Genomic DNA, 72089 nt, shown 5'->3' with positions numbered 1-72089 from the left:
GGTATCCAGAATGGTAAGATTCTGAGCAAAGAAAGTAAAGTAGTGGTTAGCAGTAGCTAGCAGGGGAGGTAGGGCGGGGAGGTATAGTTTAACGGGTACAGAGTCTCGGCTGGTGGTGATGAAAGAGTTCTGCAGATGGATGGTGGGGATGGTGCACATCAACGTGAATGTACTTAATGCCGCTGAACCATACACTTAAAAATAGTAAATTCTATGGTATGTATATTTTGCAAAAATTTAAAAAAGGCAAAAAAACTTCTCAAAGTCTTAAATGAAGTTGGTTAAGAATCACAGGCAGAATATACCTGGAAGGGAAAATGTCACTCTCTAATAGCCATGCAGAGAAGAGCATTAATGTGGGAAGGTGATATATGGAAATGGCATTCAGGTAAATAAGGAACTTATGTCAACCATCCCAGTTGTTTTCAAAGGGCCAAAGGCTTTAAGAAGAGAGCCCTGAAGCATATTTTTCAAAGATGCCAACCCTTACTGATCAACTGTGATCTTTTAAAAAATTTTCTTTTAAATTCCAGTAAACATATAGTGTTACATTAGTTTCAGGTATGCAATATAGTGATACAACAGTTCCGTATATTTCTCAGGGCTCAGGACAAGTATACTCTTAATCCCCTTCACCTATTTCAGCCATCCTCCCACTATCTCTGCTCTGGTAACCATCAGATCAACTGTGATCTTAATTTCATTCACTTCCATCCACAGAGTCCTTTACCTAACTCACCTGCATAGTTCCAATTTGGGATTTCTCTCTCCACCATCCATGGTTCTTCACCTTGTTCCAACTTGTGGATCACAGATGGCTTTGTGGTTTGATATCCTGTCAATGGGAAATGATAGAGGATTTGGACCTAGCTACCTGGGCTTCAGGTCCTTTGAACTCTGAACTTCATCAGGGACTTCCTGATGAAGGTGCCCATTTGTACCTGAAAAAGAGAGGTCTTTAAACAAACTTGAAGCCAGACCTCCCAAAGACTGTCAATCTTAAATCTACTAAGACCCAGAGCCATACTTGTAAAAGTACTTCAAAGGGCTGATTATTTGGAGCAACTGAGAAAGGTAAGGTAGTTAACTAAGCACATGGCAATCAACACTGGGAAATGGTCCTCACCCACTGAGATGAGGTTGATATAGTTCTCTAGCATCACATCCCTGTATAGATCCCTCTGGGGAAGGTCCAGATACTGCCACTCCTCCTGGGTGAAATCCACAGCCACGTCCTTGAATGATACTGGTCCCTGCAACAACACATTCCTATTCCAACTAAAGTCATCAGTACTGCACAAAATGGAAAAAAAAAAAAAGCATGGCAACTTGTTTAAAGCATGCTCATTATTTGATAATGCTTCTTAAAATTTGGCCCCATTTCATTTTGGGTGATAGTATACTAATTTGGTCTCATTCTGTTTCTCCTGCCCTATGCTTTGATGCCCATTTGTCTAGTTTTATGTTTCATTTTGTGGGTAACACAAAAATCATATGTGAAACATTTTACACTGAATATTCATTATTCATTAGGCCATTCTTTCATTGTCATTAAGCAAATATTTACTGAACACTCCATACACATCCAGAACTGATTGTCCTAGATGCAAAGGACCAAATATCAGAATCCGATCCAATTTGCCAAGGCACAGAAAAGATGCTCACTTGGTATCAAGTTATACAAAGAGAAGGCGGCACTGTTCAAAATGCTCTTGATAAGTTTTTTTTAACAAAGTATTTTAATTGTCAATGTTTAAATTAACAATGTACTAAATATCTGTTTTGCTATTTTTCATTTTCCTATACTTGTATGACCAACAGTAAGAGGATTTAATGTTTTAACCAACATTTTTAAAGGTCACAGAACAACTATAACCAATATAAAAAATCCCATTGATTATTAAGATTTCTTTGCATGATTTTAGCTCACATGGTCATTTTTACAGTCCTCCACTACTGTTCCTATATAATGAACGGAACAAACTAACTCACCTGGGACTTGGTCATTTTCTGCAGCCTTTGGGTGAAGACAGAGATCTATGAACACAGAGGTAGGGGGAGAGATGGAGCCATGAGAGACCAGGTATGACTTGAAGATCCCAGAATCCCTGGTGTGACAAAGCCATCCACAGCTGCCTCAACAGTTCAGTAGGGGAAGCCACTCTGTGAGAGAATGTCTCCTGGGCCCTCCAGAACTCATTGTGAGAAAAACCACAGATTTGCACTAAGATTTAGCTGCAAGACCATCTGTTGCAGCACTTCTTAACATACTGAAAAATTGGAACAAATTAAGGAACTGGTAAAACAAACAGATATATACTCCAAAGATAAAGTAATTTACAGTCATCAAAAATGATGTTGCCAAATGTTTATCAATATGTAATGGCAGTTGGTGCACATCCTTCTCTGACCATTTAGTCATGCCTTCTGTGGATTCTAACCAGGGCTGTAGGAACAGACAGGTTGGAGTCTGAAGGTAGAATGTACCAGCAACAGGTTCTCAGTGGGACCCAGGAACTGCGGAAGAGACACCAACAGACCCTGGACATATAATGTCCACATCGTGAGATTCGTGCCACGGTCTTTCTGGAATCTTTCCCGGGGAGCTGAGTTGCCGATCCCTGTGTTTTAAGCTAAGGGGGAGGAGAGGTCAGTTAAATGCTATGTTTTAGGTTGGGAGACATATAAAGAGTAGGAGATTTGGAGGAAAATATTTGGGCTTGAATTTACCTCTGGCTGTTTGACTTTGGGCAAGTCAGTCAACCTCACCTCTCCAGCCTCAGTAAAATTAGAAATCATATCTGTGTTATATCAGAGATTAAGGTAAGAAGCATATTTTGATTAAGGTAACAAACATATTTTACAGAACCTAATGTTAATATGTTAATGTGTGTGTGTGTCCATGCTGGCTGTTTCCTCTACCCAGCACACTCTTCTATTTCTTTCTTTCTTTTTTTTGAAGATTTATTTATTAGAGAGATAGACCGGGGGGGGGGGGGCGGGGAGGAAGGGTCAGAGGAAGATGAAGAGAATCTCGAGCAGACCCCCAGCTGAGCATGGAGCCAGACACAGGACTCCATCTCATGACCCTGAGATCATGACCGGAGCAGAAACCAAGAGTCAGATGCTTAACCAGATTGAGTTACCCAGGCATCCCCACTCTTCTACTTCTTCAACTCTTTACTCAAAAATCACCAAGGAGGCCTCCACTGTCTACCTAAGTTAAATTTAATCCCCCCCATTTCCCTTACCCTGATCTACTTTTTCTTTGTGTATAAATTCTAATATATAATTTACTATCTAATATACTATATGATTATGCTTATTGTTAACTGACTGTCTCTACTTACTAAAACTAAGATTTCATAAAGGCAGGGAGCTTGATTCAGTACTGTATATTCAGTACTGTATCCCCAGCACTAGAAACAGTGTCCGGTTCATGGATGCCCAATAAATAGTCTTTTAAAAAAAATACAGTTATATGTAGTAAATTTCATAAAACAATCCTTATCACAAGGGAATACACATGTGCTATTTTACAGTATTTTATCTATTTTTTTAAGTGCCTGCTTACTGTAGGATTCCATTCATATGACGTTCTACAAAGGCAAAACTAACCTATAGAGATAGAAATTGGAAACTGGTTGGTTCTTAAACAGGTGGGGGGAGGAGTTGACTAAAATGGAGCAGAACTTTCTGGGGGATTAAAATGTTTGATGGGGGTGGTAGTTACATGTGTGCATCAACAAATTTTACACTTTTGTTCTCTGTAAATTATATGCAAATCATTCTGTGTAAGTTATATCCGACCTAAAAGTACTGGCAAATAACAATACTAGTCTTGGCTCATTAAACAGATTTCACCACCCATACTCACTCCTGGGTTGCAGCCGATGGTTTGAAAAGCTGACTTAGAGAGTTGCTGTAAGGGTTAAAGGTTAGATGCCTTTGAAAAAGCAGGTAGCACTCCACCTGGAACATTTCAGACCTTCAGTAAAGCTTGGTTCTCTTTCCACACCCCGGAGGGCGCTCCTCACCTGGGTGTCCACCACTTGGCGCGCACTGGCACCCATGGATGCGCCGGATGCGCTCCAGGCACGACACCTGAAGCGCGACACCAGCAAGAACGCAGTCCCGGGACCCCGCCCACTCCGGGCTCACGGACCCAGGTTGAGGAGGGTAGCTTTTGACACATCCCGATCCACGCCTACTCCAAAGTCCTGCTGAATCCTATTGTTCTTCCCCCACCTCCCCGAGCCCGCGCCCACTGCCTCGGCGCACCTCCAGCCCAGACGAAGACCAAGCGGGTGCGGTGCTTAGAGCCTCCGGACTCGCCCCCGCCCCCCGGGCACTGCGGTGAGGACAGGAAGGGCACACATGCGCAGAAGAGGGCGCCGCGCGCGCGGGGCTCGCAGGAGTCCGTTGCCTTCGACTGCAAAATACATCTCCCAGAATGCCTGCGCTGCGACGCTGCACATGCGCAGCGAGAGGCCGGGAGCGCGTAGGGCGCTCGGGGGCTTTGCACCTGATCCCAGCACTGCGCCTCTAGTCCCCCCACCCCCGGGTTTCCAAGCCCTTCCTCCAAAAAGACCCACACGGAAGGTCTAACGCGCGCGCACGGAGCCACGAGCCTAGCGATAGAGGCAAGACCTACAATGTTTCGAGAATTCTACCAGGCCTGAGCACGTTTCACTAAAGGCTTGAGGACTTAACTCTGGAATTTCAGTTGGAGCCCAAACCCTTTCGGATTTTTGTGTTCAGCCTTTCTGCTTCTCTGAATGGACCTGTGAGTATAACGTTTTGAGCAAAGGGGAAATACGTCTCAGAGATTTCACTAGAATGCCTGTAAATCAAAGCTAACAATGGCATATTTTCTAAGAACACACAAATTAATTTCGATTACACAAATATGAAGACCAGTAGCTAACTTGTCTGAATAACAGAAAAAAAAAAAACTTGGAAAAAAACCTAGGGACAGTTTTCCTCCACAGGGCAGTTCGATGTTGTGAAGACACTGTTGCTCCAGATTGATGTAGTGCAACATTAATCAGTGTCCTGGTAGGTGTCCATAGATATTTTTTTGGATGATCACCTTCCACGTTGTGCCAGTTTCCATATGGCTTAAAAGTTATAACAAAAAGAAATACCTATAAAGCATTTACTTGGAGTAAAGAATATGGCTGGCAAAATAAAGATTTTTGTCCTTGGTTACCGAAGGGTAGCCTCTAGATTCTTGGAATTTCCCCAGTAATATCCCTGGTGGGCCCTGATAATTCATCCTACCTAGATGATTCATGGTGGGTCCCTGGATAGTTGACACCAAGAAGATGACTCAGGGTAGGAGCTGGCCACTCCACAAAGACCATGTGACTAGAGAGTTGGGGTTTTGAGTCACAAGATACATTTGTATACGTGCTGCCTAAGGGAGCATCACAAGATACATTTGGAGGACTTCTTGACCTCTGGGGAGTGAAGCAGGGTTGGAGATTGAGTTCAGCTTGAAGGCCTGTGATTCAGTCATTAGTGCCTAGATAATGAGACCTCAATAAAAACTCTGGACATCTAGCTCAAGTGAACTTTCCTGGTTGGCAATATTATATGTATTGTCATACATTGATGTGCTTGGAGGGTATGACATCCTGACTCAACACAGCGAGAACAACAGAAGTTTCACTTTTGTAACCCTTTCAGATCTTACACTATGAGTCTCTCCCTTTGGCTGGTTCTCATTTATATCCTAATGCTATAATAAATCTGTAATCATAAGTATAGTGCTTTCCTGAGTTCTGTGAGTCACTGAAGTGAATTATCAAAGTATCAGAGGGGGTACTGGAAACTCCTGGATTTTTGGCCCACTAGCCAGAGTAGCCCAGAGTGGGGCCCTGAGAACTCCTGGGCTTCTGGCTGGTGACCGAAGTGAGGGCAGTCTTATGAAGACCTGTGAAGTTTGGCCCAATTCCAGCTGGTTGGTGTCAGAAATCACTGAGAATATGTATTTTGCATGATTCTAGGTACTTTAAATGTATTAACTGATTTAATACTTCCTAACAACTCTATGAAGCAGATTCTATTAACCTCATTTTAGGCATGAAGGAATTGAGACCTACAGATTAATCCACTTATTGGGGGACACACAGCTAGTTAGTGGGAGAGCAAGGCAGAATGGCTGTAGACCATGGGTTGTAAATTGCCTCTCTCAGGCCACATTGGGCAGCTGCCTGTTTTTGCACTCTGTGACCACAGAATGATTTTTTTACATTTGTAAATGACTGGAAAAAAATTAAAAGAATAGAGTTGTGTTTGGGTCTTAGTTTATAAAAAGTGACTGCATGATGACACAGAGAGGTCAGTGTCATTGAAAGAAAAGTTTAATATTACTCAAAGTTGCCCTAGAAATGGGAGGCAGAGTCAAAGTTTCTGGGTCCCAATTCCACTGAGAGGGTTCCCCACACCAACAATAAGCAATTCTGTGACATCAGCCAGGAGTCCTACAGTTTAACTCAATTCTGCCACATCTCCTGGGAGATAGCATCTGATCCCACAGATTAAGGGTTCAGTCCTACAAGACTGACACCCCTCTCCACTTCACACCCCTCGCCTAGCCACAAGCCCAGGTTATTATATGCTTCTGACCCACCAGCTACAGAATGGAGGTTCCCAGGCTTCCTCCTTAAACTACAGATGCCAGTCACAAGTCTAGTTGTTACTTGTAGTTCTGACTGGCTATAAATTAGAGATTCCCACCACCCTTTCCTTGGGTTCAATTAATTTGGTAGAACCACTCATAGAACTCAAACATTTTACTTACTAGATTACTGATTTATTATAAAAATATATGACTCAGGAACAGCTAAATGGAAGACATATGGTGGGCAGGTATGGAGAAGGGGTGTGGAGCTTCCATACTCTCTGAACAAGTCACTCTCTCCACATCCCCACATGTTCACCAACCTGGAAGCTCTTCAAAACCTGTCCTTTTGGGGTTATATGGAAGCTTCATTACATAAGTGTGATTGATTAAGTCACTGACCATTGGTTATTGATTCAACTTCCAGCCCCTATCCCATCCCTAAAGATCAGGGGGTGGGACTGAAAATTTCACCCCTGTATTCTTGGTTGGTTGCCCTGGCAACCAGCCACCATCTTTAGGTGCTTTCCACAAGTCACATCAGTAATGTAAACCCAGTTGTGGTGGAAAAGGGCTATTACGAATAATAAGACACCCATTTCACCTTTATGGCTCTAAAGCAATTTCAGAAACAGGACAGGAGACCAATAGGATGGCAAAAGATGCTCCTTATCACTCTGGAAATTCCAAGGCTTTTGGAAGCTGTGAGCCAGGAACCATTGACAATACCATATATATATGAGAAATATATTTTGGTCATCTGAGTGACCAAATACGTTTTTCTTATAGATTATAGTATCACACAGGGCCACAGAGAGAAGCACCAGTGTTAGGAGGCCTTTTTTTTTTTTCTTTTTAAGATATGAGTGCTTTTTTTTTAAATTCTAGTATAGTTAGCATACAGTGTTATATTAGTTTCAGGTGTACAGTGTGGTGATTCAACGCTTCATACATCACCAAGTGCTCATCACTACAAATGCACTACAGACCATAGCTTTTACTAGCATTTTCATGGGAAAGGATAGGCAGAGCAGGGTAAACAGTTTAGGATTGGCTGGTTTGAGTAATTCTGCTGGGCTTTGGGACATTGGGATTGTCCTTAATTTTCTATTACCTGGCCCTGGATTGATTTAGGGCAGGGGAATATTAGCTTGGTGTGTGACTGTTAGATAAAGGAGGTGGTTAGGAGTATGGACTTGGGATTGGCTGGTTTACCTATTAGAGGAGTGCTGTCAGGCAAGTTATCACAATAGGAATTATTATTTTTTTAAAGATTTTATTTATTTATTTGACAGAGAGAGCAAGAGCAGGAACACAAGCAGGGGGAGTGGGAGAGGGAGAAGCAGACTTCCTGCCGAGCAGGGAGCCCTATGTGGGACTCGATCCCAGGACCCTGGGATCATGACCTGAACCGAAGGCAGATGCTTAACGACTGAGCCACCCAGGCACCCTCACAATAGGAATTAACTAGTTTTGGGAGTTTCCCCAGCCAGCAAAGACCCCCACCCCAGGAGATCAAACATCATAACACAGAGAAAATTAAAAATATGGTTAATATAAAATAGTATCTCAAGATACATGAACATTATGTGAAATTCTAATTTTAGTGTATATAAACTTTATATTATTGGAACACAGCAACATTTATTTATTATTGTCTGTGCCTGCTTTTATTCTACGACACTAGAGTTGACTTATGAGAGAAACCATGTGGCCTGCAAAACCTAAATTCTTCACTATTCGGCCTTACTAAAAAAAATTTGTCAACCTCTGCTCTGTAGTAAATGCCCTTAATCTGTATGAAATACTGCATAAAAATGAAAATGTAAAATTATAAACGTTTTAAAAATAAAAGGCTATATGTACTGAATCTTTGGGTGCGGAGACTTTAACATGCTACTATTATAAGGAAAAATAGATTCAATTATGGAAAATATTAAAACTTTCTATGGTAAAAAACAATTATAAAGGTACTTCCACTTCTAGGCAGATGGAGTAGATACAGTTTTCCCTACTCTCTCTGCTAAGGAAGAGCTCAGAATTCTATACATCTATACATCATTGTTTTCTGGCTTTCATAGTTTCTATTGAAAAGTCAGTTAAAAATCTTAGTCTTTAAAGGGAATATGTTTTCCTCTGACTACTTTTAAGATTTTCAGCTTTTTTCTTTTTTTTTAATACTTTTAAAAAAAGATTTTATTTATTTGACAGAGAGAGGCACAGCGAGAGAGGGAACACAAGCAGGGGGAGTGGGAGAGGGAGAAGCAGGCTTCCCGCGGAGCAGGGAGCCCAATTCGGGTCTCCATCCCAGGACCCCGGGATCATGACCTGAGCCGAAGGCAGACGCTTAACGACTGAGCCACCCAGGCGCCCCTCAGCTTTTTTCTTTTTTAAAGAACATCTTTATTGAGATATAATTCACCCATTTAAAGTGTATAATATAGTGGCTTTTAGTATAGTCACTGATACGCACAACCATTGCCACACTCAATTTTAAAACATTGTTAGCACTTCAAAAAGAAACCCTGTACCCTTTAGCTATTATTCCACTATTCACCATATCCTGTGCCCCAAGCAATCACTAGTCTACTTTCATTCTCTATAGATTTGCCTATTCTATTTATATTTTATTTAAATGGAATCATATAACATGTACTCTTTTATGATTGGCTTCTTTCCCTTAATGTAATATATTCAAGGTTCACCCATATGGCAGCATTTATCAGTGCTTCATTCTTTTTTATGGCTGAATAATATTCAATTGTATGTATGTACCATGCTTTCTTTATCCATTCACCATTTGATGGACATTTGGCTTCTTTGTACCTTTTTAAAAAAAAGATTTACTTATTTATTTTAGAGAGAGAGAGTGCGAGGTCAGGGGGGCAGAGGGAGAGAGAAACTCCAGCAGACTCCATGCCCAGCACAGAGCCCAAGGCAGGGCTTGATCTCACGACTCTCAGATCACTACCTACGCTGAAACCAAGAGTCGGATGTTCAACCCGACTGTGCCACCCAGGTGCCCGTTTGTACCTTTTGACTTTTATGATTAAATATATAAACAGTGTATACATTTTGGTGTGGACATACCACTTTCAGTTGTTTTGGTTAGATTCCTGGCAGTGGAATTACTGGGTCAAATAGTAATTCTATGTTTAACCATTTGAGAAACTGCCAAGTTTTTTCCAAAGTGGCTACACCATTTTACATCCTCACCAGCAGTGTATGAGGGTTCTGATTTCACCACATCATCACTGAGTTGTTATTGTCTGACTTTTTGATGCTAGCCATCCTTGTGGGTGTGAAGTGGTATCTCATTGTGGTTTTGATTTGCATTTCCCTGATGACTAATAATGTCAAGCATTTTTCATGTGTTTGTTGGCTATTTGCATATAGTGTAAGGTAAGGGTCCAGTTTCATTCTTTGTCATGTGCCTAGCAAATTTTCCAGGGCCATTTATTGAAAGAACAGTCCTTTCCTCATTGAATCATCTTGCCACCCATGTCAAAAACCACTTGAATATAGGTGTATGGGTTTATTTCTGGACTCTCCATTCTATTCTCTTGATCTATATGTCTATCCATATTCTAGTACCACATTATTTTGATTACCATGATTTTGTAGTAATTTCAACACAATGTTGAATAAAGGGCTGAAAGAAAGCATCCTTGTTCTATGCTTATCTTAGGGGAAAAACTTTTAGTCTTTTACCAGTGAATATAATGTTATCAGTGAGTTATTCATAAGTGGACTTTATCATGTTTAGCAGTTTCTTTCTGCTCCTAGTTTGTTGTGTTTTCATCATGAAAGGGTATTGGACTTTGTAAAATACTTTTTCTGCATTAATTGAGATGGCGAGATGATCATGATTTCATCCGCCTTGATTCTTAATGTACATTGATAGATTTTTTAATGATGGGTGACTCTTATTTCTAGGATAAATCCCACTTTGGTTAAGGTATATAATCCTTTTAATATGCTGTATTTGGTTTGATAACATTTTGTTGAGGATTTTTCTCATATATATTCATAAGAGATACAGGTTTGTAGTTTTCTTGTGATGTCTTTGGCTTTTGTATCACTTCACACCCACTAGGATGAATAGCATCAAAAAGTCAGATAATATTGGAAGGTTTGAAAATAATTTTCATTAATTCTTTAAGTGTTTTGTAGAATTTGCCAGTTAAGCCATCTGGTTCTGAGCTTTTCTTTGATGGGAGGTTTTTGCTTACTGATTCAGTCTATTCGTTATAACTCTGTTATAGGACTGTTCTGTTTCTTTTTGAATCAGTTTCGGAGGTTTGTGTGCTTCTAGGAATTTATCCATTTTCTAGGTTATCTAATTTGTTGGTATATAATTGTTCATCGTATCCTTATAATCTTTTTCATCTGTAGTTCTGTATTAATGTCCCCACCATTGTACAGTTAACCTTTGAATAACATGGGGTTTAGGGGCAACTACCCACCCCCCATGCAGTTGGAAATCCATATATAACTTTTCACTCCTCCAATATGTAACTAATAGCCTTCTGTTGACTAGAAGCCTTACCAATAACAGTTGATTAACACTTTTGTATGTTGCATGTGTTATATACTATGTTCTTAAAGTAAGCTAGACAAAAGAAAGTGTTACTAAGAAAATCATAGTGAAAATACATTTACAGTAGTGTACTGTATTTGTTGAAAAAAATCTGCATATAAGTGGACCCATGCAGTTCAAACCCATGTTGTTCAAGAGCAACTGTGTATGATTTTAGTAATTTGGGTCTTTGTTTCTTGGTCAGTCTAGTTAAAGGTGTGTGAATGTTGTTGATCTTTCAAAGAAACAACTTTTGGTTTTGTTGATAATTTCCATTGTTCTTCTCTATTTTGTTTATTTCCACTCAAATCTTTATCATCTCCTTCCTTCTGCTAACTCTGGGTTTAGGTTTCATGTCTTTCTAGTTGCTTAAGGAGTAAAGTTAGGTAATTGCTTGCAATATTGCTTCTTTTTTTTTAAATGGAGGCGTTTACAACTCTAAATTTCCATCCATACACTGCCTTTGCTGTATCCCATTAGTTTTGGTATGGTGTGTTTATTTCATTTGTCTCCAAGTATTTTTACTTACCTTGTGATTTCTTCTTTTACCCATTGGTTAATAGTGTCCTGTTTAATTTTTACATATTTGTGGACTTCCCAGTTTTTCTTCTCATTAATTTCCAATTTCATTTCCTTGTGGTTGGAGAACATAGTTTATATGATGTCAGTTTTTTAAAATGTATTGATACTTGTTTTGTAGCCTAAAATATGGTACATCCTGAAGAATGTTCCATGTGAACTTGAAAAAAGTGAGTATTGTGCTGTTGCTGGGTGTGGTGTCCTATATGTCTGTTAGGTCTAGTTTAAGTGTTAATCAAGTTACTTCCTTACTGATTTTATGTCTCTATGTTCAGTCCATTATGTAAAGTATCTGTTGAAGTCTCCTACTATTACAGAACTGTGCATTTCTCCCTTAATAATGTAAATATTTGCCTCAATATATTTGATCTTTGTTGTTTAGCTCATAAACATTTATAATTGTTAATCTTCTTGATGAATTGACCCTTTTATCGATATATAGACCTTTTTTCTCTTGTAACAACTTCTGACCTTATGTCAGTTTTGTTTACAATAACATCATAAAGGTGAAGGTAAGGGGAGGACAGAGTTGTAAAGGATCAGTGCTTTGTGTGCTGTTAAAACTATGATGGTAACGATTCAAAGTAGTTTGTTGTACATTTAGGATGTTAATTGTAATTTCCATAGCAACCAATAAGAAAATAACTAAAACATATTCAAAGAAAGAAATAAGCAGGGAATCAAAATAGTACACAGTAAAAAAAAAATATACAAAAGAAGGCAGTATTGAGGGAATTGAGGCACACAAAAAAAGTCACATAGAAACAAATAGCAAAACGACAGAAATTCTTAACAGTAGTCACTTTAAATGTAAATGGATTAAATTAATGGATGGGAAAAAAGAAAACATGCTCCAGCTATATGCTATCTCCAACTATATGCTGTTTTAGCAAGTAAGATGTTTTCATTTTCTTTGATAAATTTATAGAGTGAATCGAACTGGCCTAGATTTACATTTGCAGTGTCTGCTGAACATTTTTTATAGATGAGCAATGTCTAGTTTACAATTGGACAAGATATCAACAATTTTATATTGTATTTAGTTTCATGAAAATCTTTATAAAAATGAAGAAGACAGTTTGACCTCTGTTTTTCAATCCAAGAGTGAAGAGCTAGGGGATTTTTTTTTTCTTGTCATGATTTGATGTATCATCTGATATACTCTTGAAAGCAGGATTGGCTCTACACTGTAAGGGGCCAACACATCTGTTATCAAATATCTCCTTTTGTTTGTCCACAGGGCATTTTAGTTGCAACATTTGAGTTTGGAAATGTAACTTTATTCAGTTTTATATATCAGTGAATAGAAGTATACAATAATACACGTTTATGTTGTCTAATATAATTGGGCAGTCACTATTTTCAACTCAGCATCTGTGTCTTTTGGGGAGACAAAAACCCGTTTATTTATTTAGAAGTACTTGCTTGTCATCCTAGATTTGTTTCAGTCTCCATATGTGCTTTTACATCCCCTTCACCACCATGCCTAAGCCTGAATTCTCTTTTGCATATTGTGCAATTTGCTGTTGTAGTTATTTATCTCCCTAATCCAGGTGTTGATGCATCTTTATATCTGTCATTAAAATAAGAGGCTTTTTTGGTGATGTATGGGTCATGCTGTCGTTGGTATTATAATTGTTTTCATTTTCATTTCTGAACTCTTAGAAAACACGGTCACAATACTTACAATATTAAAAAATAAACTAGCGCTATGTCCGTACAAAGTACAAGTTAATCCACAAAGCCAAAGACTGTAAATGTTTTGCTTTTTTTTAAAGATTTTATTTATTTATTTATTTGAGAGAGAGAGACAGAGAGAGAGCACATGAGAAGGGGGAGGGTCGGGAGGGTCAGAGGGAGAAGCAGACTCCCCGCTGAGCAGGGTCCCGATGCGGGACTCGATCCCGGGACTCCAGGATCATGACCTGAGCCGAAGGCAGTCGCCTAACCAACTGAGCCACCCAGGCGCCCCCAAAGACTGTAAATGCTTATGAGTGCCATGCATTTAAGTTACATACTTAAGACGCATCATTCGTGAGTGATGCAGCGATGGAGAGGTAATTCATTATTGTAAACCTCAATCATGGTCGCCAACATCAGAAGGGGGGGGGGGGGGGGGGGGTGGCAGCAATAGTGACTAGGGAAGGCACAAAATCTGTGCCTTATCCACTTGAATTTAAAAAGATGTTGCTCACCGCCTTACTTTTTGAGGCACCTTATAAGTTCCACACTTTCCCTCAACTTTGCCCACCCATCTCCTCAAACCCGGACCTTTAAAGTCCAGGCGAAGGATTTCCTGGGACATTCCAGACAGACTTGGACGGTCGGTCACCCTCCGTCTCCCTTTTCCACTCGTTTCAGTTTTCTCTTTCAGTCTCCCCCCTCCTTCATTCTTCCCTCGTCTCAGACCTCGTTCTCTCACTCTCAGTCCTCCTTTGTCTCCTCTTTTTCCCTTAGTCTCCGTTCTGTTTCTCAGATTCTCCATTATTTGTGCCTCAGTCTCCTCTTCCCTGTCTCAATTTTCCTTTTTTCATCAGTCGGTCCCTGCAACATATTACTGAAGTTGTAATTTCCCTTAGGCGATTCCTTCTCATTATTTTTAGCATAATTGGCGGTTTATGACACCTCTCCGCCCCCCTTGAACTCGGCCATCACTTCTGCCCCTCGGTCCCACAGTGGAATCCTCCGGTATAGGGTTGTACCATTACCAGCACTTTTAAGTAGAATCCCTTACAAAAGGATTGCACCATTCCAAAGTCCTTTTTCCCCAGTAAAGGACTGCACTACTGCAACTTCTTCCCCAATCCTCCTGCAAAAGCTCTCTGCAAAACTTCGCACCTCTTTGGTTTGTATAATCCTCCTTTCCTTCATCTTGCCTCCTCCCCTCTCTGCCGCGGTGGCACGGCCCAAATTCAGGTTAGGAATAAACCAAATTCCTCCGCGTGTACGGATCTGGCCGGACTCTCAATATGGCGGCTCCCACAACGAGATACAGCGCCTGGGAGCCGCCATCTTGCCTCCTGAACAAAGCCGCCGAGGGTGCAGAGAGGGCCAAACCGCTCTGTACGGCTCGGCGCATGCTCGGGAGCCCCGTGCTGTGCTCTCCCAGCCAGGAAGCGGGAGAGTTCGTCAATTCACGTTAATCTGTGACAGCTGTCGGGGGTTATGCTGGGACGGACGTTTCGGGACCTGATAATCGAGCTGGGGGTCAGAAGGGGAATTTATGGGTTAAGTCATGAGGAAGTCTGGCATTGATATTGGGGCGGGGGTCTGCGAGGGTCAGTAATTGGAGGTCTATGAAGACTGATGGGAAGTCTGTGGGATGAATGTTGGGTACGTACAGGGGTCAGTAGTAGGGAGAGCTGTATGATCTGTGGGTCAGGGATGGCAGGTCTGTGCGCTGTTGGAGCATCCGTGTGGCCAGTGATTTGTGGACCTGTATGGCCAGTCGTGTGATCGGGGTTCTGTGGAGGTGCTCTTTTGGGATTTGTGATTTCTGCACCTGGTGATTCAGTGATTTGTAGGGGGGTTTTAATGCAGCCAGGGACTGATAAAGGTGAGCTCTAGTTTAGTGGGAAAGGCCTCACTTTACAATTTCTGCAGGTCAGAGGCCGCCCCCAAGTTGAAGCCCCTCCTCAAATGTTTTCTCAAACCTCCATCTCCCTCCATCACTCACGTCCTCACAGAAGAAAACATCCTTTGAACGTAAGACCAAACAAATCTGACGAATAACATTATTATTGTCAATTCTCTCTAGCCAAAGACCACCAGGAACACCCTGAGTTGAATAAGTTGGGTATATGGCTGTAGCATCTAGTTGGGAACATGCACACCATGGGGAAAGTGAGGGCTTCTAGTAAGAGGGTGTTAGAACTTACAGGATTTCTCCTTGTGTTAGGTGATTTTGAGGCGGGCCTAAGGGGGTGGACCTTGCTCTGAATTGGATGTTGTGAGGAAGTGGGGTAATTCAGTGATGGGGGATTTCAATAAATCTAGAGTGAGGAGACTACCCTGAAGCTAAAGCTGTAATAGGTAAGGAAGTCGCAGTCGCTCATGTTAACTCAGAGAGGGGGTGTTTTGTGGATTGGACAATGTTGATGTTTTGTCTGTGTTCAGACATGATTTCAGACAGGTCCTGTTTTTGTCTTATTCTGTCATGGTCACAGAGTGGCCTTGTCTGATGTTGATGTTCTATGTAATTATGTTAAATAGGAGAATTTGAGTGCCAGGGCAGCTCTGAAATGTGAGGGCTGCTTTTTTTTTTTTTTCTTTCCTTCTTCTTAATGTGAGGTGTGATTTCAGTCCCCCGTCTTCCTCTTTACTGAAATTGTTCTACATCCTGTTCAGCAAACATTTATTAAACACCTGCTTTTTACTTGTTTCAGAGCTCGGTGTCCAGAGAGGAGCATGCCTATTCGATTGTTTCCTTCCAGGTTTAATTTGACAAAGCCTGGGATAACCCCATAGGAAACAGTCTACCTTTCATGGGAGTACTCATTTCTGTGACTGAGTGCAGGCTTCTCTGCGTGACCCATCCTGGGACTGAGAAGAATTTACCAGGTATGTATCTTTACGCATTGTAGTATATTCCTGTTTATCAATGGTTCTAACATGACACTCTATATTTTTATATAGACAATTGCACTATTGAATATCAGCAATACAAACAAACAAAAAACATGTTAAAATTAACAAAATCAACAGTTTTAATTTATGAATATTGACTTGGCAAGAGAATTTGCTGAGTTAGGGGAAAATATAAAAGAGCTATTAGGATTTTGCCAGCTGCTTATGTCTAGGGAATATGGGTGCATTCTCGATTTTCTACTTGGTCATTCCTATTCTTTTTGTCAGGGAACTGCTTCATCTGCAGTTAAATCTTACATATATATGTATACATAATTATTGTCTTATGATAGAGTCTTACAGATAGAATTACAAATAGAATTGCTGGTTCAAAAGGGAACAATAAGGTGTTCGTATATCAACAGAAATATCTGCATTCATCCAATTAAAAATACACCTTGTACAAGTTCTATGTGATTATATAGTCACAAGAGGACTTTTTTCACGTGGTACTTACAGACCCTTCTATAAGGATCAAATGACCTTCTACAGGGTGGCCTGTTTTCCTCTTGGTGGTTGTTTCTAGACTGGTAAATGGCTCCTGGAGATTTAGTCTGTCTTTCAGTCCTGATTCCTCAGACTTCTGCTCTTTTGGAAGAGAAGCAGAAAATGACCAAGTCTCACGTGAGTTGCTTGCTTATTTTGTACTTGGTTTCCATATAATCAAATGGAAAAGTGCAGAAAGCTAGAAATTAGAATTAGGGAAAATGTAGAGAGAACAAAGACTTGGAGACGAGTTGCTATGTAATATGTAGATTATGTGGTTTTAAGCCATATAAAACAACTATTATAGTTCATATATATATTTGTTATGTAAATTTTATATAAATATAATGTACATTATATTTACTTTATGTGAGTGTGTAAATTAAAGCGCAAATTTGAAAAAAAAATAAAGCGCAAATTTGTTCGATCTTTTCTAGCAGCCACAGGGGGGAGGTAGAGGACATCATATACATAATTTGGCATTCTCCACAAATAGAAATCAACTGAATTTTCAATGAAAATATTTCTTGACATTAGGACAAAAAGAAATTCATTTTGGGTGATCTTCTATAGATGATATCCTGACCTATACTTCTGCATAAATGTGTCAGATTTTTTGTGGTTGTGTCTTTAAATATTTTTTTTTAGAAGGTAGTTAGCATAATGTTAGAGCTGAACTCCATAAGCATTATTCTTTGGGGAACTAAAGTATAGTTTATCCAGAGATAAAACCTAGATAAGATGGAGTGATGAGTATCTGTTTGTCTCCAAAGTAATTATTTCTCTCAGATAGGCAGTTCTTTACTTAAAATTCAGTGGCAAACACTTGGGAGCACAGGGGTCTCTGATTCTCCATAGCCTTTGCTATGGTCTCAGAGTTTGTGAGGCAACTCCCCAACTGAATGCCAGTTTTGGGTCCATTTTTTTCAATTTATAAAATCATTTTACTATTTTTTGTCCTGGCCTGAATTATTTTAAACGTTTTAAAAAACATAAAAAATAAAATAAAAATTATAAAGTGAAAGGGACCCTAACATTCCCTTTCTCCTGGGATAACCAGTATTAATAATTTGTGATGCTTAGATTTTTCTCCATCTGGAAATTATTGATTCTCTTGTTTTTAAAACATAAAGTCTCAACTTTATTATTTAACTGATTGACTATCCAGTTTTCCCAAAACCGTTTGTTGAATAATTCATTTATTTGAAATGCTGCCTTTATTGAATTCCCATTTGTGATTAAGTCTCTTTTGCTCTTCTGTTCTTTTGATGTGTTTGACTCTTTTTGCTAAAGACAGAATTTTACATCATTTTTCTGAATAGGCATGATGTAGAACTGGGCATATGGTTTGGCATGCTGTGGTAAAAATAAGACTGATCACTTCAGATTGAACAGGAGCATGCTGTTATAGGGTCCATTGTCATTTGAGGATGTGGCCATAGCTTTCACCAAGGAGGAGTGGCAGCAACTGGACCCTGCTCAGAGGACCCTGTACAGAGATGTGATGCTGGAGAACTTCAGCCACCTGGTCTCATTGGGTAAGGATGGCTTCCCCCCATATCACAACATCTTCCAATCCAGTGCCTCTCTCTTCTCCTTTGATCAAGTTGGGTGGGTTCCTGACATATGTAATGACTGACTTTGTGCTCTCTTTTCTCTCTCCAGCAGAAGGTCAGCTGGACAGCTTTATTGTGGGGCTCCTAAAATAGCACCCCCCTTTTTTTTTAAGTAGGGCTTGACTCACGACCCCGAGATCAAGAGCTGAGCTGAGATCAAGAGTCAGACACTTGACCGACTGAGCCACCCAGGTGCCTTTCTTTTTTCTTCAGTGTAGTCAACCCAATTCCTCTCTGATTTCTCTATAATAGGGCATCCAGTGTCCAAACCAGATGTCATCTCCAAGTTGGAACAGGGAGAAGAACCATGGATCATAAAGAGAGACATATCAAATTGGATCTGTCCCGGTAAAAATCTGGCAGGTGGGAGCCAAGGGAAGTGAAATCTCAGTTTCTTTGTTTTTGTTTTTAATTGGCTGGTGGCTGAGATTTATGCTTCCACCCAGATTGGCAGCTCCTATTCCTTCTTGCTCCTGTGCTGAACATGTAGTAAGTATTCAACAACTTGTTAATTAGGTAATAGTGAGCATGAAGAGAAGAAAAATTTCATACTGATTCACTCATATCTTGGTAGATATGATTCAGAATCATATTTTTAGTGCCTTTCTAGAAGAAATTCAAAGGCAATAAAAGTCAGATGCTTTTCAGAACCATAGGTTGTACATGGAAAGACAAGGCATCAAAGTTCATGGCTGTATAAAATTGCACAACCAATATAGTTAATGTTTTAGGAGTTCACTGAAAATTACAGTCTAAAGAGACGTGGCATAACTTAAGAAGGTGTTTTTTCCAAGCATGAACCAGCTACTCTGAAGTATATTTGAAGTGTGGGTTAGGCAGGAGGAGGGTGAAGGCAAGCTCTAGCAATGGATGTGTACAGATTTTTGGAGTTAGGAATCATTATGCCTTTTCTGCAGAAATTTGCTAGGCTTGCCTTCATAAAATACATTTTTTGGGGAATAATGGGATATAAGCATGAATACACAGTGTGACTATGGACAGTAAAGTGCATACTGTACCTATACTCTGAAATATTCTGGTATTATTGTATTTAAACAACTTCGAGGTATAACTCACATGCTTTACAATTCACCCATTCAAAGTTAACAATTCAGTGGTTTTTTTATAGTGTATTCACAGATATGTATAACGATTCCCACAGTCAATTTTAAAACATTTTTATCACCTACGAAAGAAATCCTGTACCCTTTAGCTATCACACCCCTGTTACTCATCTCCCAGCCCTAAGCAACCACTAATCTGCTTTCACTCTCTATTGATTTGCCTACTCTTGATCTTTTATTTAAACGAAATCATATAACATGAGGCCTTTTGTGACTGGCTTCTTTCGGTTAGCACACTGTTTTTGAGGGCCATCCACCTTATAACGTGTATCAGTCCTTCGATTCTTTTTGGCTGAATAATATTACATTGTATGGATATACTACATTGGCTGTCCATTCATCAGTATTTGGCTTGTTTCCACTTTTTCGCAACATGAATAATGCTACTATAAACATTCATATACAAGTTTTTGTGTAAGACCTATGTTTTATTTTTTCTTTGGTATGTACCTAGGAGTGGAATTGCTGGGTCATATAGGAATTTTGTGTTTAACTAAAATGGTCCCTAATGACTATGTTTAGCATATTTTCATCTGCTTGTTGGCCATTATGTATCTTCTTCGGAAAATAATTTGTTGAGATCATTTGTCTATTTTGAGTTGTCTTTTTATTATTGAATTGTAAGAATTCTTTATAGAGATAAAATTCTTATACAGAAGTTATATGGAACTTTTATGTAAAGTTCTTTGTATAGGTAAGGTGTTTTTTATAGAGTTCTTTTGTTCACTGGTACTAATTTTATTATTAATTAGGACAGGCTGGATAACACTATATTACAAATTAACCTCTAAATGCCAGTGCTTTAACACAACAATGTTTGTTTTCTTTTCTTTTTTTTTTTTAAGATTTTATTTATTTATTCATGAGAGACAGGGAGAGAGAGAGAGAGAGGCAGAGGGAGAAGCAGGCTCCCTGCTGAGCAGGGAGCCGGATGCGGGACTTGATCCCAGGACCCTGGGATCTGGACCTAAGCCGAAAGCAGACGCTTAACCGTCTGAGCCACCCAGGCGCCCAACAATGTTTGTTTTCTTTACATGTTGCATATCCAACACAGTTCAGCAGGGGGCATGCTCCACATGGTACCTCAGGAGATCAAATTGAGTGAAGTTAACACTATCTGCAGTCCAGCTTGTCACTGATACAGGGGAAGAGAAATCTGGAGGACTCACATGGCTCTTCTGTGCTTTACCTAGATTGCCAGTTTACTCTAAAAGGATATAACCCAGGAATATCCAGCTGGAGGAGATACATAGGGCAGGGCATGGGGAAAGGGCACAGAGCTTCACGGCCTCTCCAGGTGCACCACTCTCCCGGCACACCTCCATGTGTTCACCAACCTGGAAGCTCCTAGAGTTCTTGTTTGATGTAGGTCTCTTAACCAGACATATGATTTGCAGATACTTATATCCTGCGGGTTGTCTTTTCACTCTCTTGATAGTAGCCTTTGAAGCACCAGATTTTGTAATTTTGATGAAGTCCAGTTTTTCTATTTTTCTTTTGTTACTTGTGCTGTTGGTATATCCAAGAATCTATTGCCAAATCCAAGGTCATGAAGATTTACCCCAAGTTTTTTTTCCTAAAAGTTTTATACTGTTAATGCTCTTACATTTGGGTCTTTGATCCATTTTGAGTTAATTTTTGCACATGGTGTGAAGTTAAGGGTCCAACTTCATTCTTTTGCATGTGGCAATCCATGTGTTCCAGCACCATTTATTTATTTACTTATTTATTCATTTATTTATTTTTATTTTGATTATGACATGTATTTTTGTTTATGCTTATTTATTTTAATACCTATGTAGTCAAATACAGTGTTGTATTAGTTTCAGGTGTACAATATAGCAATTCAGCAATTCCTTGTATTACTCAGTGCTCATCAAGATAAGTGTACTCTTAATCCCCTTCATCTGTTTTACCCGTCCCCTCACCCACTCCCCTCTGGTAAACCTCCATAGTTGTTTGTTCTCTATAGTTAAGTCTGTTTTTTGGTTTCTCTTTTTTTGTTTGTTTTTTCCTTTGTTTGTTTAGTTTCCTAAATTCTACATAGGAGTGAAATCAAATGGTATTTCTCTGACTGGCTTATTTCATTTAGTATTATTCTCTCTAGATCCATACATGTTGTTGCAAATGGCAAGATTTTAGTCTTTCTTATGGCTGAATAATATTCCATTGTGTATATATATACCACATCTTCTTTATACATACATCTGTTGATGGACACTTCCATAATTTGACTATTGTAAATGATGCTGCAGTAAACGTAGGGGTGCATGTATCCCTTTCAATTAGTATTTTTGTATTCCTTGGGTAAATACCCAGTAATGTGATTACTGGATCATAGGGTAGTTCCATTTTTAATTTTTTGAGGAACCCCCATAACGTCTTCCACTGTGGCTGCACCAGTTTGCATTCCCACCAACATGCACAGATGTTCTTTTTCTCCACATCCTCACCAACACTTGTTGTTTCCTGAGCTTTTGATTTCCTGACAGGTGTGAGGTGATATCTCATTGTGGTTTAGATTTGCATTTCCCTGATGATGAGTGATGTTGAGCATGTTTTCCGGTGTCTCTTGGCCATCTGGATGTCTTCTTTGGTGATATGTCTGTTCATGTCTTCTGCCCATTTTTAATTGGATTATTTGATTTTGGGGTATTGAGTTGTATAAGTTTTTTTAATATAGTTTGGATACTAACCCTTTACCGGATATATCATTTGCAAATATCTCCTCCCATTCCGTAGGTTGTCTTTTAGTTTTGGTAGTTGTTTTCTTTTCTGTGCAGAAGCTTTTTATTTTGATGCAGTCCCAGTAGTTTATTTTTGTTTTTTGTTTCCCTTGCCTCAGGAGACACATCTAAAAATGTGTTTTTACAGCTGGTATCAGAGAAATTACTGCCTGTACTCTCTTCTAGGATTTTTATGGTTTCAGGTCTTATATTTAGGTCCTTAATCCATTTGGAGTTTATTTTTGTGTAAGAAAGTGGTCCATTTTCATTCTTTTGCATGTGTCTGTGCAGTTTTCCCATTTCATATTCTTGTCTCCTTTGTTGAAGATTAATTGGCTATAGAATTGTGGGTTTATATCTGGATTCTCTATTCAGTTTTTAAGATCCACTCGTCTGTTTTTGTGCCAGTACCATACTCTTTCGATTACTACAGTTTTGTAATATAACTTGAAGTCTGGAATTGTGATGCCTCCAGTTTTGTTTTTCTTTTTCAAGATTTCTTTGGCTATTTTGGATCTTTTGTGGTTACATACAAATTTTAGGATTGTTTGTTTTAGTTCTGTGAAAAATGCTGTTGGCATTTTGATAGGGATTGCCTTAAATGTGTGGATTGCTTTGGGTAGTATAGACATTTTAACAACATTTGTTCTTCTAATCAATGAGCATGGAATGTCTTTGTGTTATCTTTAGTTTCTTTTATCAGTGTTTTATAGGTTTCAGAATATAGGTCTTTCACCTCTTTGGTTAAGTTTATTCCTAGATATTTTATTATTTTTGGTACAGTTGTAAATGGGGTTGTTTTCTTAATTTTTTTTAGCTGCTTCATTATTAATGTATAGAAATGCAGTGAATTTCTGTACATTGATGTTGTATCCTGTGACCTTATTGAATTCATATATCAGTTCCAACAGTTTTTTGGTGGAATCTTTAGGGTTTTCTATATATAGTATCATGTCATCTGCAAATAGTGCAGGTCTTACTTCTTCCTTACCAATTTGGATGCCTTTTATTTCTTTTTGTCAGATTGCTGTGGCTAGGACTTCCAGTACTATGTTGAATAAAAGTGGATATCCTTGTCTTGTTCCTGACCTTAGGGGAAAAGCTCTCAGTTTTCCCCCATTGAGTATGATGTTAGCTCTGGTTTTTCATGTATGGACTTTATTATGTTGAGGTATGTTCCCTCTAAACCTACTTTGTTGAGGGTTTTTATCATGAATATATGTTAGACTTTGTCAAATGCTTTTTCTGCGCTATTGAAATAATCACTTGGCTTTATCCTTTTTCTTATTGATGGAACATACCAGTTGATTTTTTTTGCAAATATTGAACCACCCTTGCATCCTGGGAATGAATCCCGCTTGATCATGGTGAGTGATTGTTTTAATGTATTGTTGGATTCAGTTTGCTAATATTTTGCTGAGGATTTTCACGTCTGTGTTCATCAGAGATACTGGCCTATAGTTCTCTTTTTTTGTGTGGTGTCTTTATCTGGTTTTAGAATCAGGGTAATGCTGGCGTCATAGAATGAATTTGTTGCACCACCATTTATTGAAGTGATTATTCTTTTCCCATCAAATGGTCTTGATGCCCTTGCCAAAAATCAATTAGTCTTACATGAAAGGGTTTATTTCTAACTGTACTATTCTTTCTATCTGTATATTTGTCTCTATGCCAATCTCTGGACTATTGTTGCTTGTAGTAAGTTTTGAAATTGGGAAATGTCATTCTTCCAACATTGTTTTTCTTTTCCAAGATTGGAAACATTGGCTCTTCAGGAATGAATTTTGGAATAAGCGTATCTATCTCTACAAATAAATATCCTTAGATTCTGACAGGGATTTGTTGAATTTGCCAATCAATTTGAGGAGTATTGCTGTCTTAATAATATTAAATCTTCCAATGAACATGTAATTTTTCCCTTTCATTTAGATTAATTTTTTTTGAAATAGTTTTCAGAGTGTAAGTTTTATAATTGTTAAATTTATTTCTTAGTATTTTATTCTACCTGATGCTATTGTATATGCAGTTGTTTCATTAATTTCATTTTTGGATTGTCCATTGCAAGTGTATGGAAATATGATTGATTTTTGTATATTAGTCTGGTATTCTGCAGACTTACTAATAAACTCATTTATTAGTTCTAATCATTCTTCAGTTGATTTTTTAGGATTTTCTGTATAAATGGTTTTGTCCTCTATAAATTGAGAAATTCAATTGGATGCTTTTTTTTTTTTTTTTTCTTTTTCCTGCCTAAGTACCCTGGCTAGAACCTCCAGTACAATATTGAATAGAATGGTGAGTGGACATCCTTGTCTTATTCCTGATCTTATGGGGAAAAGTCCAGTCTTTCAGTGTTAAGTATGTTAGCTGTAAGTTGTCATGCCCTTTGTCAGGTTGAGGAATTTCTTTTCTATTTCAATTTTGTTCGTGTTTTTATCATGAAAATGTGCTGGAATTTGACAAATGCATTTTCTGCATTTACTGAGATGGTCTGTTTATATGCTATATTATGGAATTTCAGTTAATTTGTTATTGGATAGTAAACCAACCTTACATTCTGGGACAAGTTCCGCTTGGTGATGGTGTATAATTCTTTTTATATATTGCTGGATTTGGTTTGCTACTTGTATTGGATGGGTCTGGAAGATCACCCTTAGGTTTGATGATTTTCTTTCTTTCTTTTTTTTTAAAGATGTTATTTATTTATTTGACAGAGAATGACACAGTGAGAGAAGGAACACAAGCGGGGGGAGTGGGAGAGGGAGAAGCAGGCTTCCTGCGGAGCAGGGAGCCCGATGCAGGGCTCGATCCCAGGACCCTGGGTTCATGACCTGAGCCAAAGGCAGATGCTTAACTGACTGAGCCACCCAGGCGCCCCTGGTTTGCTGATTTTCTAGAAGAGCTCACAAACTTAGAGAAGCTGTTATACTCATGGTTGCGGTTTATTACAGTGATAAGAATTTACCAGTCCAGGTCTGGACTTTTTTTGTGGGAAGATTTTTATTTATAAGTTTCTTCCTTTTTTTTTAAAGATTTTATTTATTTATTTGACAGAGAGAGACACAGCGAGAGAGGGAACAGGGGGTGGGAGACGGAGAAACAGGCTTCCTGCAGAGCAGGGAGCCCAATGCGGGGCTCAGTCCCAGGACCCTGGGATCATGACCTGAGCTGAAGGCAGATGCTTAACAACTGAGCCACCCAGGCACCCCTATAAGTTTCTTTCCTTGATGTGAATCTATTCAAGTTATCTTTTGTCTTGAGTCAGTTCTGGTAATTGTGTCTTTAAAGCAATTTTTTTTATGTCATTCAAGTTGTCAAATTCATTGGTATAAAATGTTTCATGATAATCCTCTATTGTTCTTTTATGTCTGTAGGGTCTAGTCTAGAGGTATTCTGTCCTTCATGCTGATATTGCTACTTTATGCCAGCTCTCTTTTTTCTCATTGTTACCTAAAACATATTAATTTTATTAGTTTTTTTCAAATAATCAGTTTCTTATTTCATTGATTTTTCTCTATTGTTTGTTCATTTTCTATTTCATTGACTTCCACTCTGATCTTTACTTTTCCTGTCTTCCACTTATTTGGGGTTTAATTTGTTCTTTTTCTAGCTTCTTAAGGTGGAAGCTCAGATTATTAATTTGAGACCTGTTTTTTTTTTTAATTTTTTAAAGATTTTATTTATTTATTTGAGAGAGAGAGAATGAGAGACAGAGAGCATGAGAGGGAGGAGGGTCAGAGAGAGAAGCAGACTCCCTGCCAAGCAGGGAGCCCGATGCGGGACTCGATCCTGGGACTCCAGGATCATGACCTGAGCCGAAGGCAGTCGCTTAACCAACTGAGCCACTCAGGCGCCCCTAGACCTGTTTTGTTTTCTAACATGAGCATTTACATACAGGTGATTCTCATCTTGTATGGTAGTAAGGGACCATAAAAATTACCAAAGAAGTCAGAACTTTGCAAAGTAATCTTCATAATCAATGGAAAAAAATTACAGTTGTTTTGTGACCTTTAAACTTTTTTGTGAAAACATTAAAAAACCATCTCACCGTTGGTTATAGCTCTATAGAAAAATGAAAATATAGCAAAATGAATATTTACTACCTTGCAAGTAAAAACATTGACAGCATTGAAAATGTGGGTTTTTTTTTCAACAATCCTATATAGTTTGAGCAGTGTCTACCTTCTTATCATTGTATAACTTACGATAGGAAGTGAGCCTGTTTTCTATGTCTTTCTGAATTATCAAACTCTTTTTTTTTTTTTTAAGATTTTATTTATTTATTTGACAGAGAGAGAGATAGCGAGAGCAGGAACACAAGCAGGGGGAGTGAGAGAGGGAGAAGCAGGCTTCCTGCCAAGCAGGGAGCCTGATATGGGGCTCGATCCCAGGACCCTGGGACCATGACCTGAGCCGAAGGCAGATGCTTAACGACTGAGCCACCCAGGCGCCCCTATCAAACTCTTTTCTAAGGTTGAATCAGCTACCAACATTTTACCCTTTGTGTTTTCAGTGTTGTGAAATATGTCCAAGATACTGTGAGGATTTTTCGTCAGGGTCGTTTTCTCTGTAATATATTTATTCTTTTCATCATGACCCAAGAATTTTTGTCAGTAAGTTTTGCCTTCACTGAGTTCTTCTGGCTATCTACCTAAAGTGTCATGAATAGTGGCAATGCCAAAGCTATCTTCAAACCACATCCAATGTTGTTAGTGTTGTTTCTTTGCTGCATTTTCATCTTTGCAGGCCACTTCCCTCTTCCGGCTGTCCATTTTTGTAAAATGCCATGTGGGTTTATCAATGGGAGACAAGGAGGAAACACACCTATACACTTTGCACTCTGTATATATATTGGATAACAGATGTGCAGTTAAAACTCAGTGACAGACTTTGAAGTAAGGGAAATGATTGGGTACAGATCATGATGTGTATCTGTTATTTGCATAGTGATTTGTGGACTTTAAGTGCTGGCAGTGAAATTTGTACTTTATGCTATTAGTCACAAATAGTATACTGTGGTAATTAAAATGTTAACTGTGTTGTTGCCAGACTGGTGTTATGTACTAAACTGTGCTAACTGAAATTCATGCATATCAAAATTACTCAAAATGAGGACTACCTATATATAATTTGTCCTCTTAAGTACTGCTTTGACTTTGTTTCAAATTTTGACATATTGTTTTCATTTTCATTCAATTCAACTTATTTTCTATTATTGGACTTTTTAACATACAGGTTATTTACACATATGTTGTTTTCCAAATATTTGCGGGAATTTTCAAGATCTTATTGTTATTTATTTCTAATTTCATTATGGTTGTAGAATATATTCTGTATAATTTCTGTCCTCATAAAATTATTGCAGCTTGTTTTGAAGCCCAATATGTAGTCTATTCTGATGTTTGATTCACGTGTTCTTGAAATGTGTGTTCTGTTGTTGTGGGGTATCTATAGATGTTAGGTCAGGTTCGTTGATACTTACTGATTTTTTTTTTTTTTTTGTCTACTTGTTTTAGAAATCTTTGTGAGAGGGATGTTGAAATTTCTGGACATAATTACTAATTTGTTTTTCCTTTCATTTTTGTTAGTTTTGGTTTGTGTGTTGTGGGCATCTGTGGTTAGGCACAGATACATTTATAATTGTTGTATCTTCTTACAATTCTCCTTTCACAATTTTGAAATATACTTCTCTGTTTCTAATAGTATTTGTTATCTTGAAGTCTATATTATCTAATATTAATATAGCTACTTCACCCCTCTTGTGCTTACAGTTTGCATGATTTTTCCCCCATCCTTTTATTTTCAGCATATTTGTCTTTGAATTTAAAGTGAATTTCTTATAGACAATGTATAGTTGATTCTTACTGTTTTATCTAGTCTGACAGTTTCTGATTGGAGTATTATTCCATTCCCAGTTAATGTAATTATTGATTTGTTTTGATTTATTTTTGCCATTTTGCTATTTGTTTTCTATTTGCTTAATCTCTCTTTAGGTCCTTTTTCTTTTCCTGTCTTTTATGTTGAAAGAACTTTTTTTAGCATACCATCTTAATTTCCTTGTTGAATTTTTCTTCTTAGTTCTGTCTCTCTATGTGTGTGATATTGCTGTGGGGATTACAGTATGATATTTAGCTTCTTATAACCTAATGCACATTAATACTGCTTTATTTTTCTGGCAAAACATAGAAATTTTGTGCTAGCATAGTTCCATTTTCTACTCTCCCTGACTATCCTGTGCTGCTTTGTTCTTTTAATCATGTGTGTTACACTTACGTTTGTGATAAATTTGACAATGTGTTATTTTTGCTTTATTGTTTTTTTAATTTTATTATGTTATGTTAGTCACCATACAGTACATCATTAGTTTTTGATATGGTGTTCCACAATCCATTGTTTTCGTATAACACCCAGTGCTCCATGCAGTACGTGCCCTCCTTAATACCCATCACCAGGCTAACCCATCCCCCCACCCCACCCCCAAAACCCTGTGTGTTTCTCAGAGTCCATAGTCTCTCATGGTTCATCTCTCCCTCCGATTCCCCCCCCTTCATTTTTCCCTTCCTTCTCCTAATGTCCTCCATGCTATTCCTTATGTTCCACAAATAAGTGAAACCATATGATAATTGACTTTCTCTGCTTGACTTATTTTACTTAGCATAATCTCCTCCAGTCCCATCCATGTTGGTGTAAAAGTAGGGTATTCATCCTTTCTGATGGCTGAGTAATATTCCATTGGATATATGGACCACATCTTCTTTATCCATTCATCTGGTGAAGGGCATCTCGGCTCTTTCCACAGTTTGGCTATTGCGGACATTGCTGCTATGAACATTGGGTGCATATGGCCCTTCTTTTCACTACATCTGTGTCTTTGGGGTAAATATCCAGGAGTGCAATTGCTGGGTCATAGGGTAGCTCTATTTTTAAATTTTTGAGGCACTTCCACACTGTTTTCCAAAGTGCATGCACCAACTTGCATTCCCACCAGCAGTGCAAGAGGGTTCCCCTTTCTCCACAACCTCTCCAACATTTGTTGTTTCTTTCCCTGTCCATTTTTGCCATTCTAACTGGTGTAAGGTGGTATCTTAATGTGGTTTTGATTTGAATTTCCCTGATGGCCAATGATGATGAACATTTTTTCATGTTTCTGTTAGCCATTTGAATGTCTTCTTCAGAGAAGTGTCTTTTCATGTCTTCTGCCCATTTTTTGACTTGATTATTTGTTTTTTGGGGTGTTCAGTTTGAGAAGTTCTTTATAGATCTTGGATACCAGCCCTTTATCTGTAGTGTCATTTGCAAATATCTTCTCCCATTCTGTGGGTTGCCTCTTTGTTTTGTTGACTGTTTCCTTTGCTGTGCAGAAGCTTTTTATCTTGATGAAGTCCCAAAAGTTCATTTCTGTCTTTGTTTTACTAGCCTTTGGAGATGTATCTTGAAAGAATTTGCTGTGGCTGATGTCAAAGAGATTACTGCCTATGTTCTCCTCTAGGATTTTGATGGATTCCTGTTTCACATTGAGGTCTTTCATCCACTTTGAGTTTATCTTTGTGAATGGTGTTAGAGAATGGCCGAGTTTCATTCTTCTGCATGTGGCTGTTCAATTTTCCCAGCACCATTTATTGAAGAGACTGTCTTTTTTCCATTGCATGTTTTTTCCTGCTTTGTCAAAGGTTATTTGACCACAGAGTTGAGGGTCCATATCTGGGTTCTCTATTCTGTTCCATTGGTCTATATGTCTGTTTTTGTGCCAGTACCATGCTGTCTTGGTGATCACCGCTTTGTAATATAGCTTAAAATCGGGCAACGTGATGCCTCCAAGCTTTGTTTTTCTTTTTCAACATTTCCTTGGCGATTCGGGGTCTTTTCTGATTCCATACAAATTTTAGGATTGTTTGTTCCAGCACTTTGAAAAATGTCATTGGAATTTTGATCGGGATGGCATTGAAGGTATAGATTGCTCTGGGTAGCATAGACATTTTAACAATGTTTATTCTTTTGATCCATGAGGATGGAATATTTTTCCATCTTTTTCTGTCTTCTTCAATTTCTTTCATGAGTGTTCTGTAGTTCCTAGAGTATAGATCCTTCACCTCTTTGGTTAGGTTTATTCCAAGGTATCTTATGGTTTTTGGTACTATTGTAAATGGAATCGTTCCTCTAATTTCTCTTTCTACAGTTGCGTTGTTAGTGTATAAGAAAGCAACTGATTTCTGTGCATTGATTTTGTATCCTGCCACATTACTGAATTGCTGGATGAGTTCTAGTAATTTGGGGTGGAGTCTTTTGGGTTTTCCACATAAAGTTTCATGTCATCTGCGAAAAGAAAGAGTTTAACTTCTTCTTTGCCAATTTGAATACCTTTTATTTCTTTTTGTTGTCTGATTGCTGTTGCTAGGACTTCTAGTACTATGTTGAACAATAGTGGTAAGAGTGGGCATCCTTGACGTGTTCCTGATCTTAAGGGAGAGGCTCTCAGCTTTTCCCCATTGAGGATGATATTCGCTGTGGGTTTTTCATAGATGGATTTTATGAACTTGAGGAATGTTCCCTCTATCCCTATGCTCTGAAGAGTTTTAATCAGGAAAGGATGTTGTATTTTGTCAAATGCTTTTCTGCATCAATTGAGAGGACCATATGGTTCTTCTCCCTCCTTTTATTAACGTGTTCTATCACATTGATTGATTTGCGAATGTTGAACCACCATTGCATCCCGGGGATAAATCCCACTTGGTCGTGGTGGATGATCCTTTTAATGTATTGTTGGATCCTATTAGCTAGGATTTTGTTGAGGATTTTGGAATCCATATTCATCAGGGATATCGGTCTGAAATTCTCCTTTTTGATGGGGTCTTTGCCTGATTTGGAGATTAGGGTAATGCTGGCCTCATAGAATGAGTTTGGAAGTTTTCCTTCTGTTTCTGTTTTTTGAAACAGCTTCAGGAGCATAGGTATTACTTCTTCTTTGAATGTTTGGTAGAATTCCCCAGGGAATTCATCAGGCCCTGGACTCTTGTTTTTTGGGAGGTTTTTGATCACTGCTTCAGTCTTGTTACTGGTTATTGGCCTATTCAGGTTGTCAATTTCTTCCTGTTTCAGTCTTGGCAGCTTATAGGTTTCCAGGAAGGCATCCATTTCATCCAGATTGCTCAGTTTTTTGGCATATAGTTGTTGATAATAATTTCTTTTTTTTTTTTCCAAAGATTTTTTATTTATTTATTTGAGAGAGAGCACATGAGAGGGGGGAGGGTCGGGAGGGTCAGAGGGAGAAGCAGACTCCCTGCCGAGCAGGGAGCCGGACGCGGGACTCGATCCAGGGACTCCAGGATCATGACCTGAGCCGAAGGCATTTGCTTAACCAACTGAGCCACCCAGGCGCCCCAATAATTTCTAATAATTGTTTCTATTTCCTTGGTGTTAGTCGTGATCTCTCCCTTTTCATTCATAATTTAATTAATTTGGGTCCTTTCTCTTTTCTTTTGGATAGCTGGTCAGTGGTTTATCGATCTTATTAATTCTTTCAGAGAACCAACTTCTAGTTTCGTTGATCTGATCTACTGTGTTTCTGGTTTCTAATTCATTGATCTCTGGTCTAATCTTAATTATTTCTCTTCTAATGCATGGCTTAGGCATCGTTTGTTGCTTTTTCTCTAGTTCTTTAAGGTGTAGAGTTAGTTGGTGAATTTGGGATTTTTCTATTTTTTTTGAGTGAGGCTTGGATGGCTCTGTATTTCCCCCTTAGGACCGCCTTTGCAGTATCCCATAGGTTTTGGACCAATGTGTTTTTGTTCTCATTGATTTCCATGAATTGTTTAAGTTCTTCTTTGATTTCCTGGTTGACCCAAACATTCTTGAGCAGGGTGGTCTTTAGCTTCCAAGTGTTTGAATTTCTGCCAAATTTTTTCTTATGATTGAGTTCCAGTTTTAAAACATTGTGGTCTGAGAATATGCGGGAAATAATCTCAATCTTTTGGAATCGGTTGAGACCTGATTTGTGACCCAGTATGTGGTCTATTCTGGAGAAAGTTCCATGTGTGCTCGAGAAGAATGAGTATTCTGTTGTTTTAGGGTGGAATGTTCTGTATATATCTATGAGGTCCATCTGGTCCAGTGTATCATTCAAAGCTCTTGTTTCCTTGTTGATTTTCTGCTTAGATGATCTGTCCATTGCTGAGAGTGGAGTATTGAGGTCTCCTACAATTAACATATTGTTATCAATATGACTCTTTATTTTGGTTAACAGTTGGCTTATGTAGATGGCTGCTCCCATGTTGGGGGCATAGATATTTACAATTGTTAGATCTTCTTGTTGGATAGACCCTTTAAGAATGATATAGTGTCCTTCTGTGTCTCTAACTACAGACTTTAGTTTAAAATCTAATTTGTCTGATATAAGGATTGCTACCCCAGCTTTCTTTTGAGGTCCGCTGGCATGGAAGATGGATCTCCATCCCTTCACTTTCAGTCTGGATGTATCTTTAGGTTCAAAATGAGTCTCTTGTAGACAGCATATGGATGGGTCCTGTCTTTTTATCCAGTCTGCAACCCTGTGCCGTTTTATGGGAGCATTTAGGCCGTTCACGTTGAGAGTGATTATTGAAAGATATGAATGAATTGTCATCATGTTGCCTGTGAAGACATTGTTTTTATAGATTGTCCCTGTAAATTTCTGTTGTAGATCACTCTTGGGGTCCTTCTCCTTTTATAGAACCCCGCTTAATATTTCTTGCAGGGCCGGCTTAGTGGTCACATATTCTTTCAGTTTCTGCCAGTCTTGGAAGCTCTGCATCTCTCCATCCATTCTAAATGACAGCCTTGCCAGATAAAGTATTCTTGGCTGCATGTTCTTCTCGTTTAGTACCCTGAATATGTCTTGCCAGGCCTTTCTGGCTTGCCAGGTCTCTGTGGATAGGTCTGACATTATATGATGTTCCTCCCTCTGTATGTAAGGAATCTCTTCCCCCTAACTGCCCTTAAGATGGTTTCCTTGGTTCTAAGATTTGCGAGTTTTACTATTACATGCCAGGGTGTTGGCCTGTTTTCCTGATCTTGGGACGGGTCCTCTCTGCCTCTAGGACGCGAATGTTTCTTTCATTCCCCAGATTAGGGAAGTTCTCAGCTACGATTTGCTCAAATACATCTTCTAGTCCTCTCTCTCTCTCTCCACTCCCTCCGGAATTCCAATTATTCTGACATTGGAACACTTCATGCATGGTGTCACTTATTTCTCTGATTCTATTTTCAGGGATTCTGAGTTGTTTTTCCCTGGCCTCCTCTTTTCCCTTATTATCTGTTAAATTGTCTTCCAGGTCGCTTATTCATTCTTCTGCCTCACTTACCCTAGCTGTTAGATTATCTAGATTGGATTGGATCTCATTGATAGCATTTTTAAGTTCTGCCAATTCAGCTTTCATTTCTGCCCTTAGAGACTCTATGTTGTCATTAATTGAATTCACCGTTGTAGCTATTGTCTTCACAATTGCTAGCCTGAATTCCATCTCAGACATCTTGGTTATATCTGCATCCATTTGTAAATCTGTGGCATAAGTCATATTTTCTATGACTTCTACATATTTTCTATTTTGGGGGTTCCTCCTCCTTGTCATTCTGTTGATGGGTGGTTGAGGGAATGTATAGAGTCCAAATTATTGACCACAACCTAAGCAAGATGCACCTGTTTTATAGGTACCTTAGGGTTGCTGGCCTCTTGTTTTCCCAGCCTGTCTTCTGGGGGAGGGTCCTGCCATGCTGTTAGTCAGGCAACCCTGTTAGGGCAGAGTTGCCCTGCCCCTCTGTGGCCAGGGTTGGGCTCAGTGGGAATCATTTTTGGGGGGCTTTTGTTCTCTGGTGGCTTTCCCTGGCAGCTTTCTGCGTCTCTTCTGAGAGTCAGAGCAGAAGAGACCATTTCCAGCCCTCTGCCTCAGAGCAGAGAGATCGCAGTCTGTTCTTCAGTGAGCTCTCCAGGCCACACTGTCTCCGTTTCTGTCCGTGCTGCTATAAACTGCAGCGTCCTGGGTTGTGCGCCCCTCCTCTGTGCTCCCAGTCCTGCCTCCAGGTTGGGGCACGTCTCTGCCCTTTGTGCTTCTAAAACTGCCAGCTGCTCCCAGTTCGCACGCATGTGACCCTGCCGCTCCAGGTTTCCGCCCTGGGGGCTGCCCTAAAGTCCTTTCCCCGCCACTACCAGTCTGCAAGTCTGTGCCCCGTCCCCAGTGCGCGAGGCTGTTGCTCACCGGTGGTGTAGGATCCCCACGGACAGGCTCCCTCCCACTGCCATTTATCCTCCAATATCTGCCCGTGGAATCATGGCTCCCCACTTGGTCCCTCAAAACCAACCTCCTGCAATATTCTATTTGTAGAGATCCAGATCTTCTTACATCTCAGGCTGATTTCATGGGTGCTCAGAGTGGTCTGGTAGATATCCAGCTCAATTCCGGACCAGTTGAAATAGGGTCCCCTACTCCTCCGTCATCTTTTCTTCTTTATTTGTGCTTTAAAAAGCTTTTTACAGAAAAGAAAAAGAGAAAAGGCAGACATATTTAAATTCCTTATATTTACCTACACACTTAAAAAAATTGTTAGTGTCCTTTGGATTTAAGTTATCTTCTGGTACTATTTTGTCAGACAGAGAGATTTTCTTTTGTATATTTTGTAAATCAGTTCTGCTAGCAAATATTTTTGTTTATCCGCAAATGCTTTTATTTTGCCATGTTTAAAGGAGTTTCACTGGATATAGAATTCTTGGTTGACAGGTTGCTTTCTTTTAGTATTTTGAATATGTCATTCCAGTGTTTCCTGGCCTCAGCGTTTTTGTGTTGAAACTCAGCTGGCAGTACTATGCTTCTCCTATGCATGATGTGTCATTTTTTTTTCTTACTGCTTTTAAGTTTTTTCTCTCCATTTCTCAGCAGTTTGATTTTGATGTGGCTAGTTATCCAGGTATCCTGCCTGTACTTTATGGAGTTTCTTGGATATGTAAATTAACATTTCTCACCAAATAGGGTGATTTTAAAGACATTTTTCTTTTCTTTTTTCTTTTTTCTTTTTTTTGCCTTTTTCTCTCCCCTGTTTCTACCACTCCAGTTACACATGTACTGGATGGAATGCCTATTATTACACCACAGATCTCTGAATTTTTGTTTATTTTTTTATAATCCTTTTTTCTTTTTGTTCTTTGGGTTAGTTAATTTTTAGTGATATCTCAAATTTACTGATTCTGATCTTGCTTTCTGCTTTCTCAAATCTAATAAGCCCATCTGGTGAAATTTTAATTTTAGCCTTAGACTTTCCATTTGGTTCATTTATGTTTTAACTTACACAAAATTAATGTTGTTTTTTTTTTTAAGATTTTATTTATTTGCGAGAGAGAGAATGAGAGACAGCATGAGAGGGAGGAGGGTCAGAGGGAGAAGCAGACTCCCTGCTGAGCAGGGAGCCCGATGCAGGAATCGATCCCGGGACTCCAGGATCATGACCTGAGCCGAAGGCAGTCGCTTAACCAACTGAGCCACCCAGGCGCCCCTTACTTACACAAAATTAATGTTAAGCATAGAGTAAGTTAACTACTACCACAATCATGATACAAAAAAGTTCTAATACTCAAGATTTCCTCTTTCTGTCTCCATATAGTCAAACTAGTTCCTTTATATACTTTTTTCTCTTTTAAAATTACATATTTATGCACTCATTGCCTAGCAGTCTTTTCCTTTGAGTTAATATGTTTATAATAGCTTCTTTGGGAATCTTTGTTTACAAAATACAGCATTTGTACCCACGTAGAGCTACTTTCTATTAACTGATTTTATTCCTTAGTTTAGGTCACAGTTTTCTGTTTCTTTATATGTCTAGTAATTTTTGGTTGAAAATTCTACATTATAGATGATATGTTGTAGTCTGGATTCTTCTGATCTTCCAAGCGTTTCTTTTCTGTCTTAGAGGCATTTAATTTGCTTGGGCTTATACTGTGACATCTATCTCTCCCATAGAGTGTCATTGCTGATGTCTCTGGTTTTTGTTTGTTTGTTTAAGTCTGGCTCTCTAAGAGACTCCCCTTCACCTGGATAAAGTAGAGGTGAGCTAGTGATTTGGACAGAGGTTGTAGTAGACATCAGAAGCCAGTGTGGCTTTCACTCTTTGCTGCCTGAGTCGTGTATGTGTCAGAACACTTTAAAAGTATAGCAAATTTGCAAGACTCTCCAAACTTTCAATCACTGCTAGGCTCTCTAGGATATCTTTGCACAAATATTTTAGTGGTGAGGTGGGAGTATAGGGAGAGTTTATCATCTCAACCTTTCTATGACTCTTTTGCTTCCAAATTCCCATTAAGTTTTTAGCTGCTTTACTAACAGCATTAAGTTGTATCCTGTGGATTAGTGTTTTAATGCCCATAACTAGGGGTGGGAGATGGGAAAACCTTAGGAAAGAATGCCACAAGCTCCCCATTCTTACCTAATGAAGTAGAAGTTTTGGGTGAGTAAGCATTTTTCAGCTTATTACCTCCCATTGGTAGTTTTTCAGTGCCCTAAATTAGTTTTTGCTTTTTAATCATTTTATTTTTGTACTTGTTTTTTGGGGAGGAGAATTCTTCAACTACCTCATGCCACCACTGTTGGAAGTAAAGTCCATCTTTAGGTACTCATGTGATAAATTTACACGTTTCAAATGGCCCGTTGCCCTCCCAATTCTCTGTCTCCTGGACCATCATGTATCATCCATTTGTTTTTAACCTCTTTTGTCCTCTACTAAATCTTTTTATCTGTTTGATTTTTTTTTATTCTTTCAGAGAGGGAGACTAGACTTGAAAATCCTCAATTGGACATACTTGAAGGTGTTTCCTTCCATAAGGAGATATTGGAAGGTGTAACAAGAGATCATTCATTGTACTCCATTTTTAAGGTATGGCAGGATGATGACCAGCTGGAGAGAGATCAGGAAAATGAAGACAGACTTCTCAGGCAAGTCATGGCCATCAAAAACAAAACAGTTGTTGAAGAATCAGGCTATTCATATAAGGCATTAGGAAAAATGTTTCATGACTACACAGACCTAGATGCTTCAGGACAAGGACGGTATACACGTGACTCATTTGAAAAGAGCTTGGAACCGAATATAAACTTATTCAGTTGTTACAGGGGTTATGCAAAAAGAAACACTGGTGAGCATTTTAGATGTGGGAATACACTTATTTCTTCCTATTCTAAGCATGAAGAAATTCATAATGGAGTGAAACACTGTGAAGATAGTCAGTGTGGAAAGATTATCAGCAATAAACAATCTCTTATTCAATATGTGAATGTTGAAAGTGGAGAGAAGACCTGTTTGTGCATTGAATGTGGAAAATCTTTTCTAAAAAAGTCACAACTCATAATACATCAAAGAATTCATACTGGAGAGAAACCATATGATTGTGGTGCATGTGGGAAAGCCTTCAGTGAGAAGTCACATCTCATTGTACATCAGAGAACTCACACTGGGGAAAAACCTTATGAATGTTCTGAATGTGGAAAAGCTTTCTCTCAGAAATCGTCCCTCATTATACATCAGAGAGTACATTCTGGGGAAAAACCGTATGAATGTAATGACTGTGGGAAAGCCTTCTCCCAGAAATCACCCCTCATTATACATCAGAGAATTCACACTGGAGAGAAACCTTATGAATGTAATCAGTGTGGGAAGGCCTTCTCCCAGAAGTCACAGCTGATTATACATCATAGAGCTCATACTGGAGAGAAGCCATATGAATGTACTGTATGTGGGAAAGCCTTCTGTGAGAAGTCCCACCTCATTATCCATAAAAGAATTCACACTGGGGAGAAACCATACAAATGTGCTCAGTGCGAAGAAGCCTTCAGCAGGAAGTCAGAACTCATTATACATCAGATAATTCATACTGGGGAGAAACCTTATGAATGTACTGAATGTGGGAAGACCTTCTCCCGGAAGTCACAGCTCATCATACATCAGAGAACGCATACTGGAGAGAAACCCTATAAATGCAGTGAATGCGGAAAAGCCTTCTGTCAGCAGTCACATCTCATTGGACATCAGAGAATTCACACAGGAGAAAAACCTTATGTATGCAGTGAATGTGGGAAAGCCTTCTCTCAGAAGTCCCACCTCCCAGGGCATCAGCGCATTCATACAGGAGAGAAACCTTACATATGTGCTGAATGTGGAAAGGCCTTTTCCCAGAAGTCAGACCTTGTTGTACATCGGAGAATTCATACTGGGGAGAAACCCTACCAATGTACTGTATGTGGGAAAGCATTCATTCAAAAGTCACAACTCACTGTACACCAGAGAATTCATGCAGTGGTAAAATCATAAGAATGGACTAAGCACAGAAAAGTCTTCAGTATCTGCTCAAGCCTTAATAAGTAACACAAAACCCATGAATTTCAATGAGTTTGGGGGCATCTTTACTGATAAAATTTTACAAGTGAAATAAACTTCCTAATGGATGTAATTTTTTTATCAGATAGTACAGACATCTCAGTTACATAAATAATGGGCATTTTCACTATGGCATGTAAAACTTTTGAGATTGTGAACTGAATAATTAATATATCAAGTTACATATATATAGTTTATTTTGAAGTTATGTATTTATGGTTATGTTACATAGAAAGAATTGGACATGTGATAATATTGTTATTGTTAACTTAGCATAATTATAGCTGTGCAGTAATTCCCTGTAGAGGACATGAAGAAAGCTTGAGTCAAAAGATGCCATGACCTAGAAACGGTGCCTGGGGGAAGGATTTGATTGTTACTCCTAAGGGTATCTGTAAAATTATTCTTGTAGATAGATGGAAAGATGGGTTGATGAGGTCCAATAAATGGGGTATCTTTGTTTTATTTCAAGAATATAAGTTGATCTGTGTCAGTGGATGGACCCAGGATCTTGGAATTGACACTTCTTGCTATTTTCTTTCTTTTACTCCTCCCCTTTAGGAACTTGGTGTGATGAAAAGACATAGATGGCCATGGGTTTTAATGCTTATTCCAGTACTCACCGATTGTGTAACTTGTGTAACTCACCGATTGTGTAGCCTTTTTTCATCCACAGTATCTGTTCCCTGATCTATATATAAAATTCTGGCAGAGACATGTTTTTAGCTCATATTTATCCCCTTTATCTTCCCTTTCTGTTCTTTTGAAGGAGGTTGCTAATACCCAGATGTACACCTTTAAACTTGATTTGCATTCCAGACACTGTGTTTCTGATTCTCCTGAATTCCTTTTCTATCTTTTTTCCATTAACACTGCCTTGTGTCTGGTGGCCTAATTCATACGTTATGGAGACCTCACTTTTTATTTTGCAAATACATGTACGTTGTGGTGCTTGCACATAAAGACCGTGTATGATACCATCACAGATCCTGTTTTACCCTTTCCCAAAAGCACCAGTTCTTTTTCCTGAGAATTGAGTGGCCCTCAGAGGAAAATCCATAGGGAATGTGGAAGACATGCCTGGGATAGCCTACATGGGCAGGTATGAATCCCACCTGCTATCTCTAAAATGTTTCTGTATTCTTCGTTGTGGGCCCAACTCTTCTCTGTAAGAATCTTTAGGAAAGCATCTTGATGGGGAGAAGTCATATGTAGCAGGGATATAGTGACCTGTGTGGCTAAATATGGTTTCTGCCAGAAAGTTCCTACTTGATTCCTTCATATGTCCTGCTTAGCTGACCATTTCTCTGCAGGGCCCCAGTGTTTACTCTGAGAAGTAAGACTCTGTATGGGAACCTCTGCAGAGGACATAGCGTACCTCATAAAGATATGCAAATGTGTGTGAGAAAATTCTTTGTGTCATTGTAAACAGTTATTGATACTGGCTATAATTGGCCATTTGGATCCGGGAAATAAAACCTTCAGGCATGTACCATGGAGTGATCTGTTTTGAGAGGTCTTGATGGAAATTGGCCCTACCTGGCCCTTATGGAAGGCAGCTATGCTAACCACTATACCACCAACGCCTACCTGGCCCTTATGGAAGCATGGGAAAATCAGGATCTCAGGAACATACAGAAATGTGAGAAGGAAATGATAATATAATAACACTTACAGAAATATGTAAGGAAAATAAAGACTCAAGAGTTCTTATCTTCTCATGGGCCTTCCATTTTGCCTTTTTACCTTCCAGGAAACCTCACTGATCTGATCATGACATAATATGTACTATATATTACCATAAAATATAGCAAAATTTAATACTTATTGGTGTATAGAAAATTATCCCTCTAAAGTCTGGAAAAAAGATAATGCCCATTCTCACCAGTTTTATTCAACATTGCATTGAAAGACCTAATCAGGAAAATCAGGCAAGAAAAAATTGGTGTAATTGATTAGAAAGCAATAAAACATTATTTATTGATAAAATTATATGCATAGAAGATGAAAATGTATAGGTTAATTATTAGAAATAGAAAGTAGCAATGTTTCTGTATATAAAGTTTTTAAAAATAAAGTTTATGCAATAGATATAAAATGAAAATTTAAAGGTATCAGTTACAGTGGCATGAAAAATACATCATGTCTAGAAAACGTGTATTTCCAGTACTATGTTGAATAGAAGTGGCAAGAATGGACATCCTTGCATTGTTCCTGATATTAGAGGAAAAGCTTTCTTCACCACTGATTATGATGTTAGCTCTGAGCATGCCATATGTTGCCTTCATTATGTGGAAGAACATTCTTTCTGTGACTCATTTATTGAGAATTTTTATCATGAAAGGATGTTGAATTTTTGACAAATAATTTTTCTGCAAAATGTTGAGATGATTTTTTTATCCTTTATTCTGTTAATGTGGTGATTACCTCTATCAATTTGTATATGTTAAAACATCCTTGCATCCCAGGTATAAATCACATGATCATGGTGTATGACCCTTTAAATGTGCTGTTGAATTCTGTGTGCTTATATTTTGTTGAGAATTTTGCATTTATATTCATCAAAAATGTTGGGCTTTTCTTGTAGTGCCCTTATCTGGCTTTCGTGTCAGAGTAATGCTGGCCTTGTAAAATGAGTTTGGGAGTGTTCCCTTCTTCAGTTTTTTTGACGAGTTTAAGTAGGATTGTTGTTAATTCTTTAAATATTTGGTGGAATTCACCAGTGAAACTATCTGATCCTGGGCTTTTCTTTGTTGAGATGTTTTTGATTACTGATTCAGTCTCTTACTCATTATTGGTCTGTTAAGATTTTCTATGAATGGTTCAGTCTCATATGTTGTATGTTTCTAGGAATTTACTTCTTGGTTATGCAATTTGTTGGCATAATTGTTCTAAGTGACATTATGCTCTGTAGTATTTCTGTGTTATCAGTTGTCTCCTCTTTCATTTCTAATTGTACTTGAGTCTTCTCTCCTTTTTTCTTAGTGTGACTAATGGTGTGTTAATTTTGCTTTTCAGAAAACCAGCTTTTAGTTTTGTTGATCTTTTCTATTGTTTCTCTGCTCTCTATTTCATTTGTTTCTGCTCTGACTCCATTATTTCCTTTCTTCTGCTAATTTTTGGCTTAATCTTTTCTTCTTTTTCTATGTCTTTGAGGTGTAAAGTTGGTTGTTTGAGATCTTTGCTTCTTAATGTAGGTATTTATCACTATAAACTGCCTGCTTAGAACTGCTTTTGCTACATCCAATAGGTTTTAGTAAATTGTGTTTCCATTTTCATTTGCTTCAAGATATTTGTAAAATATCTTGGTTCAGGTATGTGTTAAATTTCCACATATTTGTGAGTTTCCAGTTTTCTTTGTTATTTTCTAGTTTCATACCATTGTGGTCAGAAAACATACTTGGTATGTTTATTCAGAGTCCCTTGAGATTACATATGAATTTTAGGATGGATTTTTCTATTTCTGCAAAAAATTAAAAAAATGCCATTGGGTGGGATTTTGATAAAAATTTTGTTGTGTCTGTAGATCACATTGGGTGATGTTTACATCTTAAATGTATTAAGTTTTCCAATCTGAATATGCGGTTTCTTTCAATTTGTGTGTTTTGTTTCTTTCAGCTGTGTTTGTAATTTTCCAGTGTACAAGTCTTGTCTCCTTTGTTAAGTTTATTCCTGTGTATTTTATTAATAATTGGAATTATTAATTTCTGTATTAGATTCTTCCATGTTAGTGTATAGGAACGAAGCAGATTTTAGTGTGTTGATTTTGTATCCTGCGGCCTTACTGAATTCATTTATCAGATCTTTTGTTTTGTAGAATCTTTAGAGTTTCTGTATATAAGATATCATCTGAGAACAGCTAATTTTTCTTTTCTGTTTTGGATGACTTTTGTGTCTTTTTCTTGCCTAATGGCTTTGGCTATGACTTTCAGTGCTATGTTGAATATAAGTGGCAAAAGCAGGCATTCTTGTCTTGTTTCTGATCTTAGAGATAAAGTTTCATTATTTTACCGTTGAGTATGTTAACTCTGGGCTTTTTATGTATGGCCCTTATTTTCTTTCGATTTGTACTTTTTGAATGTTTTATTTAATCATGAAAGTGTGTTGAATTTTGTCAAGTGCTTTTTCTGAACCAGTTGAGGTGATCCTGTGGTTTTCATTCATTCTATTCATGTACCATATTACATTGATTTTCATATGTTGAACCATCCTTGCATTCCAGGAATAAATCCCACTTGTTCATGGTGCATAATCCTTTTAATGTGTGTTGAATTCTGTTTGCTGTTATTTTATTGAAAATTTTTATATTCATACTCATCAGGAATATTGGTCTGTAGTTTTTTTCTCTGTGGTATCTTAGTCTGGCTCTGATAGCAGAAAAACGCTCCGAGAATTAGTTTGGAAGTATACCTTCCTCTTCAGTTTTTTTAGAAGATTTTGCAGAAGAGTGTGTTTATTTTCCTTTAAATATTTGGTAGAGTTCATTAGTGAGGCATCAGGTCCTGATTTTATTTGATGGGAGTTATTTTATTTGTTTTAGTTTTATTTGTATGTGTCAAAATACATTTTATTTCCAAAATAGTTTTTGCAACTATTTTCATGCAGAAACTGGGTCTGCTCAGTACTATCAGTAGAATCAATATAGCATGGTAGCTGTTCAGTTTTAGGTATACAAAGAATACATAATCTAAATAGAAAATGCTGAAATACTAGAAACATGCATTTAATTATTCAATTATTTGTATATGTTACATCCACATAAGACCCGGAAATACTCTATATTCAGATGAACTATTCATACAGTTTAAGTATAATAAAAAGTAAACTCCCCACAACTATCTTTGTATCTTTAAAAACCAAGACTCTGAGCTGGTTTAATAGAATACCATATGTCTTCTTAAAACTAACTGAGAAAGGGGGCACTTAAACTACTGACTTAATAATACTCCGGTTTCAAAATAATCTAAAATGGGCAATAGAACACAATGACCTGTTAAAGGGGCACACAGAAACAAACTCAGGCTTATATGGTCAATTAACCTTTGATAAAGGAGCCAGGAATATACAATAGGGAAAAGACAGTCTTCAATAAATGGTGTTGGGAAACCTGGGCAACAATATGCAGAAGAATGAAACAGGACCCCTCTCTTAAACTATACACAAAAATACACTCTAAGTGGGTTAAAGACTTAAATATGAGACCTTAAACCATAAAACTTCTCAAAGAAAACATAGGCAATAGTCTCTTGGACATCAGCCTTAGCAACATTTTCCTAGATCTATCTCCTCAGGTAAAGGAAATAATAAAAATAAACTATGAGGACTACAGCAAAATAAAACATTTGCACAGGAAAGGAAACCCATCAGCAAAGCAAAAAGGAAACACACTACATAGAAGAGGATACTTGCAAACAATATATCTGATAAGGGGTTAATATCCAAAATATATAAAGAACTTCTACAACTTAACACCAAAAATAATAATACATGATTAAAATGGGCAGAGGACCTGAATAGACATTTTTCCAAATAAGACATCCAGATGGCCAACAGACACATGAAAAGATGTTCACCATCACTAATCATCAGGGAAATGCAAATCAAAACCACAATGAGAGATCACCTCACACCAGTCAGAATGGCTAGTGTTAAAAAGACAGTAAATAAAAGATAAATTATAAGTGTTGATGAGGATGTGGAGAAAAGGGAACCCTCAGGCACTGTTGGTGAGAATGTAAATTGATACAATCACTGTGGAAAACCGTATGGAGGTTCCTCAAAAAATTAGCAATACCATGTGATGTCATAATTCTATTACGGGGTACTCAAAGAAAAACACTAACTCAAAAAGATACATGCACCCTTATCTTTATTGCAGCATTATTTATAATAATCAAGCTATGGAAGCAACCTAAGTGTCTATTGATAAATGAATTGATAAAGATGTTACAAATATATTTATATATGGAATGGAATATTATTCAGCCATAAAAACGTGAGATCTTGCCATTTGTTACAGTATGGATGGACCTAGAGAATATTATGCTAAGTGAAATAAGTCAGAGAATGACAAATACCATATGATTTCACCTATATGTGGAATCTAAAAAACAGATTAAGCAAAATAGAAGCAGAATCATAAATACAGAGAACAAACTGGTGGTTGCCAGAGTGAGGGGGTTAGGAGGAAGGGTGAAATAGATGAAGGAGATTAAGAGGTACAAATTTCCAGTTATAAAGTAAGTCACAAGGATGAAAAGTACAGCATAAGGGATATAGTCAGTAATATTGTAATAACATGGTGACATATGGTTAACTACACTTACTGTGGTGAGCACAGTATAATATATAGAATTGTCAAATCACTATGTTGTACCCCTGAAACTAATGTAACGTATATCTACTATACTTCAATAAAAAAATTCTTAAAAAAATAAAATGAAGGGTGCTTGGGTGGCTCAGTAAGCTAAGCATCCAACTCTTGATTTTGGCTTAGGCTGTGATCTCAGGGTCATGGGATCAAGCCCCGCATTGGGCTCCATGCTCAGCATGGAGTCTGCTTGGGATTCTTTCTCTCCCTCTCCCCCTTCCCCCACTCACGCTCGCTCTCTCTCTAAATGAATAAATAAAATCTTTAAAATAAAATGAAGGAACACACACACATTTAATATGTACAATCAGTAATACAGTTGGCCACTATAAACTTTACAGTGTATGGTTTATTCAAATGGCTAAACTGTTTAGTGGTTAAGGAGACAGTTATTTGTTAGATATTTTTTTCCCATGGCTTAATGAGAATAGAAAAGCTATTTTTCCAAATAAAAAACTATCTTCATTATGAACTTGGTTTTCCTCTTAAAAATTTTTTATTTATTTATTCATTTATTTATTTATTTATTTATTTAGAGTGCAAGTGGGGGAGGGGCAGAGGGAGAGAGAAAGCATCTCAAGCAGTCTCCTTGCTGAGCATGTAGCCCAGTGCGGGGCTCCATCCCACAACCCTGAGATCATGACCTGAGCCGAAATCGAGAGGGACACTTAACCAACTGAACCATACAAGTAACCCAGGTTTTGCTCTTTTTTTAAAAAGAAAAGGCCACTGAAATGTATAAAGTAGTCGGAAGATGTTGGCAGTATCAAAATTAATGTCTCTTTACATGGCAATGACATGCATTTAACAATAACAGGTTAAGTCTGCAAATGCTGTCATAGCATTACTTTGGCTAGCACAGGGTTTTACACAGTAGTCAGATAAATTTAGGTATGTGATGTGTAAAGAGTTACCTTATGCAACCTTAATCGGGGTTGAACACTAAGAAATAAAAAATGAAAAGAAAAGTAAAAGCACTTTAAAGTAGAAAAATGAGGGCACCTGGGTGGCTCAGTCAGTTAAGTGTCTGCCTTCAGCTCAGGGTCCTGGGATGGAGCCCTGCATCAGGCTCCCTGCTCAGCAGGGGAGTCTGCTTCTCCCTCTTCCTTGGCCCTTCCTACCCCACTCATGCTCTCTCTCTCTCTCTCTCTCACTCTCAAATAAATAAATAAAATCTTTTAAAAAAATAAAGTAGAAAAATATTGTAAGGATAGGGCTCCACCTGTTGTATGCCTTTTAAAGCCTTTATTCATGTTAGCATATTTTGTTTTTTACACAATTATGGAGTAGCCTACTTTGCATTAACAGATATGTGAAATAAGAAAATAGTCAAGCATGACATGTGGTAGTCTAAAGATCAAAACAAGACACTTGTCTATATATACAGCATCACTCAGGACCTACTAAAATGTGAAGATTACAGCATCTAATATCTTATACTACAATAATAAAAAACAAACTGACCAATGAAGGCAGAAAATAGGGCTTAAAGGAGTCTAATCTCAATTGACTTTAAAGCTTTACACAGGAAATAAATGCATATTGCATAGTGAAAGCAAATATTCCACCAAGAAATTTAGGTGAGAGACAACACAACATTAGCCTAATTAATACATAACAATGATCTCAGAAGAGCATGTGTCATTTTCTATAAATGAAAAAGCTGAAAACATGGAAGAGTCTGGCACATGGAGAGTTAGAAAGGAAAAAATACAAAACCAAACATATAAAGTAAAAAAAAAAAATATTGAAAAACTCAAAACTGTGGCTCATCAAAAATGTTGAATACTTGTCCTCTGTGAGAGCTCAAAGTTTTTATTGACATGAAAGTGTTTATGTAAAATTAAGCCTTATTGGTTAAATATCTGAGGAAGATCTGGCCTTGAGCACTTTCTTTATATCCTAGACTTGTAAACCAAGTTTTCTCAGTCATTAAAACAAACCTCTCAGCAGCTGCATTAATATGGAACAATGGTCTCAATACAAGAAAATAAAAAAATGAAACAACCTAGGTAAGTGGGCATTTGGCAGGATATCTGAAAATGATAGTCTCCAAGGATTCTTCCCCGGTTTCAAGTGACTCGATTATGGGCTGCTGGGTTGCTAATATGTGTGGTTCCATTACTTGCTGCTTCTCTTTTTAATTTGGAAAGTGTGCTCAGTACTGACCAATGCCCTATTTTCATCCTTTAACTTTTATTTGTCTGCTTTTAGGTCTGGTAGCATTTGAGCTCTACTTCTACTTCAGGTCTTCATTCTTTCTAAAGCTCTTTGTTCCTTCTTTTCCATTTCTAATAGTGACCTCACAGCAAATCTTTCTTAACTCTGGGTGGCCTTTTCCAACTACGATTTAAAATCTGTCAGTTCCATATTTGCCTCATGTAGCTATTTTAAGCTTTTTCTTTTCAGCTAGAATTTGTTCGTAAGGGTTCTTATAGTCTGGAATCAATCCTTTTTTAGCCTGCTACTGTAAGGTTTTCTTTCTTTTAAGAAACTATGCTCCAGAGCATTCCAGGAGGCATCATACTGATCACCTAGCTGATGCGGGATGGGCTTCTTATCTAGAAATGGAATCTCAGTTTTATTCTTATTTGGATCCCTCTTCTCTATGATTGTTCCTCTTGTTCATTTTCATTGCTGTCTTATTTCCGATATGAAACTTCCATAGATCTTATTTCTCCTTTTTGCCATCATTCTGTGATTGATTTAGGTTATGGTTTATCTTCTTTTTCCTTTTTTTCTTTCTCCCTCTCTTTCAATTTTCCTTTGTTAACTCTGGAGTAAACAGAAATTACACCTACAGGACTATTTGGCCTGTTTAGTTGACTTGAAGCATAGAGTGAACTGTTCATGGTAGACCATGAAGAGGACAGGATGGTTGAACTTGAAGTTGATTCTAGTCTGTAACGCATAAAGCTCATATGTTCTGAAGTACTTTTGTTTATATTCATCTTCTCTAGACCTTTCTGATTCCTTTTCTTCTTGATTCTCTTTATCCTGTTTTTCTTCATTCTTATTCTCTGGTTCTGGTAGAACAACTTCTTACTGTTTTTCAGCCTCTTCAGTGTCACCCCCTGCATTGATCTTCTAGACTGTTCTAATTTTCTAGATCTTCCTTTTCTTTGGGATTCAAATTCTTCATCTCTAGGAGGAGTGAGATATGATGTGCATCTCTCTTTGACCTCTGATGTGGAGGAGACAGTGCCAGCAGCAGATGTAGTCAGGATTATCTGTTTGGAGGTTTTTGATTACTAATTCAATCTCCTTACTAGTTTTAGGTTAATTCAGATTTTCTACTTCTTTATCATTCAGCAATGGTAAGTTTTGGGTTTGTAAGGATTTGTCCATTTCATTTAGATTATCCAGTTTGTTGGTGTACAATTGTTCATAGCACACTCATAATCTTTTTTATTTCTGTAAGATCAATTTTTTTATCTTTTTATCTTTTTTATTTCTGATTTTCTATGAATCTTTTCTCTTTTTTCCTAAGTCAGTCTAGCTGAAAGTTTGTTAATTTTGTTAAAGTTTTTGAAGAACAATTTCTTGGTTTCATTGGTTTTTATTATCTATGTTTTTTCTATCTGCTCCAATCTTTATTATTTTCTTTCTTCTGGTAGCCTTGAGCAGGCACTCATAACTATCATTATGTAATTTTATCACTGTAGAATTGCAGTGTATTATGATTCTGTGTTCTTAAATAACTGATTAGATCAGACTTCTCTAAGACTAGCAGGTTTCCATATGTAACAAAAACTCCCCCCAAGTGCTACGACTTATCACCTTGCTTTATTTCACTTTTTTAATGGCACTTTTTTCATGTTATAATTTATTTTGTTTATTTACTCTCAGTCCACTTTGGTAGCATTTAAGCACAATTGGGGCAGAAATATTTAACTGCATTATTATAATGATATGGCTCAAGTTCTAGAAGAATGCATAGTACATAATGTTCACTAAATATTAGTTGAAGGACCAAATGATAGGGTGAATGAACAGTTTTACTGACTTAATCTGTGTGGAATAATATTCCAAAATTTCATAGATTAGGAAGTTTATATGGTGTGGGTAAGCTGGGATTAAGAAAGACCAGAAGAGAAAGGTATTTTTGTTTTGGGAAGATAATCTAAATCTTATTTGCTATGGCAGTTGGAGAGAGTAGTGATAAGTTTATATACTAGTAAGAAGAGTGTTCTCAAAAGCCTTGAGGTGAAAGCTGGGGAAGAACAGACTGAAGTGGAATGGATTAGGGGAAGAGGTGTTTATATTGTCAAAAAAAGGAGCAGATACATGTAGGGCATTTTAAGCATGGTGAAGTTTTTTTTTTTTAAGCAAATTTATTGAGATATAATAGACACAATAAACTGCACATATTTAAAGTATATAATTTGGTAACTTTTGGCTTATGTATATATCAGTGAAACTATCACCGTAATCAAGAAAAGGAACATGTCCATCCCTAAAAGCTGCTTCTTACCCCTTGGTAGTTAGTCTTTCACCAGCTCTCCACCCTCTCCCCAGACAACCACTGATCTGCTTTCGGCCACTATATATATTCTTTTGCATGTCCTACAATTTGATATAATGGAATAATAACATGTAAATTCTTGTTTTTACTGGTTTCTTTCCACATACTGTTTTGAATTTAATCCAATTTGTTGTGTATCAAGAGGTCATTCATTTTTCTTGCTAATTAGTATCCCATTGTATGGATAGTTTATCCATTTGCCTATGATGGATATTTGAGTTACTTCCAGTTTTTGTTACAAATAAAGCTGCTATGAGCATTCCTGAATAACTATGCACACATGTCTTGGATATTGTGTGTTGTATGCACACATGCCTAATACTTATTCTCTTGGATAAATATTAGGCATGAAATGGCTGGATCATATAGGTTTATGTTTAAAGGAAATTACCCATTTTCCAAAGTTATACGCCATTTTGCATTTCTACCAGCTCTGTGTAAAAGTTCATTTCTCTACATCCTTGCCAACATTTGGTAATACTAGTTTTTAAATTTTGGCCATTTTAGTAGGTGTGTAAGTGGTATCTCACTGTGGTATTAATTAGCAATTTCCCTGATGACTACTGATGTTGGGCATCTTTCTATGTTCTTTTTTGCCATTAGTATATCTTTAGTAAAGTGTCTGTTCAAATCTTTTGCTCAGTATTTAAGATTTGGTTGTTAGAACTCTTTATACATTCTAGCTACTGGTTATTTATCAGATACATGATGTGAAAATATTTTCCCCTAGTCTGTGGCTTGTCTTTCCATTCTTTTCATGGTGTCTTTTGAAGACCAGACTTTCAACTTATCATTTATTCTTTTGTGGTTCATGCTTTTATTGTCCTTACCTAAGAAATCTTTGCCTAATCCTAAATCCCAAAGGTTTTCTCCTACATTTTCTTCTAGGAGTTTTATAATTTTAGATTTTATATTTAGGGTTATGGTCCATTTTGAGTTAACTTTTTGTATATGGTATGAATAATGGATTAAGGCTTCGTTTTAAAATATAGATATCCAGTTATTTGTTGAAAACACTATTTTTCCCCTCACTGAAATACCTTTGTTGAAAATTTGTCATTATATCAGTTGGATCTATTTCTGATCCATTTTGTTGCATTTATCCATTTTTCTATCTTTACACTAGCACCACACTGTCTTGATTATTGTGGCTGTGTATATAATAAATCTTGAGGTCAGGTAGTATTAGACCTAAAACAGTTTTTTTTTTTGCAAAGGTTTTTGGCTATTCTTAGACCTTTTCATTTCCATATGAATTTTAAGAATCATCTTGTAAATTTCCTCTCAAAAGCTTGCTGCAATTTAAATTGATTGCACTGAATCTATAAATCAATTTGAGGTTTACAATAATGAGGTTTCTGACACATGAACAGGACATAGTCCTTTATTTAAGTCTTCTTTCATTTCTATTTGCAATGTTTAGTAGTTTTCAATGTATAGATGTTTCACAATTTTTGTCAGACCTACCCCCAAGCCTTTCACATTTAAAAGAAATTCTGTAGATGTTTTAAATTTTAGTCTGATAATTTGTTGATAGGTATATGGAAATACAACTGTTATTGATCTAGTATACTACAACCTTTCTAAACTTACTGATTAGTTCTAATAGTAGCCGTTTTGTTACAGGTGGTAGTAGAATACATCAGATTTTCTATATAGAAGACCATGTATCTATAAATAAAGATTGTTTTATATTTTCCTTTCCACACTGGGCATCTTTTATTTCTTTTTGCTTTATTGCACTGATTAGAACTTCCAGTACAGAAGTTGTGGGATGATTCCTTCAACTTTATTCTTTATTGTTAAGATTTTTTAGTATTCTATGGCTTGTTCTTTTCCATTCAAATTTTAGAATAACCTTGTCTAAGTTTACAAACAACAACAACTTGCTGTGATTTTAATAGAAATTACATTAAACCTATAGATCAGTTTGGAGGAGAAATAACTTCTTTACAGTTTATGAATCTTAAACTCAATGGATATGATGTATCTCTCCATTTATTTGATTTCTTTCAACAACATTTTGTAATTTTCTTCCTAAAGATCCTTTAAGTGTAAGCCCAAGTATTTTGATCTCTTTGTACCAATTGAAATGATATTATGTTTTTATTTCCATATGCTTATTGTTAGCCTATAGAAATGTGATTGATTTTTATGTACTGATGTTCTTGTATCCTGTGACTTTGCTGAACTCATTTTTAAAAAAGACTTTTATTTATTTATTTGAGACATAGAGATAGCAAGAGCAGGAGTGGGGAGGGCAGACAGAGAGGGAGAAGCAGAATCCCCACCGAGCAGGGAGACTGATAAGGGGCTCGATCCCAGGACCTTGAGATCATGACCTGAGCTGAAGGCAGACACTTAACCGACTGAGCCACTCAGGTGCCCCTGCTGAACTTACTTATTAAGTTTTAGGCTTAATTTTGGTAAATTCCTTTGGATTTTCTATAAAGGACTGACATCATTCATGTCAGTTTTCTTTCTTTCCTTTCTGATCTCTACAGTTTGAATTTTGTCTTCTTGTGTTATTTTAATGGGTAGAATTTCCAATACTATGTTGAGTTAGAGTAGTGAGAGCAAACACTATTGCCTTGTTCCTGATCTAAGGAGGGAAATGTATAATATTTCACCATTAAATATTTGTTTGCTATGGGTTTTTTGTTCTTTTTTGTATATGCTCTTTATCAAGTTGAAGAAATTCCCTCTATTACTAGTTTGCTGAGTGTTTATCATGAATGGTGTTGGATTTTTGTCAAATGATTTTTCTGTGTTGGTGATATAATCACATACTTTTTCTTTGTATCTTGTTGATAGATGGGTTACATCGATTGGTTAATTTCCAAATTTGAGCCAGCTTTGCATACCTGGAATACATTCCACTTTGTCATAGTGTATAATTCTTTTAATAGATTGTTGGATTTGGTTTGCTAATATTTTGTTAAGGATTTTTGTGTCTAAGTTCATGAGGCACATTGGTCTATAGTTTTCTCTCTTGGTATGGTTTTGGTAATAATTTCCTGATAAAATGATTTGGCATGTATTCCCTCCTCTGTTTTCTGGAAGAGATTAATAAAATCGATGTTATTTCTTTAAATTTAGATGAATTCTCCAATGAAACTGTCTTTTCTTTTTGCAAGATCTTTAATTAAGAGTAGATTTTAATTTGGACTATGCAGATTATCTATTTCATCTTGGTTGAGTTTTGGTGTTTGAGAAAATGGCCCATTTCATCTACCTTCTCAGAGTTATGAGGCTAAAGTTGTTCATAATATTTTAGTACTATCCTTTTAATAACTGCAAGATTTATAATAACTTGTTAACATCCAGGTCTGCAATTTCCAATATCTTTTTCAAATCTGATTTCTTTTCTTTTTCTTTGATTTTTCTTCTTCTTATGAGTATCATTTTCCAGTTTCTATACATGTCCAATAATTATTTTTTTAAGCTTTTATTTATTTATTTGTCAGAGAGAGAGATACAGAGAAAGCACAGGCAGGGGGAGCAGCAGGCAGAGGGTAAAGCAGGCTCCCCACTGAGCAGGGAGCCCCATGTGGGACTCAATCCCTGGGATCATGACCTGAGCCGAAGGCAGACTCTTAACCAGCTGAGCCATCCAGGCGTCCCTACGTGTCTGATAATTATTGATTTGATGCAAGACATTGTGAATTTTACCTTGTTGGGTGCTACTTTTGTATTCCAATTTTTTGTAAACCTTTCCTCTGCAGTTCAGTTGTTACTTGGAAATAGTTTGATCCTTTTAAGTATGATTTGTTAGGTGGCACTAGAGCAAGATTTTAGTGTAGAGCTAACTACTTTCAGTATTGAGGCAGAACCTTTTGACTACTCTTCCCAATGCCCCATGAATAGCAAAGTTTCCCAGTCTGGCTGGTAGAAACAGGTATTGATCTTGGCTTTTTGTGAGATCCAGTTACTGTTTCCTCCTTCATTTCATGTGTTTATTTTCCCAAACTTTGATAGCTTCCTTATATACATACACTGAGCAATATTCTGATGAGTACTTGAAGTAGATCCTCTGCAAGACTCTGGAGTTCTCTTTTTGGTACAGCTTTCTCCTCTTTGGTCCTCTGCTCTGTGATCCTAGCTTCCTTGGTTCTTTCTCCTCACTCTGGGAGTCTGCTGGACTTTGCCTGTGCTCCCTTTCCCTGTGTTGTATCCTGGAAATGTTCTCAAGGCAGCAAACTGAGCAATCAAAAGGAGTTACCTCATTTGTTTCCCATCTTTAAGGATCACTGTCCTTAAAGGCCTGATGTCCAATGTCTTGAAAACCATTGTTTAATGCATTTGTCTGGGTTTTCCATTGTTTCAGGCAAAAGTGTAATCCAATCCTTGTTATTTCACTTTGGCCAGAAGTAGAAATATGGGATTGTTTTATAAAATTTAATTTTGTTTCATAATGTTATAAGTATTTTGAGGTTCTAAAGTCAAATTAACAGAACATGTACATTCAAAGAAGATTATGTACTATCTCTGTCCTCTCTATCTTATTTTCTTCTTCCCTGTGGTAGCAAGGGTCTACAATGGGCAATGATTCCCACCTCCTGGTATTCATGGCCTTTGTAATACCCTCCATATGAGTAAGTAGCATTGAACCAATAGAATATGGCAACATAGAGTGAGTGTTACTTCTGTGATTAGGTTATAAAAGACTGTGACTTCCATCTTGCTTACAGATTCTTTCTCCTGCCTCAATAAATATATAAGTCACAAGTTGGAGAGTCCTGCATGGCAAGGTACTATGGGTAGCTTCCATTCAACCGCCAGCAAGGATGTGAATACCCTTCATTTAACAATCCTTGAGACAGTGATTTCTGCCAACAGTCATGTAATTGAGCTTGGAAGTGGATCTTTCCTCATTTAAACCTTCAGATGAGACCCCAGCCTAGGCCAATACCTTGATTATAGATTTGTGGGAGACCATGAAGCAGAGGACCCAGATAATCCATGTCCAGATTCCTGACACAAAGAGACAATAAATGTGTGTTGTTTTAAGTCACTTAGTTTTGGGATAGGTTGCTACATTTAAGTAGATAACTAACAGCACTCTTTATAGGTAATATTTTGATGGTTTATTCTTCCATTATTTGCTTTTTATTTTTCAGATACACACACATGCATACAGTTGGTCTTCATTATTCACAGATTCCATATCTGCAAATTCACTTAATTGCTAAAATTGACATAACCCCCTGATCAATGTGGTGCTTTTGCAGTCATAAGACATGCACAGAACAGTGAAACATTTGAGTTGCCTCATGCACACATTTCCATGTGAGGTTGAACTGAGGGGATGCTCTTCCTCTTGTTACAGCTTTCAAGAGGATGGAGACAGCAGGGGCAGTATAGTATAAGAAACTCCAGCTCTGGGGCCACTCTGTTATAGTTTGAATCTAACTCTGGCACCTGTTAGTGTAGTGACCTCAGGTAAGTCACTTAATGCTTCTGAACTTCATTTTCTCTTTTGTAAAATAAAGAAAGTAGAATCTCCTAGGATAAGTTGATTTTAAGATTGTTATAAAAGTTGTACAAGTTGTAAAATTCACGAAGTTGCAATATAAGATTATAATACCTGTAATACATATGTATTGTGTGTATGTGTCTTATGTATCTGTATATGTATAAGTATATATATTTATATATTTCCCCTAAGAGCAATGTTTCAGCATTCACTAATTCTGTTTGCAGCAACCTTATATAGAACATAACTATAATGAATAATGGGACTTGACTGTATATATATTCATTCATTTTCATATTTTATAAAACTAAGTAGTAAAAAACCATCTTCATTTTTCCCCATAACATTATATCCTGAATCTCACTCCATATAGTTACATAGAGATTTTTCTGTCTCTCTTACTGATGAACAGTACTGTTTTATGTGTATATGATAATTTATACAACCAGACCTCTGTTAATAGATGTTTATCTTTTTTTTTTAAAGATTTTATTTATTTATTTGACAGAGAGAGAAACACAGTGAGAGAAGGAACACAAGCAGGGGGAGTGGGAGAGGGAGAAAGCAGGCTTCCCGCCGAGCAGGGAGCCCGATGCGGAGTTCGATCCCAGGACCCTGGGAACACGACCTGAGCTGAAGGCAGATGCTTAACGACTGAGCCACCCAGGCATCCAGATGTTTGTCTTTTTTTTTTTAATATTTTTTATTTATTTATTCATTCGAGACACAGAGATACAGAGAGAGAGAGAGCATGAGCAGGGGGAGAGGCAGAGGGAGGGGGAGAAGCAGGCTCCCCGCAGAGCAGGGAACCCAATGCAGGACTCAATCCCAGGACCCTGGGATCATGACCTGAGCCGAAGGCAGACGCTTAACCATCTGAGCCACCCAGGTGCCCAGATGTTTGTCTTTTGATATCAAAAAAATAATACTAAATTGTAATGAATAATCTTTCTTTTGACTATTTTTTTGGTCCTTTTTTTTTTTGCCAATGCATCTTTGAAATATATTCTTGGAAGTGGAGTTTCTGAATCAAAGGGTGAAAGTTAATGACAATAACTTTTGACCGTCCTCCCCTTAAGAGGTGGGGCTCAATTCCCATTTGATTTTCAGTGGGCAGGCCTTCCTGAATCATTTTTAGCAAACAAAACACAGAAGAAGTAATGAGATATTACTTCTAATTTAGGTTATAAAAAGACTGTGGCTTCTATCTTATGTGCCCTTGCATGTGCGCTCTCTCTCTCTCCTTTGACTCACTTGGGCTTGGTAGAAGCCAGCTATCACATTATCAGGCAGGCTTGAAGAGAGGGAAGACCACTACCATGTCAAGATAATCAAGTAGCCTGTAGAAAGGTCCACATAGTAAGGAATAGAGCTTGGAAAATGATATTCTGAGATGTATAATCAGCCATTTGATTGAATCTGAAAGCATATCCTTCTCCATTTGAGTCTTGAAATAACTGCAGCCCTGACCAACAGCTTGACTGCAAATCCATGAGACTAAATCTGAACCATCCAGCTAAGCCATTCCCAGATTGACTCACAGAAATATTTGACAATAAACATTTGTAGTTTCAAAGTGCTAAGTTTCAGGTAATTGATTACACAGCAAAAGATAACTAATACATGTATTTTTGCTAGCTATTGCTAAACCACCTATACAGGGGCTGTATCATTTTTCTGTCCTACCAATAATACATGAGAATTCCTGATTCCCATTGTCCTTATCAACACCATGTATTTCCAAAATTAGAATATTTTTTTAAACAAGCAAATAAATGAGACAGAACCTTACTGCAGCTTTAATTTGTATTTATTTCATTATGAAGGAAGTCTTCTTCAGTTTCTTGTTTACTGAGACACATTAGGGACAGCTTCTCATCACTCTTTGGATCAAGAGCTGCAGTTTTTACAATTCCTACAAGGCTCTCCATGGTTTCAGCCCCTTCCCATATCTACAACTTACACTGGCATCACTCCTTGAGGATTCTGAATTAATCATCACTGTACCCTTTGTGCAGTGTGCACTGTACCCTTTGTACCCTCAGTCTTAAGCCTGAGGCATGCAATAAATATTGATGTAACTGTGGGAGTTTAAATTGAAGGGAATGAGCACAACTGCCCACTTCTTACCCTCTTCTTTGTCTTGACCAAAAGTTAGGCCTCTCTCTTCCCTCAGGCACCTAAGCTTTGGCTCCTCCCCAAGTTTAAACAGAGACTAAAGCAAGTTGTATATGCAGAACATCCTCCCTTAACAGCTTTTTCTCAGAATGTGAGGACCCCAGAAACATTTTAAAGTGCCCTGTTTTTGCCACATACACACTCCTACCTCTTCAAAGTTCCCGCTAACCCATCTTAACCCTATGTTAAAGAAAGGGCGGGGGGGGGGGGGGGGGGGGGGGGGGGGGGGGGTCAGTTTGATTTTGAGATGCTTGCAGATTTCTGAGAGTGAAGTGTTCTCCCATCTTTCTTTTTTTTTTTTTTTTAAGATTTTATTTATTTATTTGAGAGAGAGCACAGAGGGAAAGAGGGAGAAGCGGACTCCCCACTCAGCAGGGAGCCCCATGCAGAACCCCGAGATCATGACCTGAGCCCAAGGCAGACGCTTAACCAACTGAGCCTCCCAGATGCCCCTGCAATCATCTTTCTGAATAAAATCTCTCCCTAAGTCCAGATTTGTTTTTACTTGACATGAGAAATATAAGTGCTCAATGTAAAATTGCTGCTCATTTAATTACATGAGCCAAAAATAATGTCTCCTTTGAAAACCATGATTCAAAATCGGATCTATTTAAGCACATAAAACATGTTAACACATATAACACACACATATATTCATTTATATCTTATAAATATATAAAAGCCTGGCGTATGACCTAATGGTTATGGTAAGTGGTTTGTAGGTTTTTTCACGTGATACTTTCCTGAAATCTAACCTCGCCGGCTTCCTCTCCATTTTTTTCTTGTTTTTCAGTCTCCCCTTTCTCTGTCTCAATCTCCCTCTCTCTCCGAGTCTCCCGCGTTGTGTCCTTTAGCGTCCCACTTCTGTCCCTCTGCGCCCCGTTTTCTGCCCTTCAGGCTCCCACCGCTGCCTACACAGGCCCCTACTTTCTCCGTCTCAACGTCATCGCTCTGGGCCTCAGTCTCCTCCCCGTCTCTCAGTTTTCCTTTCTTCTTCAGTCCGCCCCTGCAACTCCCTCCAACATTAGTAATTTCCCCTAGAGAATTCCTTATAATCGCTTTTAGTTTAAAGTTCATTTCTGCTGTGTATCCCTCTCCTCCACCCACCACCACTTTGGCCCCTCTTTCCCACAGCGGCAGCTCCACGGAGGGGACACTACCATTTCACGTTTCACCCCTCTCATCAAGTAGAATCTCCCGGTGCAGGGCTGTACCATTTACAAACATGTTTAAGTAGTGTCGTCAATGAGAGTATTTTAACATTCCAAATTCTTTCTCTTTCACCAAATGCAATCTTTTACTAGAGGTCGTATCACTCAAACTTCTTCCCCAATCCTCCTGTAAAAGCTCTCTGCAAAACCTCGTGCCTCACTGGTTTGTAAAGTCCTCCTTTCTGTCATCTTTCCCCCTCCCCTCGCCGCCGCGGTGGCACAGTCCAAACTCAGGAATAAATCGAATTCCTCCGCGTGTACGGATCTGGCCGGACTCTCAATATGGCGGCTCCCACAACGAGATACAGCGCCTGGGAGCCGCCATCTTGCCTCTTGAACAAAGCCGCCGAGGGTGCAGAGTGGGCCAAACCGCCCAGTACGGAACAGCGCAGGCTCAGGAGCCCCGCGCTGCGCTCTCCCAGACAGGAAGCGGGAGAGTTCGCCAGTATGGCTGTGACAGCCGTCCCGGCTAACGCGGTGATGGGCGTTTCGGGACCGGATAACAGAGCCGCAAGTCGGAAGGCGGCTGTGTGCGGTGAGTCCGTTAGATTGGTAACAGGAGGCAAGGGGTCTTTGAGGGTCAGTGATTGGAGGTTTATGACGTCAGCGGTGGGGAGGTTTGTGGGATTAGTGTTGGGTTTATTTGGGAGTCAGGGTTGGAGTGAGGTATGAGGTTAGTAATTGGGGCATGACGTGTCAGTGATGGGGTTGCCTGTGGGATCAGAAATGGCGTGTAGGGGCCTGACTGGGGTCAGTGATTTAGGGGACTCTGGAGAATCAGTGATTGGGGAGGAGGCTTGGACTAAATGACCGGGACATCCACGTCGTGGTCAGTGATATGATGGTCATGGGGGAGTTCTGTGAGTGTGTCATTGCCAGGCCCGAGGATTCAGAAATTTGGAGGGAACAATAATCGGATCAGACAGTCATGATGATCAGCCCCAATTTACTGGGAAAGACTTTTACATACATTTAAAATTTCCACAGGTTTTAGGCAACCCTTGAGTTCTTAAAGTTAGACGCCCTTCTCAGTTCACCATTGCACCCTGAGCCTGGTGCCTCCCCACCCCCCATGATCATTTTAAAACAAGACCGAACAAATAAAAAAGGATGGATTATTACCAAAAGTGTGACTTTCTGCCTTTTTCTAAGCTTATTGAAATAATTTTATATTTTATTCAAGAAACACTGAGCACCTGCTGGGTACCCAGACATGAGCATTACTATTTTGGTTGTTTCCTTCCAGATCAGTTTTGACAACGCCTGGAATACTCCATATAAAACAGTCTCCGTGTCATGGGAGCATTCAGTTCCTCTGAATCAGTTCAGTCTTGTCTGCATGACTCCTCCTGGGACTGAGAAAAATTGACCAGGTATATACCTTCCTGCATTGTAGTATATTCTCTTGTACGAGTGCTTCCAACCTATCACCATTTTTATACACAGATGACTGCACTGTTGAAAATCTGCAATTACAGTTTAAACAGAAAACATCTTAAAATTAACATTTTGGTCCATGAATATTGATTGGCAGGAGAATTTGCTGAGTTGACGGAAAATATAAACGCTCTCTTGGGAGATCATTGAATTCAGCTACTGATTCTTTCTGGGGAATAAGGGAACACATTTCTCAGTTTTCCATTTGGTCATGGCCATTCTTAGTGCTAGGGAAGTCCATCTGCAGTTAATTTTTATATAAATCTATTTATGTTTATTGCCTTATAAAAATATTCTACAAATAGAATTACTGGTTCATAGGGGAACAATAAGCTCTTAGTGAGTCAATATGAAACATATCTATACAATTAAATCGCCTTGACCAAGTTCTTTATCATCATAGTGTAGTCACAAGAGGACTTCCTTCACCTAGTGCTTCCTGACCCTTCTGCAAGGACCAAACAGCCTTATCCCTGGTTGTCCCATCATCCACCTGACGTCTAGTGGTGAATGTTTCTGGATTGGTGAATGTGGAAGCTGCAGACTGGGTCTGGTCTGTGAAAATGTCCTTCTGATCACCAGTTTTGCTCTTTCAGGCTTCTGCCCTGTTGGAAGAAAGCAGAAAATGATGAAGTCCCAGGTGAGTTGCTTTTACTTTTTTTTTTTTTTTTTAAGATTTTATTTATTTATTTGACAGAGACCAGAGACAGCGGGAGCAGTAACACAAGCAGGGGGAGTGGGAGAGGGAGAAGCAGGCTTCCTGCTGAGCCGGGAGCCCGATGTGGGACTTGATCCCAGGACCCTGGGATCATGACCTGAGCCGAAGGCAGTCGCTTAACCAACTGAGCCACCCAGGCGCCCTGCTTTTACTTTTAATTTTTAAAATTTCCTCTTTCATTTTCTGTCCAGTCAAATGGGGAAGTACAGATAGCTACAATTTGGAGTAGGGAAAAGGTAACCAAAATAAATATCAAGACCTAGAAAGAGTTCTAGGTAACATGTGGATAACCTGGCCTGAAAACATTTTTAAAAACGGATGTACCAATTTTTCTGATCTTCTTGCAAACATTATCAGTTATGCAGTCCTCTAAAGAGAAAACAGATACATTTCTCATGGAAAGAAATTATTTCTTGCCATGTAAGACTAAAACAGATTTCCATTCTGGGTCTTTCTCTAGGTGGTGGAGTGTATACAGTGTTCTTACCAACACTCCTGTGGTAAATGCAACAGATTTCTTATAGCTATATCGTACAATGATCTCTTTTAGAGGGAAGGTATCATAATGTCATAGCTAAACGCCTTGAACCTTATTCTTCAGAGCTGGGCGCATCAAACTACCGCCTGTAGGCGAAATCCAGTTGTCTGTTTTTATGAACAGTTTATTGGCAGCGCAGCTGAACTGTTTGTTCATGTATTGTTGTCTATGGCTGTTTTCCTGCCACAATGGCATTGTTGGGTAAGTCAACAGAGACCGTATGGCCTGCAATGCTGAAAATATAAACTTTACGGGAAAAGTTTGTTAGGTTTCTGGTTTAGAGGACCTTATTGATTACAGAGGCTTCCTATTGTCCAATTTTATCTACTGATAAAATCTATAACACAGGATAGGTACATTTTGAATGGTCTTCCAAAATCTATTTTCTTCCCAAAGGGCAGTTCTTAAATTATAATTATCTGGCAAAGCTTTGTAGAGCACAGGCCCCTGATGTTCCATACCCTTCATTTGATTTCAGATTATGTAGGATCACTGTCCAACTCAAGGCCAGTTTCTTCTCTGTGCTTCCATTTTTAACAGTCTACATTACTTTTTCTCCCTGCCAACATTGGCTATATACATGGTATATAAGTTTTAAACTATATAAACGATAAAAATTTCAAAACTGAGACTCATTTTAACTTAAACTCTCTTCCTCCTGAGATTATCAGTGTTCACCATTTGTTTGTAATCTTCCAAACCTTTTCAATATGAGTATAACTGATTAAGTGTGTACATGTGAAAGTACAGATGTATAAGAGTGTCTCTTTATTGTGTTTTTCTTTTGGAAAAATAATGTTACGTAAATATTCTGTGCTGCAGCTTTTTTTTTTTTTTTTTTTTAGATTTTACTTGTTTATTTGCTAGAGAGAGAGAGAGAGTGACAGTACAAGCGGCGGGGGGGGGGGGGGGGGGTGGCAGGTAGAGGGAGAAGCAGGCTCCCTGCCGAGCAAGGAGCCCGATGTGGGACTTGATCCCAGGACCCGGGGATCATGACCTGAGCCGAAGGCAGACGCTTAACCAACTGAGCCACCCAGGCATCCCTGCAACTTGTTTTTTAATTTTACTGTCCCATGTAAAGATTTTTGACTACCTTCCCGTGCCAGTACCTAGATTTCTTTATTATCTTAGCAGATGCATAATATTTCTTTGCAACCTGGTTGACCTGGGACTATTTTCTTATCTTTATAATGGAGATTAGAATCCTCATAGGGTTGTTGTGAGAGTTAAGCGAATAAAAACCATGCTTGGAACTGTATCTGGGGATGGTTTGTTCTGTATTAAGTGTTAGTTATTGTTATTGTTACTATTATTATTATATCATCATCACTGTTAATTGTCAAATCTAGAAATCTCATGTGTATTTTACAGTAGAGCTTAACAAGTGAGTTCTATTGTGAAAAGATGGGGTCGTTTTCTTCTGGATGTCAGTAGCTTTGGAGTTGTGCGGTCCAGCACGGAGCCACCAGCCACATGTGATTACTAAACATTTGAAATTGGTTAGTCTGAATTGAGATGTGCCGTAAGTGTAAAATACATACTGAGTTTAGAAGATATAGTTCCAAAAAGCTCACTAATAATTTTTAAAGACTGGTACACTTTGAAATGATATTTTGGATGAATTGGGATATATATATTTGAAAATTAGTTTTTGATTATGGCTACTGGAAAGTTTAAAATTACCTATCTGGTTAGTCTTATATTTCTGTTAGAGCAGCTTTAGAGAAGGAAAATGGATTTATTATTAGCTTAATGAATCCAACTACCAGGGCTAATTAACTGATTATATGCCTCTTCCTGTAAGAAGAGGGATTTGTATTTTTTCCATAGTGTCCAGAAGTGAAGTCATGTTTGCACACATGTCTATTCTTACTTTCTCTTTCTAACACCTGCTCTCCATCTCTTCCATTCTCCCAGTCACCCAAGCCACAAAAAAGTGTAGATGATAAAAGTACAATTTCCCACTGATTATGTACTGTATTTTTCTCACAGTTAACAAAATCTATACATACTTAGTATATTGAAGCATTTGAGTATATATTTTTTTAAGATTTTATTTATTTGAGAGAGAGAGCATGCACAAGTGTGGGGGGGGAGCAGAGGGAGAGGGAGCAGGAGAAGCAGACTCCCCGCTGAGCAGGGTGCCCCATGCAGGGCTTCATCCCAGGACCCTGAGATCAGGACCTGAGCCAAAGGCAGACACTTAACCGACTGAGCCACCCAGGCACCCGAAGTATTTGAGTATAATTAATAAAGCAAAATCCGAATGTTAGAATTACATCTATTAATCTTCCTGTCAGAATAGATTTTCTCTACATTCCACATATATTTTTTTTCCTCATGTCACTGTTATTCAGATCAAAAGAATATAACTGCTTAATGCACAAACTATTTTTAATTAAATGTGAACTTGATTTTATTCTCTATAATCATCATTCATTCCTTTTTAGCAAACATTTGTTGAGTACCTAATGTGTGTCATATGCACTGGCTGGCTGTGGAGTATCTCAAGATTTAGGTATGTTTTTTTTTCTGGGAGGAATGCAGAGAAAAATTAGGTAAACAGATATGGAAACCAGCATTGACAAATAAAAGCTCTGTAAGAGACATGGGAGCAAAGAACTGTTAAAGCAGAGATGGGGAGCAACTTAGAAAGAACCAGCTTTCTAAGGAAGTAGAAAATAGGCTCAAAGGATTATTAAATCATGAGGGAAGTAGGATAAAGATGGGAAGTATTTGCAAAAGTAGAAAGAGCAGAGTGGTTTTAGGAAGGCTAAGAATTTGAAGAAAACTAAAATATAGGGTGTTTCACGGGAAGTTTGACTAAGGGTGTTATTAAAACAAAAAGATGCAAAAGATCTTGTTTACAATATCAAGGAGACAGTGTGGAGTGCAGGGGTCAAGAACTCAAGCTATCCATTCAGAATACATGCTTTTAAATCTGCGAGTTAATCATATATTCAATGTATAACCTCTGGCAAGTAGTTACTTAACCACTTTAATCCTCTGTTTTCTCATATGTAAAATGAGGAGATTGATAAGGCTGTTTAAGGGACAAACTAAATACCTGGCAGCTTGATGGTGTGAATGTGGATGAGAGGCACCTTAAGACTGAGATCACTTAGATGAGACTGATTGTATATGCAATATATAAAATTGTATATTAGGGTCCACCCTAATGACCTCATAGAATTACCTCTGGATTGACCCTGTTCCCAAATAAAGTCACATTCTGAGAAATTGGTGGTTAGTACTTTAACATATGAATTTTAAAGGGCTACAGCTCTACCTTGAACATATGGATTCGACATTATTCTTTTCCTGTTGGCTAACCAGTTGTTTCAATATTATTCTTTGAGTAATCTGTCTTCCTCTCAGTTATTTGAATGCTGCCCTTATCATTTATTAAATTACCATTTTCATCAAGTAGGCCTTTTAATTTACCTCTTCTGTTTTCCTGATCTGTTTCTGGCTCTTCTTGTAAAGACAGGATTTTGTATTGTTTCTGCCAAATACCATGATATGATATAAAAGTAGGTGTAGTACAATTTTGTATACTGCAATAGAAATGATGAGAATGATCACTTCAGATTGAACAGGAATATACTGTTACAGGGCTTAGTATCATTCAAGGATGTGGCTGTGGATTTTACCCAAGAGGAGTGGCAGCAACTGGACCCTGCTCAGAGGACCCTGTACAGAGATGTGATGCTGGAGAACTTCAGCCACCTGGTCTCAATGGGTAAGGATGGCTTCCCGGCATAACTCAGACTTGTCCATCCAAGTTCCTTTCCTTATCAGGTGCTATGGTTGGTAGTTCCTGACATATATAATGACTTTTATGATCTTCAGACCTTCCCAAATGGAGGTCATTGTTTTTGCTGAGGGCCACCTGGATTGCTTTATTGTAGCCCTCCTGAAACTACACCTTCACTTTTTCCTTCACTGCAGTCAATCCCAATTCCTGTGATTTCCATTTAATAGGATATCCAGTTTCCAAACCAGATGTCATCTCTAAGTTGGAACAAGGAGAAGATCCATGGATCATAAAGAGAGACATACCAAATTGGATCTTACCAGATGAAAATCAGGCAGATGGGAGACAAGGGAAGTAAAATATCAGTTTGTTTTGTTTTCTTAATTGATGCCTGAGGTTTATGTTCTGTCCTTACTGAAATCTCTTATTCTTTGTCCCTGTGCTGAGAATTTAGTAGGCATTCAACAAATAATTAAATAGTTGTAAGCTTTTAGAAGGGGGAGCTATTTCTTACTGATCTTCTTTCTCTCTGCGTATGTGTATATTTTTAACACCTTTTATGAGAGGCAATAGAAAGGCAAATTCCTCCCAAGAACATAGGTTGTACTTCAGATGGTAAGACCTCCAGGTACATGGCTCTATACAATTATATGTCAAATATAGTTACTGTTTTAAAAGTTCAGAGAAAATGAGAGTCTAAAGATACAACAATTTGAAAGGCGTTTTTCAGAGCATGCAGCTGTAGCTGCTTTGAAAGATATATGAAGTGTTGATGATGCTGAAGGAGGAGGCTAAAGGGAGACTGGTGGGGAGAGAGTATATGAACAAAACCTTGAAGTTAGAGAATTAAAGCTTTTCTGGGAGAACTTTGCTAGTTTTACTTGGGACATATAGGAGGTATTAATGACAAGTAGTGGAATATAAGCTTGGGTTTTAGGTGTGAATCTGATACTGAATCCATAGCAGGATCTTGGACTTTTCTGTTGTTTGTGTTAGTTTTTAATTAGGAAAGTAGACTAAGGAGAGTTAAAGTATTTTGAGTGCAGAGGGACCTTGTTTCTGTGGCTAGCGGTGGCAGGATAATAGTAGTTAAGTATATATATAGGAAATGGTTTGTAAGATAAATGAATTCAAAAGGTGAAAAAGGTTTCCATTCAGAAAGCAGGGAAAATGGAAAGATTCTAGAAGAATAATCCAAGATTCAGAGTGATAATAACGCAGATACTTTTCTGTCTCCGTCAGTTCTAATTTTTTCCATGAATTTTTCTCTTTAACATCCTTTTCCATCCATTCATCTGATCATACTCTATGCTGTACTGGCCTACGAGATGGCTTGTCCCCATCCCTGTGTTCTGAGTTCATCAACTACATTGAATAATCATTTGTTCTGTTCTTCTGCATTCTGTTAATTGTTCTTTACAGTTGTTTTATTTTATCTTTCTTTCTTTTAGACAGGAAAAGTAACCTTGACAACCCCAAATCATGTATTTTGGGGTCTGTTTCCTTCCGTAATAATATCCTGAAAGGAGTCACAAAGGATGGTTCATTGTACTCCATCTTAAAAGTCTGTCAAGATGGTGGCCAGCTACAGAGATGTCAGGAAAACCAAGACAAGCTTTTCAGGCAAGTAACAGTCATTAACAACAAAACAGTGACTGTGGAGTCAGGCCATAAATATAATGTGTTGGGAAAAATATTTCACGATTGCATAGAGCCAGATACTTTAAGACAAAGATCCCATAACTATGATGTATTTAAAAAGAACTTGAAATATAATATTGACCTACGTAGTTGTAATAAGAGCAATTCAAGAAAAAGCCCTGATGAGAGTTTTGGATGTGGAAAATCATCTAGCCATGGTGCATCTGATTCTAATCTTGAGAAAATTCACAATGGAGTAATGCCCTGTAATAATAATCAGTGTGGAAACATTTTTAGTAGTAAACAATCCCTTATTCAGTATCAGAATGTTGAAACTAAGGAGAAAACCTGTATATGTATTACGTGTGGAAAAGCCTTTGCTAAGAAGTCACAGCTCATTGTACATCAACGAATTCATACTGGAAAGAAACCATATGATTGTGGTGCATGTGGGAAAGCCTTCAGTGAGAAGTTTCATCTCATCGTACATCAGAGAACTCATACTGGGGAGAAACCTTATGAATGTTCTGAATGTGGAAAAGCCTTCTCTCAAAAATCTTCCCTCATTATACATCAGAGAGTTCACACTGGGGAAAAACCATATGAGTGCAGTGAATGTGGGAAAGCCTTCTCCCAGAAATCACCCCTCATTATACATCAGAGAATTCACACTGGAGAGAAACCTTATGAATGTAGAGAGTGTGGGAAGGCCTTCTCCCAGAAGTCACAGCTGATTATACATCATAGAGCTCATACTGGAGAGAAGCCATATGAATGTACTGAATGTGGGAAAGCCTTCTGTGAGAAGTCCCACCTCATTATCCATAAAAGAATTCACACTGGGGAGAAACCGTACAAATGTGCTCAATGCGAGGAAGCCTTCAGCAGGAAGACAGAACTCATTACACATCAGTTAATTCATACTGGGGAGAAACCTTATGAATGTACTGAATGTGGGAAGACCTTCTCCCGGAAGTCACAGCTCATCATACATCAGAGAACGCATACTGGAGAGAAACCCTATAAATGCAGTGAATGCGGAAAAGCCTTCTGTCAGAAATCACATCTCATTGGACATCAGAGAATTCACACAGGAGAAAAACCTTATGTATGCAGTGAATGTGGGAAAGCCTTCTCTCAGAAGTCCCACCTTCCAGGGCATCAGCGCGTTCATACAGGAGAGAAACCTTACGTATGTGCTGAATGTGGAAAGGCCTTTTCCCAGAAGTCAGACCTTGTTTTACATCAGAGAATTCATACTGGGGAGAGACCCTATCGGTGTGCTGTATGTGGGAAAGCATTCATTCAAAAGTCACAACTCACTGTACACCAGAGAATTCATAACAGTGGTAAAATCATAATGAACTGAACACAGAAAAGCCTTCTGAGTATTAGCTCAAGCCTTAATAAGTACTAGGAACCTGACTGATTTGATATTTATGGGACATCTTTATAGATAAAATTTTACAAGAGAATTCGTGTCTTTAGTGTGGTGATACCTAGCTCAGCAAAGATGATGGAAAATAATCATAAATGAAGAACATTTCCAACATGGTGTATAAAACTTTTAAAGTTATGGTCCGTAGAACAAATTATGTATATAGAATATTGTCAAGTTACATATTCTTTATTATACTACATTAACAATAACCAGACATTGTGAAATTGCTAATATTAGCTTGACATAATTTTGGCCATACAGTAATTCCCAATAAAGGACATGAGGAAAGCTTGAGTAAAAAGAAAAAGAAAATCAACTCCTAGAAACTACATTATAAGGAGGGGCTTAGCATGACCCCTAAAGATACATGTAAAATTCTTGTACAAAGATGGAAAGATAGGTGGATCAGATTCAATACAGGTGATGTTTATGCATTTTCCCATCTCAAGCATATAAGTTGACCTGTCTCTCTGGAAGGATCCTGGACCTTGAAATCAATGCACCTTGACTAGATCTCCCATTTATTCTTCCTCACTGAGAGTTTGGTATTGTGGAAATGCTTTGGTACTGAGCCAGATGGTCTTGTGTTTTAATCCTGGCTCAGCTACTCACAGATTGTGTGACTTCAAGCAAGCCTGCTTAACCCATCTGAATATTTTCTCTTATCATTAAAAAAATGTAGAGCACATTTTCAGTTTATATTAGTTCTTTTTATCTTTCTCTTTATCCTCCTGCAACTGGATGCTAAGACTAATGTGTAAAAACTACATCTAAACTTGCTTTGCATTCCAGACACTCTGCTTTTGATATCCCATTCCCATGCCTGTTCATTTTACTGTCTTTGACCCTGGTAGCCTTGACTCTTGGTATGTTAAAGTGACATTTTATTATGCTTTTATTATTTTTTACATACATTTATATAAACTGGTGATTACACATAAAGACCCTGTCTAATGTCTCTCCAGTTCTTTTCTGACTCCCGCCCTCCCCACAACTGTTTTCCCTGGGAACAAAGGACACTTGCAGAGCAAAACTCTTGGGATGAGAAATTATGCCTGCCACAGATTTGAGAACTTGGTATCTCTAAAATATCTCTTGCTCTCTTTCCTGTGGTTCTGCCTATTCCTCCATGAGCACCCTTGTTTGTGGTGCCCGCAGAAGGGCAATGCTTGGCAAGAATGAGGGTGTCTGTATACTTCTGTTCACATAGTTCTTCATATAGTTCCCACTTGATTCCTTCACATTTCCTGCCCACCTGATCCTCTTCCTGAAGGGCTGAACTGTCTCTTATGAAAAGATGGGGACCCTGTGGGTAAGAACCTCTGCAGGGGAGAGGGCATGCCTAACATGGATGTGGGAAATTCCTAGTTTGTGTGGATAAGTTCTTGACTTCATTATGAACAGTGAGCTGAGAACACTGACATCAGATATAAATTGACCATTCAGACCTGGGAAAGAAGGCCTAGGAGTACAGATTTTGGGTTGAGCTACTCTGACATTTTCTCATGGAAGATGTCTCAACTGATCCTTATGAAGGCATGAGAAGGACCAAAAAATGAATAAATAAAATAGAATAATTTTGCGAACACACAGAAATTTAGTGAAGAGTGAGTTTTTTTTTTTTTTTTAAGATTTTATTTATTTATTTGAGAGAGAGAATGAGAGAGAGCACATGAGAGGGGGAAGGGTCAGAGGGAGAAGCAGACTCCCCGCCGAGCAGGGAGCCTGATGCAGGACTCGATCCAGGAACTCCAGGATCATGACCTGAGCCGAAGGCAGTTACTTAATCAACTGAGCCACCCAGGCACCCGACTAAGAGTGAGTTCTATATAGTGACAGCTATGGAACTAATGTAGATATAACAAAGATTCATAATTCCTACTTTACAGGCCTTCCATTTGGTTTCCCACTGTCACAAACCTCCAGCCAACCTTGTTGATCTGATGATGGACTTCTATAAGCATCCCAATTTAGACTTAGCACCTACTAATTTAAGACTTCACTTCTTTTTTGAGCCTTTTATCAGAGGAGCTAATCAGTGCAATGCAGCAAGAATAGGAAAATAGGCATAAGGATTAGAAAGGAAAAAGTAATATGGACATTGTAGATTATGCAATTGTGTATAAGAAAAGCAAAAATAGACTGATTAAATATTAGAAATAAAGGAGTTTAGTTGCTTTATACAGTTTCAATATTGAAAAATAAACTAATTCTACATGTGAGCAGCAGAGTGAATTTTTTTTTTTAAGATTTTATTTATTTATTTGACAGAGACACAGCGAGAGAGGGAACACAAGCAGTGGGGAGTGGGAGGGGAAGAAGCAGGCTTCCCATGGAAGCAGGGAGCCAGAAGCAGGGCTTGATCCCAGGGCCCTGGGATCATGACCTGAGCCAAAGGCAGACGCTTAACAACTGAGCCACCCAGGTGCCCTGCAGCAGAGTGAAAATTTAAAGATACCATTTACATTAGCATCAAAAATAAGGACCACCTGAAATAAATCTAATCATGTAGTGTAGGACCACTATATAGAAAATTATAAAACATTACTGAATAAATTAAACAAGGCTTAAATAAATTGAGGGATTTATCAAGTTTTTTGGCTGAAAGGCTCAATATTAAAGATGCCTATTTTCCCCCAAAGTGATTTATACACTGGGGAGATGAGGAAAGAAATTGAAATCCAAAGGAATAAGCCCATTCATAAATATAGAGTTAGCTTATTTTATTGAGCAACAACAAAATACCATATAGCATGCAGGTAACCAGCAACTGGCTACAAATTTCTGTGAGGATTTTTAGCTCTATTATATGGCATTGAAGCTACGGTTGTTATGAATCATCCTACTGTTAGTAAATGGCATATACTCCATTTTTATCACTAGTTAACTGAGCTTGCTCTGATGTCCTGTTATGCTTAATTCTGTATCAGGCTTATTCTGATCATCTATTCTTCATAATTTTAACAGTACCTCTTCCTATGGTTGCCCACAGCACTGGATGTAGCACATATGATTATTCATATCCTTTGGCATCCCTCAATAAAGATCAATTTCCCACAATATTCAATGCATTTCATATCAAAACCCCAGTAAGCTTTCTTTTTTTGGAAATTTTACAATTTAATTATAAAATCACATATGGAGATGTTAAAAGGCAAGAATAGCCAAGATACTTTTGAAGAGCAAACTTGGAGAATTTACCAAAGACTTCCCGGAAACTAATAATAAGACAATGTGGTATTGCACATGGGTAGTCAAATAGACCAATGGTAAGAGAATCCAGAAACAGATAGTTACCTGTAGATTCTTGAGTTATGACAAAGGTGGCAATGTAGAATAGCAGGAGAAAAGTAGTACTTCAGTAAATGTTTCTGGCTCAGTTATCCATACAGGTAAAACAAAAAATGAAAACTTAAATTACTGCATACTGTTCACAAAATCGGTTCCACCTAAACCTGTAATAGAAGGAAAAGTATTACAACAAGTATAGATGAGGCAAGAAGAAAGCCTGAAAATATCTAAGCATCCAACCCAATAGGTTAGAATAAAAACATTGTGAAATACACTCCAAGAAAGTAAAAAAGAAAGTGATAAAAAGAAGATGAAAAATAGAGGGAAAAAAACATAAAATAGGAACAACAAAACAACATTATTGATGAAAAAGATCATTAATCCCATGGCAATACAAAGAAAAAGAAGGCATAAGTACCTATAACAAGCAACAAAAGGAAACAGCATCACTTAAGAATCTAAAGATAATTAAAAGATCTTAAAAAGATTTGAATACAACGAAATAAAAGATAATGGCAATTCTACAATATCTATTCCAGAAAAGAGAAGAGCAAGGATCTTTGACATATTTTATGACCATGATGCTAAAGCCAGACAGAGACATAAGAAAAAACAGTTGGTGACCAATATTTCTCCTGAACATAGGCCATAGCCATCCTTAATATTTGCACATCAAATTTAGCAATATTTTAAAAGGAAAGTACATCATGGCCAAGTAGAGTTGAATTCAAGAATGCAAGATTGGTCCAATATATG

General features: G+C 38.0%; 3 protein-coding genes and 1 pseudogene across 6 annotated transcripts in view; 2 read left to right on the top strand and 2 right to left on the bottom strand.

The window, feature by feature from the left end:
* Positions 1-4061, bottom strand: part of LOC118006757 (zinc finger protein 300-like) — a 17250-nt gene extending 13189 nt beyond the window's left edge. Inside the window, exons 1-4 of the mRNA XM_034999529.1 lie at positions 4038-4061; positions 1993-2037; positions 1127-1253; positions 740-835 (exon numbers count right to left, since the gene is read on the bottom strand). Coding sequence (XP_034855420.1) covers positions 740-835; positions 1127-1253; positions 1993-2007 — 238 coding nt within the window. The 5' untranslated portion in view covers positions 2008-2037; positions 4038-4061. The remainder of the gene's footprint in view (positions 1-739; positions 836-1126; positions 1254-1992; positions 2038-4037) is intronic.
* A 12234-nt stretch (positions 4062-16295) lies between these two features.
* On the top strand, positions 16296-40249 carry LOC118006729 (zinc finger protein 300-like). 2 transcript variants are annotated; one of them, XM_034999483.1, is made up of 5 exons: positions 16296-16346; positions 16939-17036; positions 18310-18436; positions 18767-18877; positions 37141-40249. In XM_034999483.1, exons 2-5 carry the CDS (start codon positions 16947-16949, stop codon positions 38682-38684), a joined length of 1872 nt encoding a protein of 623 aa, XP_034855374.1. In that variant the 5' UTR covers positions 16296-16346; positions 16939-16946; the 3' UTR covers positions 38685-40249. The 2 variants fall into 2 exon arrangements, with proteins under 2 accessions (XP_034855374.1, XP_034855375.1); XM_034999484.1 differs by lacking the exon at positions 16296-16346 and having other exon boundaries at positions 16765-17036; positions 18767-18862.
* A 6992-nt stretch (positions 40250-47241) lies between these two features.
* Positions 47242-50060, bottom strand: LOC118006774 (annotated as a pseudogene).
* Positions 50061-58867: 8807 nt separating this feature from the next.
* Positions 58868-68728, top strand: LOC118006739 (zinc finger protein 300-like). 3 transcript variants are annotated; one of them, XM_034999502.1, is made up of 7 exons: positions 58868-59045; positions 59757-59883; positions 60544-60587; positions 63654-63721; positions 64819-64945; positions 65188-65310; positions 66412-68728. In XM_034999502.1, exons 5-7 carry the CDS (start codon positions 64912-64914, stop codon positions 67968-67970), a joined length of 1716 nt encoding a protein of 571 aa, XP_034855393.1. In that variant the 5' UTR covers positions 58868-59045; positions 59757-59883; positions 60544-60587; positions 63654-63721; positions 64819-64911; the 3' UTR covers positions 67971-68728. The 3 variants fall into 3 exon arrangements, with proteins under 3 accessions (XP_034855393.1, XP_034855392.1, XP_034855394.1); XM_034999501.1 differs by lacking the exon at positions 63654-63721 and having other exon boundaries at positions 58873-59045; XM_034999503.1 differs by lacking the exons at positions 58868-59045; positions 59757-59883; positions 63654-63721 and having other exon boundaries at positions 60546-60587; positions 64803-64945.
* The last annotated feature ends 3361 nt before the right edge of the window (positions 68729-72089 follow it).

This window comes from Mirounga leonina, unplaced genomic scaffold (assembly GCF_011800145.1).
Source record: "Mirounga leonina isolate KUSES-001 unplaced genomic scaffold, KU_Mleo_1.0 Mir_99, whole genome shotgun sequence".
Lineage (NCBI taxonomy): Eukaryota > Metazoa > Chordata > Mammalia > Carnivora > Phocidae > Mirounga > Mirounga leonina.
This window is presented reverse-complemented; position numbering and strand designations above follow the sequence as displayed.

Excerpts from the sequence above, each read along its gene's own strand:
- LOC118006739 (XM_034999501.1), top strand. Across the intron at positions 64,946-65,187 it reads CAGCCACCTGGTCTCAATGG|GATATCCAGTTTCCAAACCA; the intron begins GTAAGGATGGCT and ends TCCATTTAATAG. Across the intron at positions 65,311-66,411 it reads TCAGGCAGATGGGAGACAAG|ACAGGAAAAGTAACCTTGAC; the intron begins GGAAGTAAAATA and ends TCTTTCTTTTAG.
- LOC118006729 (XM_034999483.1), top strand. The coding sequence starts at position 16,947 with ATGGCTCCTGGAGATTTAGTCTGTCTTTCAGTCCTGATTCCTCAGACT. Across the intron at positions 18,437-18,766 it reads CAGCCACCTGGTCTCATTGG|GGCATCCAGTGTCCAAACCA; the intron begins GTAAGGATGGCT and ends TCTCTATAATAG. Across the intron at positions 18,878-37,140 it reads TCCCGGTAAAAATCTGGCAG|AGAGGGAGACTAGACTTGAA; the intron begins GTGGGAGCCAAG and ends TTATTCTTTCAG.